This window comes from Alligator mississippiensis, chromosome 5 (genome assembly GCF_030867095.1).
Source record: "Alligator mississippiensis isolate rAllMis1 chromosome 5, rAllMis1, whole genome shotgun sequence".
Taxonomy (NCBI): domain Eukaryota; kingdom Metazoa; phylum Chordata; order Crocodylia; family Alligatoridae; genus Alligator; species Alligator mississippiensis.
Genome location: NC_081828.1, coordinates 219,233,640 through 219,301,912, shown reverse-complemented (window position 1 = coordinate 219,301,912; position 68,273 = coordinate 219,233,640). Strand labels below are relative to the sequence as shown.

General features: G+C 55.8%; 4 protein-coding genes, 1 long non-coding RNA gene and 1 other non-coding gene across 8 annotated transcripts in view; 2 read left to right on the top strand and 4 right to left on the bottom strand.

The window, feature by feature from the left end:
- Window positions 1–7,788, top strand: part of LOC102564199 (zinc finger protein 271) — a 12,888-nt gene extending 5,100 nt beyond the window's left edge. The window contains exons 3-5 of the mRNA XM_059729402.1: window positions 666–779; window positions 2,593–2,706; window positions 3,018–7,788. Coding sequence (XP_059585385.1) covers window positions 666–779; window positions 2,593–2,706; window positions 3,018–5,653 — 2,864 coding nt within the window. The 3' untranslated portion in view covers window positions 5,654–7,788. The remainder of the gene's footprint in view (window positions 1–665; window positions 780–2,592; window positions 2,707–3,017) is intronic.
- Window positions 7,789–10,270: 2,482 nt separating this feature from the next.
- On the bottom strand, window positions 10,271–43,742 carry LOC132250997 (uncharacterized). Its single transcript, XR_009462808.1, has 3 exons — window positions 41,842–43,742; window positions 12,722–12,931; window positions 10,271–10,635 (listed from the first exon to the last, which is right to left on the bottom strand). It is a non-coding gene; the product is annotated as an uncharacterized LOC132250997 (long non-coding RNA).
- LOC106738087 (replication initiator 1) lies at window positions 15,288–24,970 on the top strand. Of its 2 annotated transcripts, none has more exons than XM_059729436.1 (2): window positions 15,288–15,349; window positions 24,123–24,970. In XM_059729436.1, the coding sequence occupies exons 1-2, from the start codon at window positions 15,295–15,297 to the stop codon at window positions 24,770–24,772; spliced, it is 705 nt and encodes a 234-aa protein (XP_059585419.1). In that variant the 5' UTR covers window positions 15,288–15,294; the 3' UTR covers window positions 24,773–24,970. The 2 variants fall into 2 exon arrangements, with proteins under 2 accessions (XP_059585419.1, XP_019336661.1); XM_019481116.2 differs by lacking the exon at window positions 15,288–15,349 and adding an exon at window positions 21,614–22,078.
- Window positions 43,743–48,001: 4,259 nt separating the features above from the next.
- Window positions 48,002–51,381, bottom strand: LOC106740153 (transmembrane protein 176A). The gene is made up of 6 exons (XM_059729432.1): window positions 50,942–51,381; window positions 50,740–50,850; window positions 49,525–49,581; window positions 48,935–49,123; window positions 48,552–48,662; window positions 48,002–48,231 (listed from the first exon to the last, which is right to left on the bottom strand). The coding sequence occupies exons 1-6, from the start codon at window positions 51,152–51,154 to the stop codon at window positions 48,127–48,129; spliced, it is 786 nt and encodes a 261-aa protein (XP_059585415.1). The 5' UTR covers window positions 51,155–51,381; the 3' UTR covers window positions 48,002–48,126.
- A 1,662-nt stretch (window positions 51,382–53,043) lies between these two features.
- Window positions 53,044–58,410, bottom strand: TMEM176B (transmembrane protein 176B). 2 transcript variants are annotated; one of them, XM_014608563.3, is made up of 7 exons: window positions 58,120–58,409; window positions 56,409–56,628; window positions 55,631–55,741; window positions 55,289–55,345; window positions 54,564–54,749; window positions 53,986–54,096; window positions 53,044–53,666 (listed from the first exon to the last, which is right to left on the bottom strand). In XM_014608563.3, coding segments are annotated over exons 1-7 (792 nt in total). In that variant the 5' UTR covers window positions 58,122–58,409; the 3' UTR covers window positions 53,044–53,561. The 2 variants fall into 2 exon arrangements, with proteins under 2 accessions (XP_014464049.2, XP_019337900.2); XM_019482355.2 differs by lacking the exon at window positions 54,564–54,749 and having other exon boundaries at window positions 58,120–58,410.
- Window positions 58,411–63,997: 5,587 nt separating this feature from the next.
- On the bottom strand, window positions 63,998–64,161 carry LOC132251075 (U1 spliceosomal RNA). Its single transcript, XR_009462879.1, has one exon. It is a non-coding gene; the product is annotated as a U1 spliceosomal RNA (small nuclear RNA).
- Between the last annotated feature and the right edge of the window lie 4,112 nt (window positions 64,162–68,273).

The following is a 68,273-nucleotide window of genomic DNA, read 5'->3' as shown; positions in this document are numbered from 1 at the left end:
GAAGCGTGCTGGGGAGCACTGATGGCTGGTGTTAGGTTTGTCCGAGGTCTTCATAAATAAATGACTCCAGCCCCGAGTGTGGGAAAGGCTGTTGTTGATTGTGAACATAAAGTAAAAGTATCCATTCATTGCTGTCAACTGATGCAACAGAAAGTCACTTTAGATTCAACACATTCACATCTCTCTCAGTGAAATGCTGTGGAAAGCACGTCACGCTTTTGCAGACAGGAAGGTGACCCTTGTGCCAAGGGCCGGATGGTGCTAAGGGCCGGGTTCAGCTGTCCACGCTGTGACATGGATGTGGGCGTGGCAGTAATGGTCGGAAGTCATTGGTGCCTGATGCCTGTTTGACCTTTATTAGATGAGTTGGAGAGTCTTAGAGGCCAAATCCAGCACTGCCCCATGGGCCAGCAAATCCAGCACTGCTCCAAATCCAGCACTGCCCCATGGGCCAGGAGAAAAGCCAAGGACAAAGTGAGCGTCGGAGACTCATTTCTCCCTGCCCCCGTGTGAAATAATGAGGCAGAGGGCGGGAGTGCCGTTTTCCAGTCTCCTTTCTGGCTATGGTTTTAGTTCGTTGGGACGCACCTGGTGGGATGTGGAGGGTGCTCCCATCCACATCGGCAGAAGCAGACTGGCCAAGACCCTTCTCTCTCCTCAAACAGGCTACCCAGCTCTTGAACCTGCCCTCTTCTCCCACGCTGAACGGGGGGAAGAGCCGGGCGCTGGGGAGCAACTGGACCCTGCTGGCGCAGATATCCCGTGGGACCCCTGCACAGGTGAGCACTGCCAGCTAGCTCACAGTGGCCAGGCCTAAGAAGCAGATTACACTGACTTTCGTTTTGCTCTATCCTGAATTTGTTCACCTGCGCTTAAATGCTTCAGTATAAATTGCCAGGTCTTCTGGGAGGAAGTCTGTCGCAGTTGCACCAGCCCTGTTGGACTTCAGGCAGTCGGCCCTCCCTTCTTACAGTGGGGTTTAGGGGCTGGAGGTCAGGCCAGGTTTAAACTCCTGGGTTTTGCTCACAGCTATGCCTCATTGACTGTCTGTGAATCTGTGTGTCCCAGCTGCTCCATTAGTACAAGGATAATGGTGTTTTTGTTGCAATTCAGTGGCTTGGAGAGTCATTAGTGAATTGATGCTGTGATGGACTTTGAGATTCTGGGGTGAAGGCATAAAGGAGCAGAGTGTTTCTGTGAACAGTTGGGAATGGTTTTAAAAGAAGCCTGATCACCTCTCCTCTCTGGCAGCTCACTCCAGCCAGCCAGAAATCCGATTGCTTCGACTTTTTTGCTTTTAATTATGCTTCAGGCAGTAGAGGCCCACAGTGAATGAAAACCTTCCCCTGGGGCTTTTGTTAGCATCTGGTTGGTGTGTGCATTCGCACATGCATCATCTCCAGTGTGATGGTCTGCTTGCTGGACATGCACAAGAACATAAGCAGTACCATGCTGGGTCAGACAGTGGTCCATCTAGACTGCTATCCTGTCTCTGACAGTGGCAAGAAGAGCAAGGGTGTCCAAGATCTGACCCCCAGAGCCCTGCCGCCTGGCTACGATGCTGCCCATGGGTGTTGGACTGGGTGCGCATGCCTCATACAGTGTGTCCCAGACTGGCCTGTGTGCCACGGGCAGTGGACACTGGTCCCAGCTGCAGTCCTGGGTATATGGGGTTAGTCTGTGGGTCTGATCCAGGCCCATGCCAGACTGGCCCACGGGGCCCGTTGACTTTATACCCCTCCTTCACAGGGAGAGCATATGGACAAAGTGCATCTAGAGTGATCTATTCCTCTGTCGCACCCTCCCTAAGATCCACCATCATTGCTTTAGAGATGCATCCCTGACTGTTCTGTTTAGTGGTTATTAGTGGATCCGTCATCCACGAATCTGTGTAGTACAGCTAGCTTCAAAAAGGGACTGTTTGCTTATACTTTTGGCAATTAAATCCACAAGTTAACCATGCTCTGCATAAAGGAAATACTTTCTGTTGTTAGTTTTAAACCAGTCTCCTATTGATTTCAGCAGCTACCCCCTCATTCTAGGGACTGTTTGCTTTGTTCACACCCTTCATGATTATATAGGCCTCTGTCATATCCTCCCCCTCAGCCTTCTCCTTTCCAGACGGAAGAAGCCTCGCCTTTTTTTTTTTTTTTAATATCTCCTGGTCTGGTAACTGCTCTGTACCCTTGATCACCTTGTTGCCCTCTTCACTTTTTCTAATTCTACTATGTCCTTTTTGAGATTGGGAGACTAGAACTGCACAGGATTCAAAGTGTGGGCGCACCATGGATTTGCATAGTGGTATCATGATACTTTCTGTTTTGTTTTCAGTTCCCATCTCAGTGATGCTCAGCCTTTTATTAGCTTTTTGGTGGTGCTGCATATTGAGCTGACGTCTTTAGAAAACTGTCTCTCTTCCTGAGTCGTAACATCTAGGCCAGAACCAGTGGAGGTGGGAGTTATTTTTCCCCAGGGGTGTTAACTTTGCAGCCGTTGACACTGAAGTTCATCTGTCCTTTTTCACCTGTTTGTGTGACTTGGTGAGATCTTGCACATTGCACTGCGTAACTGCACTGTCCTGTCCTTGATCAGCCTACAGATTGTTCAAGCCCAGCGATTTCTTTGGCACTGAACCATTGGGAGAGCCTTATGCTGAGAATCAGCGGGGTCTGGAGGACAGCAAGATCCCCAAAAGCTCCTGCATGGGTAAGTATCCTTACCAACCTTCCTGTAGTTCCCCCAGACCCTGATTTCGGACAGCGGATGACAGTGCAGTGATGCCAGAACAAAAAAGGAGGGAGGGGGCTACAGTCTGCTGTCTTCCTGCCAGTTGCTGAAGGCTTTGGTATTTTTTCAGGCAGCCGGTGCAGCTCTGAGCTGGGTTGAGTTCTTGCGGGACAGGGAGGGAGAAGAGAGGGAACGGGCTGTCCTAATGATGCGCCCCTTGATTCAGTGTTACGTGCTGCAGTCAAGAGCCCTGGACTAACACCTTGTCTGTGTGTCTGCCCGAACTCTAGCTAAGCCCGAGCATGTGAGCCGAGTCCAGCAGGAGGAGAAGAACCCTGAGGGCCCTCCCCCCCTGGGGCTGTACCCCAGGGTCTTTGACGTGTCCAGCGGCTGGTGTCACGATGGGCGGACTGGATTCGAAAGCCAGCCGAGGGCTGAAGTGGAGGAGCCTGCTGGTGTGGGCAAGCCCTCAGCCACAGCCACCTGCCCAGCACACCAGCTTGGAGCCGGCCCGTTCCGCTGCCCCGACTGTGGCAAGGGCTTCCGGCAGAAGCAGAGCCTGGTGACGCACCGGCGCATCCATACTGGAGAGAAGCCGTACCGCTGCGAGGCCTGCGGCAAGAGTTTCAGCCAGAAGCCCAACCTGCTCACCCATCGGCGCGTGCACACGGGCGAGCGCCCCTTCCCTTGCTCCCAGTGTGGCAAGCGCTTCAGCCAGAAGGCCAACCTTGCTGCCCACCAGCGCACCCACGGGGCGCCGAGGCCCCGACCAGGCCCCGGTCGCGAAGGGGGCACAGCCGCCAAGTCAGCGGGCCTCATGCCATCGCGCCCCACTGTAGAGCAGCGGCCCTTTGCGTGCCCTGAGTGTGGAAAGAGCTTCACACAGAAGCCCAATCTCATCACACACCGGCGCATCCACACCGGGGAGAAGCCGTTCGTCTGCTCTCTTTGCGGGAAGAGTTTCAATCAGAAGACCAACCTGGTGACCCACTACCGCACCCACACTGGCGAGCGCCCCTATGCCTGCCCGCAGTGTGGCAAGCGCTTCACCCAGAAGACCAACCTGGTGACGCACCAGAGCACGCACACGGATGCCCGCCCATACGCCTGCGCCCAATGCCACAAGTGCTTCAAGGATCGCGTGTCCCTGCGAGCCCACCAGAAGACACACCGCCCACCCGCCCCGGGGAGCCCGGGGCCTCTTGCACCCTGTGGCACTGCGCCTGGGGCCTTTCACCCAGCAGATGCTGAGCCAGAGGCCAAATTCGATCCTGAGCAGCCCGTACCCGCACCGAAGATCCCTGGAAGCCAGGAGTTGTATGCGTGCCCTGATGCTGGGAGAGGCTTCCCTGCAAAGCAGCAGCTCCTGATGCATCAGCATGGGCCCCCAGGGGAGCAGCTTTTCCCCTGTGCACTGTGTGGGGAAAGCTTCTGCCAAAAAGTGGCTTTCCTGGGTGGCCAGACCAGCCATGTTGGGGAGAGACCCCCCGCATGTGCCAGTGGCTTTGACCAGGCTCTCCCCAGAACCCAGCTGGGCCCTGGCACCGTGGTACCCCCAGCCGAAGGGGCCTTGAAGCCCTTCATATGCAACCACTGTGGGAAGAGCTTCAGCTTGTGGGTGGATCTCGTGGCTCATCAAGGCAGCCACGCAGAGCCAGAGACGTGTACAGAACGTGGGGAGAGCCCGGGGCAGGCGCTCCCTGGAGTGGCCGAGCAGGTGGCACATGTTGGGGAAGGGGCCTGGCCGTGCCCAGAGTGCGGGAGGAACTTCAGCCAGCAGGACCATCTGGCCGAGCACCGTGAAAGCCACCGAGGTAGCCGGCCCTTCCCGTGTGAGGCTTGTGGGAAGAGTTTCAGCCTGAAGACCAACCTGCTGACGCACCAGCGCATCCACACCGGCGAGCGACCCTTTCCCTGCGGTGTCTGCGGGCGCCGCTTCAACCAGAAAGGCAACCTGGTGACCCACTACCGCACCCACACCGGCGAGCGCCCCTACGCCTGCCTGCAGTGCGGCCGGCGCTTCCGCCAGAAGCCCAACTTGCTCAGCCATCAGAAGACGCACGTGAGCGGCCGGCAGCCCCTGCCCTGCCCTGAGTGCCCCCGGTGCCTGGCTGGCCCGTTGGCCCTGCGCGCACACCAGCGGGTCCATGCCGCCAGCCCAGCCCCTTGCCTCAAAGCCCGCCTGCGCAAGCGGTTGCATGCCTGCCCACTGTGTCCGGAGAGCTTCAAGGACCCCACAGCCCTGGAGCTGCACCAGCGCGACCACGGTGGCGAGCGCCCGTTCACCTGCCCGCAGTGTGGGAAGGGCTTCCGGCAGAAGGTGACCCTGGTGACGCACCAGCGCACGCACACGGGCGAGAGGCCCTACCGCTGCCCCGACTGCGACAAGGCCTTCACCCAGAAGGCCAACCTCCTCGCCCACCAGCGCACCCACACTGGCGAACGCCCCTACCGCTGCCCAGACTGCGGCAAGGCCTTCAGCTGGAAGCCCAACCTGCTCACACACCAGCGCACCCACACTGGCGAGCGTCCCTACCGCTGCCCGGACTGCGGCAAGGCCTTCAGCCAGAAGCCCAACCTGCTCACGCACAGCCGCACGCACTCGCGCAAGGAAATGCCCCCTGGTGCTGAGGACCGTCCTGTTGGAGATGCCTTCACTGGGCAGCCCAGCGGCGAAGGGCCTTTTGCATTCGTTGGGCCTTTCCTGCAGGCCAAATGCCCCAGCGTGCCTCCAGCCCCTTGCCTCGGGGCAGCCGTTCACGTGCCAGCGGGGCAGGGAGAGATCCGGCGGGAAGCCCAAACCTGTTACAAGCCGGAGAGCCCGTGCGTGGGGGCAGCCGCACATCTGCAGCCGGTGCAGGGGGAGAGTCGTGGCGGCTGGTTTGCACCGCCCCGGGGAGGCCCGCACCAGGTCGTGGCCCTGTAAGGCCTGGGCTGTGACGACAGCTTGAAGCCCACCACAGCAAGGCACCCGAGGACCCCAGCTGGGAGCAGCGGCGTTGCTGGAGAAGCTGAAACCCTGGAAGCAACAGGAGCGCGACCGTGGAGCGAAGGCTGGTGGGGCTGGCACCGAGTGCATAGTGCAGCCCGAAGACCGCCCGCCTCTGCTCCAGCCGCCTTGCCTGCGCTGCAGACAGCTCTGAGCCTTGCCAGTCGTTGCACGAAAGGCACCAGAGTCGAACCGGGCAACGTCTGCAGTCAGGAGCCTGCAGGAGCACCATACAGGGGCCGGCAGCACAGGATGCAGAGAAGGCTCCAAGGGCGGGAATTCGTGGTGTCCACGCAGGCTGCGGTGACGGGGAGCTAAGAGGATCTTGGGCATTGGGGGGTGCTGCTCAGAACGGAGATCCTGTGGGTGGGCGGTGACTAATGGCAGCATCAGTCGTGAGACGGCTGGAAGCTGAGGGGAGCTCCCTGTGAAGGAGCACAGTGACCTTCCCACAGGCCCCTTCTCATTTCGAACCCGCCCCGCTGTGAAAGGGGATAAAACTGACGGGTTGGTAGGGAGACCCCGGACTCGCCAACACGGCACGCTTCTGTATGGTGCCTGGATGCAGAGACGGGACAGTGTCTGTGGCTCTTGGGAGACCAAGCCTGGATGGAGACGGCACAGTCCATTGGGTCCCGGGTGCAGCCACTGACCTCCCTGGTGTGTGTGGAGGGGAGATGGCCCCGGGGAAACCTGTTTCCCACCCTGTAGTGCTCCACGTTGAAGCAGTGCCTGGGTCTGGGGCAGAGGGATGGCTGAGGAGAGCTGTGCCCTCAGATTGCACGTGTGGTGCCAGCTGCAGAGGCATCCAGGAGCTGAGTGCACTCCAGCTGTCCCCCTCCATGTCTTGTCTTCAGGCCTTGGGTGCTTTTCAGCCCGTGACTGGACTCAGCACGGGGGGGACGGGCTCTCAGCCTGAGCATTCAGGCAGTCTCTGCTGGGCCGTAGGCGCTCAGTCTCTGAACAGCCCTAGGAGACGCAGGGAGGCAGCACTTTTATCCCGGCCTTGTCGCTCCAAAGTGCACTTCATTACACGTGGGGCGAATGGGAGCATCGATGCACTTAACGTCGCCCAAAGAGAAGGCTCTGCCTTTGGGTCTCGGCACCAGCCGGGCACTCCCCGCGAAGGTGGGTGCCCCTCCAGCATGAAGCATTAGGAGCAGCTCCCTGGCAGAGAGGCTTTATCCGTTCCTGTTTTTAAATAGGCACTTGCCCCGCCTGGGCAAAGGAGGCTGAGGGAGCAATGCACACACAGCTGCTTTTTGCTGGTTGTGCGTTTCCTCTTTTACTGTCAGCCCAGTTTCTTTGGGCCAGGCCCTGCTGACCGCCTCCAGCACAGCAATCATCAGCCGGAGAGCTAAGGCACCCGGGAGATCCTTGTAGCAGCACTGTTAGCGTGTCAGCGATTGCACACCTTGCCAGCTACACCCCGAGCTTTCAACTACAAATCCAGTGTCAAAGCTGTCCTGCCCTGCTGTGGTCTGCCTGGCATCCTGTGACCGTAGAATCGCGCTAGTCTCTTTCCGTAACCGGCAACGGAGGAAGAGCTGAGAGCTGGCACTTCCCACGGGGTGCCTGGAGAACCGCTGCTGTGGTGCGGTGCAGCCCTGGACATCGAGCAGGACCCCAGGGTGCTACGGTGATTCAAAAAGTCATCGCAAGGCCTGGTGCTGGGCGCAGTTCAAGCTTCCCTGTGGGTGCAAAGGCCAGCTGGGGAGAAGGAAGACGGCATGCAGGAGCTGGTGAACTGACACGGGCCCTGTCCCACCTGGTGGGTGCCCCTTTGTTCCCTCCCCAAACTGTCAGTGCACGTGTCCCAAAGCTTTGGCTGGGATGATGTAGTTGGGGCTGGTCCTGCTCTGAGCAGGGGGTTGTGGACTAGATGCGACTTCCCAAGGTCCCTTCCAACACTACATTTCTATGATTCAATGTGTGGCTCGTGCCCCATGGACAGTGCGCTGGCAGCATCATCCCTGCTACCCCCGAGCCGGGCTTCACGCAGCTTTCGGGTCCAGTTCCTGCAATTCTATTTTTTTTTGGAGTTGATATAAAATAAAAGCTTTCTGATGGCAGCAGGGAGTCTCTTCTTTCCTGGGGGGGGGGGGGGTCTCTTCTTTCCTGGACCCTGAAAGCACATTGGCTTTCAAGGTCCAGGTTGGGACAGGAACGGGCTTTGAAGCCTTTCACCTGAAAACCTCCCACTCCGGGACAGGGGTGACCGGCAGCTTTCCTCTCATGTAAAAACCCAAAGGCTGAAGTGCCTTGAAAGGAGTCCCAGCTTAGTCCCTAGCTCTAGTGGATCCAGCGTACACCCAGCAAAGAGCCCTCCGGGTGCCCTGCAACTTGGGTCTGGCGGCCACTTCTCCAGCAGGGAAAGGCAGGGATCTGTCTGCTGTTCCTGAGCTCGGCAAGCCCCCTGGGGCGCTCACTGCAGCTGACCGAAGGTCGCAAGCTGCAATGCGTGTGGGGGTCTTCTCCACGGTGAGCATGGCAGGAGCGTCCCGCTGTGGCCGGTCAGCGTTCGCAGGAGCTGCGGGAGTGCCTTCCTGTGCTGGTTATGCTGCCCTCCTTGCAGGAGGAAGAAGGGGGAGGATGGCACGAACTGCAGGGACCGCTGAGGGTGCTCAGCCCCTCTGACTCGGGGATGCAAACAGCTGGGGGTTCGGCCTTTGTGGCTGCTCACATCTGGGCTTCTTCACGGGGGCTGCTGGCAGGTGGGCAAGGGGTGGGTGCCGACTGGCGCAGCGCTCTCGTGGTGCGGCCGGTGCTTCAAAGCATCCATCAGCTGCCAACACCACGTGCAGCCATAAAGAGAGCCCTGGTGAGAGCTACGGCCAGGCCAGGGATCGCACCACCAGAAAAATACAGACAAGATTCTGCTGGAGATGGTCACTGAGACGCCAGTGCCCAGCAAGGCGTGACCTCTGCCCCTCCCTGGTAAGGACGTGACCGTTGGAGCCCAACGGGGTGGGAGAGAGGCCGGCAAAGCTGCCAGAAGAGAAGAAGGTCCTCTGGCCCGGGCTGAGACGGTAACGGGCTGGACAGAGATTGGGCTCGGATGTTGGGATAAACTTTCTAACAGGGTGGCCGAGGCCTGGAATGGGCTACGTTAGGATCAGGCACGAGAGCAATTTACCAGGAGGTCGAAGGGGACGTGCACTTTGTGAGTGTGTCAGGGTGTTTTTAAGCCTCCCCAGAGGCGCTGGGTGTTGGCTACAGCTCAGACTGGCGACTTCGACTGCGCTGTGCCGGTTCTCCTGGTAGGAGCAAAGCCAGCGGGTCCTGGATAGAGGGTTTTGCCCCTTTGCTCGGGGTCAGACCGGTGCTGTGTGTGGAGTCGGGAAGGAATTGTACTCCATGGTCAGGTTGGTGCAAACTGGGGGGGGTTTGCCTTCCTTGATAGTGGGGGCATAGCCCCCTACACAGACCCTTTGGAGCATATATTGACAGCGTTTTACAGAAGCAGGATGTTGGGCTGCCGCGGTCCCCCTGCTTCCCCTGTGGCAGGTTTGGGTGTTAGCTCTGTGTTGTGTCAGGGTTGAGAGGAGTCTTACGTAGCGTTTAGATGATGGTTGCATGGGATGGTTTGAACGGGGACGATCCTGCCTCAGGGCTAGATGTGAACTCTGGAGCTCCCTTGCAGCCCCGCTTCTCTCTGACTCTACGCCCGCGTGCCCGCTCCTACCTCTGGCACCTCGGCGGTTAAATGCTCCTCCGGGACAGGTTAGACGACCATCCCACTGGTCTGGGGTGGATCCAGAGTAGGGGTGGAGGTGCGGGGGACGGTGGCACAGCTGCCCCCACTTCTGGACTGGAACCGCTGGGGGCTTTCAAGTCACCAGAAGCAGAAGAAAATCCTCCCCCTCCCCTTCCTCCTGCCTCCATCCTTCACCTGCGCCGGCTGCTTTTCCCAGTCGTGGGCAGGGCAATCCTCAGCGCTGCTGCCTGCTCCCGATGATGTCTGTGATGTCCACCTTGTTCCCTCCTGGCCCTTCCTTGGCCTTGTGTGTGTGGACACAGGGGGGGCACTACCGGACACAGCTGCAGAGCGCAGGACCCAGTCCCCCGGGCCACGGCTGCCAGTGGTTAGAGGTCCCTGAGTTTTGGGGGTGCTGATGTGGGTCAGGCTGGAGCCAGGAGAGGGGCCTGGGGACCCCCTGAAGCTCTGGAGGTTTTGCTCTGCTTTGTGGCAGCTTCTCAGGGCTATTCAACAACGTCCCCTGCTCTGCAATACTTTTGACCGACTGCCCAGGACCGGGCTTGGGCATCTGGGTCCGTTCCGGCCACGCCGGCAGCTACGGTCACCCTATGTTTAGGGAGCAGCGCCTGTGCTCGTTAGTTTAAAGCCAGCTCGGGTATCCCTGCATGAGCTGTAGTCACACCTTTTGATCGCAGCGTGAGCACCTAGTAAGTGGAAACTCGCAAAGAGGAGTTGTGACTTGCTATAATTGGCTTGCTGTGGTTCCCTGTGGTCACACAACACTTAGCATCCCATGTGTTGTCTAATGGAAGTGCACGCTGTTTCTCATTTAACCCTAAGGTAGAGAAAAAATACGAAAGTCAAATTAAGTTTAATATAGCCATATAACTATGCAAAGCATACTGCTCCAGTTTTGGAAGCTTGTTTGAAGGCTGGGCTATGGAAGTCAGTCAAATAACAGCACCATTTCTGCCATTTTTTCCAAACAAAAACAAAGAGAAGTCCTGAAAAGAGGCAGCGTTAACGTCCAAGAGTAACAGGCGGTGGCTGAAGCTCCCGATCCTGTCTCGGGATGGTCTGTTGCTCTCTAGACTGACATCGGAGATGGATGGCCTATCTTCCCTTGGTCTACACGTCCAGAAAGCAGGTGTCACTTTGGGCTAATGTCATCTTCGGAGGTTAGTCTCTCCAAATGCAATGCAAACATGTAAAAGTACAGCTGAAACAAAAGAACAAAAATATTAATAAAGCCTTATTAGCTTCAACTGACTCACCTCCTTGGATTTTCCTTAAACCATGGAAACTGGGGCAGGTTTTCTGGAGAAGTGTTGAGGAGATACCTCATCAATTCAGCTAATGAGCAAGACCAATGGACAGTGCAAAAGTGGCCTGTTCCTGTTATTTCCCTTGACTCAGAATGCACTTAAATTAATTCAGGAAAAAAGCCCCAAACATGAGAAAATCTAGCAGCTGTTGCAGGTTGCATCAAACAGCAACACTCGCATCCCATCAGGGTTCTCCAAAAGCTTTGTTTGAAAGTCCTGCAGGTATACACCCATGATTTAAGCATATGCTATTTTCCAAGAGCACGAATCAAAAAAATAAAACAACATAGGAGCTGGGGTTGAGGTCGCACTTTTCAAATATGGACCGATTTGCTGCACATCAAAGATTCACACCAAACACCAATAGGACATGAAAGCACGCTCTAAATACATACACCCAGGAGCAGGGAGCATTTCCCCTCCTCTGTTCTCAATCTAGCTTTTGGCAAAAAAACCCCAAAACAAAACAAAATCAAGCTTTAAGAATTTTCCAAGTGTGGTCACCACCATGCCCCTTTCATCTTGGTTTCATTTTCATTGTTAAAATAAGCTTCAGTGTTGATAGACATCCTCTTTTCTTCAAGGAGAGTCTGACCTCGTGATAGGGTTTTGCTCTGAAGTCTGTGACCGCAGGGGGAGGAATTTTACTAGAACGGCTAGACGTTTTTAAGTGTAAGCCTCCAGAAGTCATTTGACAGCCTATTTCAAGCTCCTGTGGAGAGGAATCATTACTATTTTAAATCTGAATAACTTAAATCTCAAATGTCAACTCTCAACTTTGCATCTAAGATCTGGACTTGGAAACTTCTAAGCTTTCCCTTCCTTCCCGTTCCTATGAAGATGGCAAAACAAAACACAACCATCTAATAAATACCAGATTTTGGAAATATCCAAATTTGGTGGGAAAATGCTCCTTTTAAACAGACTTAACCCACACATTTTTCTTTGCAGGCTTGCTAGAATGGACAAAAAAATATCTATATATAGTGTATGTGTATATATATATCTGTATATATATAGATATAGATATAGCATATAGCTATATGGCTAGCAACTCTGGGCCCTGAGACTTTCAGTTTTACCAGTTTGTTGCCTCAATCTTGCGAAGACTAGACCTCTATTGGGGAATTATTTAAGTGTCAGAACCTCATTCACAATGTAAATGCCAATCCTCCTTTTCCCCTCCCGCGTTTTATAACAGCCTTACAAAATCCTGTACCTGGAGTGCCCTCTTATGCATGCCATTTTTTCCAGCCTCTGCTCCCTCTGTGCAAAAATGAAGTTTATTTCCTACATACGGGGACTTTTTACCACCTTGAACTTTCCCTGAGCCTGACGAAGGGCACATGTGCCCGAAAGCTTGCAGAAAAAGGTTTATTTGGGTTTGTTTGTTTTTTGCAATTTCTCAGTTGGTCTAATAAAAGGTATCGTTTTGGAACCAAGCGTGCTAGATTTTTGCATTTCTTTTTGTCTCACACCAGCATGGCTTCCACCTACATCCCATTTTCCCCCTTCATATATTTGCACTGACTTTGTTTCTATTTGGTTTGCTCACAAAAGCCTAACAGCGGGCGCTGACTGCCGTTTGATGCAGCTGGTGCCTCCATAGCTTTCAGGCTTGTTCCTGCCCTGAGGTCCAGCTATTGTTTTTTCCTAGGACTTTATCCCTTGTCCTCGTGTCTGATCGGGAACCCGCCGTCACTGACTTCCTGCTCCCTTCTGCTTGCTTGTTTGCATTTTTCAGGAGAAGACTCGTTTTTCTTTTCGCCCCCACTCAGCTGTTTCTTCGGTCTTTTCGACAGGATGAGTTTGCTCCCTCCACCTTTTCCAGCTTGGCTTCTTCATGATCTCCAGCTCCATCTGCAGCCACTTTGTCTTCTATTTTTACAATCAATAGCTGAACAGATTCAGATTTTTTTTTTTTGGTCTTAGCTTTTTTGACAAATAAATTTGAATCTAATACATTTAAAATAACCCAACCTTTTGAAATGCAACATCATTAGATTGTGGTTCGCAGGGTTTTTCCATCTCTTCCACTTCTTCCTCCGACATTGGTAACCATCCCCGAGTATCTTGAGCATCCATCTGTGCTTCTTTCACACCAGCTTCATCGGTTGTTTCTGATTGTGTAACCTCTGTTTTCAGGTTTCTCTTCTTTCTGAGTCACATTTGTAGGTTCTCTTTGTCCAACTGTAAAAAAAAGTTTTTAAAAAAAGGGGAAAAAATATAAATTAGACGAACTGCATCGTAATTAACTGCTACATTTTATATTAAAAGCTGAAGACGGTGCATTTTCCCGCTTTTAATACAAAAGGATCTGCATTTTAACAGGGTCTTACCAAATACAAATACCAGGCGGGCCCGAGGGTCTACGTGCTTGCATCCAAGAGAAGCAACAGGACCGTGTTTGTACAGCCCATTCGTATATCAACCGAACCCTTCAACAGGCTAACTAGTTTCACGATGAATGATTTTTGCAAGTATTTGTTTAAAAGTTTCATTATTGTTAGCAGCAGGCTGATTATTTCTATATTTGCCACGTTAGTTGTCTGATGCGTTTTCATTTACTATCCCGTGAAAACTAACAAGAGCAGAAAGGATGCGTGTGTGAGCACACAGGTGAAAGACATCAGTCCTTGAAACAGTTCAGATTTAAGAACAAAAATAAAAATACTCTCAACAAACAGCAGCAACCAGGAGGATGCTGGGTGGGATTACAGACCTGTCAGTGCCACCAGGAACGGGTAGTTATGGGTGAAAATAAATGGGCAGCCCTGAAAACCCATCGTGAGATCTTAAACTCAAACCACTGTGACATTTTAAACCGCAACTAGCCTTTTCCCCTTTCCACACAAAAGCACTGTCTAAAGGTCAGATTCTGCCCTCGTCGACACCAGCAGAAGTGTATTTATTTAAATCTCTTGAAGTTGCAGAACTGTAAAATAAGTATAGACGGACTTGGAGCACCCCCCGTCTGTGCAGAGTAGCGCGTGCCGTAACAAAATAGGAGGATTAGCCAGTTTGTCGTGGGAATTTGGATCGTGCCAGGGAAGTTAAGAAGAATTACAGGTCAATTTTGATAATAAATCCTCCGTGCTGCCTCGCGGCTGCCAGCATTTCCCTGCAGGGAGTCTCCCCGCTGGAATACTGTAGCTGTAACTGCTGAAAAGCGGCAGTTATACGGCTCTCTCTCGGGCACGAACGAGGGCTTCTTCATATTTACAGTATAGTTTTGTTCCATCTATTGCCCACTAAAGTTTCTGTAGCGATATTTATTCATTCATTTAAAAAAATTAAGTGGAAGAATGAGTGAAAAGGATATATGAACGCTAAATGACAACCCCGACTCGGGAGACGGTGAGCGGAGTTATAGCGTCATAAATGGCTGCTGGAAAGAGAGAAGAAAGCAACTTTCCTTCCAAGGGTAAGTTATGATAATACACATTGAATTCATGGATACTTTGACATTTCCAGAAGTTATTTCGTGGAGATTAAAGAACGGGCCTCGCGTAGTCCATTATAGCAATGCAAAGCAGAACCATCCTACTTCAGCAAGACATTGATGCTCGCTTTAGACTGATGTAAATATAGATTTCCGGAGACTGTTTGGGGCTGCAGATCATTGGGTCCAGCCCCCACAAATTATATATATTACAGAAGATATTGGAGGAATAGGCCCAATAAGGGCAACAGAAAAGCTGGCATGGAGTGAAACCTTCAAAATTTGAAGTCTCAACCCTGAGAGACTTGTAAGGCAGTGAAGTGGGCTACATTTCCTGCAAGGCAAAACAAAAAAACCAAAAAACCCCAACCTCTGTCGCAAAAGCCACCATAAAATTAAAGAATGAAAGTAATAATTAAAGCATAGGTCAGGTATTAGAGTACTCAGCGAGTACTTTGCAGAGGGGCCAGAGGTGGGTCCTTGCTATCAGAAAAGGTCCGAGCACTAATGTTTTGCAGAGATATGCAAAGGACTTGTTGGCTGCATCCCCACGAGCAGGAACGTGCGCTTTGCAGTGCCTCAAAACGCACACGGAGCATGTGAATCGGTTCTCTGCACTGCATATTTGCAGCACGGTGGCAAAATTAGATACTGGGAAACCCCAGTATCTAAAAAAAAGTGCAGAGAAAAGAAGCGGGGCGGCGCATGGCATGGCAGCGTGTGCCACCAGAAACCGGTGCCTGGCTGGCCACAGCCACTCTCCGGCTACCGGCCAGGCTCTGCACACCTGGATCAACCCCAGGAGACCCGTAGGACCCCAGGTAAGGCTGCTGGGGCCAGGCTAGGTGCTGTCCCCATCCTCCCCTACCCCCCCCCGGGACAATTTGCTGCATGCTTTGCTTTTTAGAGAGCCATATTTCTCTTCCCTACTGTCCTTCTCAGCACAAGAGTAATAAAAGCCAATGCCCCATCATAGAGCTTGTTGTCAGGTTTTCCATATCCTTTAAACCTCCCCCCGCACCTAATATAATAAGGTTATAACCAAGGAGAAATTAACTTTGGTATGGACGTGGGAATTATCACTTAACTATTGTCTCTTTAAAGGCTAAAGATGTTTCACAGCCCTGGAGTATCGGGAGAAGCTGAGGAGTTGGACGTCGCATCAGGTATGTACCGCAACGCACACAAAAAAAATGTAATTAGTTCCTGTACTGTTTTAATGATGACGCTATCTGCTAGAAGTTGTCAGCTAGCATTAAAAACCCAGATGTTTGCAGGGCTATTCTCCTACATTTCCTGGATGTCTATAAACAATGAAGGTGGGTGGTTTGTAAGAGATCCCCAGCTGTCGGTGCTAGCTAATGCAATACCAATTATTAGCAGAGCAGGGAAGGCACAGACTGGTTTAAGTTTCTTTACATCGCAGCTAACCTAAAGAGCAAAGTTATTAACTGCAACAATTCCCCAATAAGCCTAACAAGGGTATTTGCTTCATCCCTTCTTCCCTTTGCAGATCACTGCCCAGTGCATCCTTATCTAGACAGCCCCAAGCACTTTTTCCTCATCGTGTTTTGCTAAAAATAAAATAGAAATATCCCACCATTACCTACTCCGTTTCTCCCACTCATGTCCCCTCTGCCACATAGGCTTGACATACACTAGTGATGTGAGGGCCTGTCTCGGGATGCCCAAAGTTTTAATTAGCCGTCCCAAGAGTATGGTATCCTGGGGGTGTTGGTCAGGCCTACAAAGCGGCAGAAGCACCAACTTCACGAAACAGCAAATACCGGGGGTTTGATTCTCCAGCAAGAAGAAGGTCGAGCGTCTTTAAAGGAGTACGTCAGGGAGGACAGATGGTAGCAGAGGAACAAGAAAGCTTAAAGGCATTGAATAAAACCCTGCACTAAATCCGTCCTGCTTGATTTCTTTCTTCTTAGACAAGTTGTTTCTCCTGGACATACTTCTAAGTCCCCCTTTGGAGCACGTCAGGACTTTCCACTGCTAAACAAGCAATTCATTTGCTTTCCAAGATTTTCCCGTATTCATTATAGGAGAGAGGCTCAAAAGAAACGAACTGGAGAGGCCGAAACAAACTGATCGTGGTCGGGAGAAACCGGAGAACCACCGGGCTGATGAGAGAGCAGCGCAGCAAAGAGGAGCCCGACAGGAGACAAGTTTGGAGCACATAGCTCCTGCATCCATTTCTTGGACGTCTGATTAATACCTAAAGCACATGGCTAATTTATTCTCAGTGAATCGATTCAGCTCATTTCAGTCTTTCCTTTCAGAGCGAGGGAAGCAGGCTCCCGGCCCTGCTCCCTTAGCAAAGAGGGAACTCTGGTTTCCGGCTTCGTTCCTTCCAGCGAAGCTTTGAAGTAAATCAAACCCCAATAACCAAACCAGACGAGAAACCAAAACCTTCTGTCTTCCTTCAGACAAAGAGGACGGAGCTGGGCTGGTCTCAGTGGGGGCAAACGACAGGACAAGGAGCAATGGGCTCAGGCTGCAGCAAGGGAAGTTGAGGCTGGATATTAGGAAACACTTGCTCACTAGGAGGGTGGTGAAGCACTGGAACAAGCTATCCAGAGCGGTGATGGCATCTCCATCCTTGGAGGTTTTGAAGACCTGGGCTAGACCAAGCCTTGGCTGGGATGATGTAGTTGGGGCTGGTCCTGCTTGGAGCAGGGGTTGGACTAGATGTGACTCCTGAGATCCCATCAACCCTCTTTGTCTATGAGTCTAAAGGAAGGAGACCATTCTGGCTCTGTGCATTTCCCAACACTACATCCTCTCCTCCTGGAGCTCTTACCCACTTTGTATCCTCATCCTCATTCCCTGCTCATCACCTTCAGCAGGTTCCCCACCCTCTGGCCTACTAGCTGCTGACCACCTGCTGCTGGCTTTCTAATGGCGAAAGCCTGAGGACCTCATTACACTCTGGTCAATAGGTTACGGTCAAACACCTCTAATCCAGATGTCTGAAGGACTGTTTCCTACATGGGAAACACCCATGCAAACCCTGGCTCCTGTTGCCTTGCTGCCAGGATACACTGAGTTTAGTTTGGTTTGCATTCCTGAGGAAAACAGACCGGGAGTCATGCAAAATAGTCACAGACATTAAAAATGAGCGAGGTTAGGTCATATGTATCCTGCCACAGTGCTGGGCTGGACGCGGTTTTCATCCCCTTCCACGGCTGCGTGCATTTGTGATGTGGTTTGTGTTTACATCTTCATCACCAACCTCTCCTCTAGGCAGCAAAACCACCGGCGTCGCGGGATGCTCCAGTCAGCTCCTTCATCCTCCAACCTTTTCAGTTAGAAAGGAGCAAAACATACTTTTAATGATGCTTCTGGTCTGTGCCGAGCACAAGTCTGCAGCACGGTTTGGACACCTGGCTGCAGCCCGCTTCATTGCCATCCATTTCTCCCCAAGAACAGCCTTTGTAACGGGGATCTTCGACTGTACAGGATAGGTAGGACCAACAATTAAACTGTTCATTACGGGCTAGTATAGGCTACTTAATGAAGGAAACATACGCCTCTCCCCCTCTCCCTCTCTCCACAGGACAGGGAGGGTAACGTGCAAGCATCGTCTCCTGACTCCACATCGATGAGGTTATCAAACCTTTAAAATGGTTTATCATCAATAAAGAGCAATTTTGTTGAGGAATATTTGGATGGAGATTTTTTTTTTCATACTAAAAAAAAAAATGGGGCAAGAGCTCCTTTAGGTCCTAATAATACACTATATCCTCTGTGCTCGTGGGTTGCTAATACCATGCAAGGAGGTACTTGGTGGGAGCTTCCCCCTGCATGACCAGGCCAACGTCTGTGGAAATCACCTGCTTCATCCTGCGGTCCCCTTAGACTCAAATCACCCCTCATTCAATTCAAGGCACCCCTCAGAAAATGCCAGCTCGGTCCTTTTTTTTTTTTGACTACAGAAAAATAATAGAGCAACTGCTCCGTTGCAAAAAGCTACGAAAGACCGCAGCATGTTTTTAAGACTGGATTTCTATTTGAAATCTCTGCGAATGTTTCCACACCTAACAAGGCTAATGTTGCATGGCAGCCCACAGCACTCTCAAAAGGGTCTTGAGGGACATGATTCTTCCCCTCTATCCAGCACTGGGGAGGCCACATCTGGAGTCCGGTGTCCAGCTGTGGGCCCCGACTGTAAAAAGGATGTGGACACATTGGAGAGTCCAGTGGAGGGCAATGAAAATGGTTGGAGGCTGGGGGACAGGACTGGTGAGGAGAGGCTGAGGGAAATGGGCTGATTTAGTCTGCAGAAGGGAAGACCGAGGGGATTGAATAGCAGCCTTCACCTCCCTGCAGGGGGGCTGCAAAGAGGATGGAGCTGGGCTGTTCTCAGTGGGGCAGATGACAGGACAAGGAGCAATGGGCTCACATTCATAGATTCATAGTTTGTCAGGGTCTGGAAAGGACCTTGCAGATCATCGGTCCAGCCCCCCTGCTCTAGGCAGGAAGACAGCTGGGGTTAGGTGACCCCAGCGCGGTGACTGTCCAGTCTCCTCTTGAAAACCTCCGGGGTAGGTGACCGTACCACCTCTGCAGGGAGTGTATTCCAGTCTGGACATCTCGACTGTGAAGGAGTTTTTCCTGATATTAAGCTGGAAGTGACCTTCCAGGAGTTTCTATCCATTGCTCCTGGTCTTTCTTGGGATGCCCTGGTGAGCAGGTGTTCACCGAGCTCCTGATGCACTCCTCGGATGTAGCGGTAAGTCGCTATCACGTCTCCTCTCAGCCTGCTCTTCTGTAGCCTAAAGAGGCCCAGGTCCCTCGGCCTCTCCTCGTAGGGCTGCCTTGCATGTCCCTGATCATATGCGTGGCTCTTCTCGGGACCCGCTCAAGTGTTTCCACATCCTTGTTGAAGTGCGGTGTCCAGAACTGGACGCAGTCCTCCAGCTGTGGTCTCACCAGTGCCGAGTACAGCAGGAGTATTGCTGCCTTAGTTTTACATGAGGTGCATGGGTTGATGCATGCCAGCGTGTTGTCTGCCCTGCTGACCACCGCATCGCACCAACGGCTCATGTTCATGCAGTGGTCAATCATTACCCCTACGTCCCTTTCGCCCATGGTACAAGTCAAGCTGTCACCACCGAGCCTGTTAGGTATGTTGAGGGTTGTTTGCCCCCAGATGGAGCATCTTACACTTGGAAGTGTTAAACTTCATCTGGGTCCGGTCTGCCCAGCTCTCGAGCCTGCCCAGGTCCACCTGTATCTGCAACCCATCTTCTGACGTGACCACGCTGCCCCATAATTCGGTGTTATCCGCGGACTTGGCCAGCGAGTTTTTCACTCCCTCATCCACGTCATTGATAAAGATGTTGAAAAGCACCGGTCCAAGCACGGACCCTGCGGGACTCCATTGGCCACTTCTCGCCAGGACGACACGGACCCGTTCACGAGGACTTTCTGGGTCCAGCCCTGCAGCCAGCGTCCCACCCACCGAACCGTCAAGCAGCTGAGCCCACAATCATCCCGTTTTCCCACAAGTTGAGGTTGGATATTAGGAAAAACTTTCCCACTAGGAGGGTAGTACAGCACTGGGCCAAGTTACCCAGAAAGGTGGTGAACTCTCCATCCTTGGAGGTTTTGAAGACCCAGCTAAACCAAGCTTTGGCTGGGATGATGTACTTGGGGCTGGTCCTGCTTTGGACTAGAGGTGACCTCCTGAGCTCCCTTCCAGCCCTCGTTGTCTATGATCCTATGAGCTCACCCCTCTTTTAGCACCAGCTCCTCTTCCCCAGCTTCACTTTTCACTTGTTCATGGACTTGTGACCACCCAACTTGCTTTTGCCTACTGATAATCTTATGCCCTATCCTTGCTATCCTTAAAATCCTTCAGCCTGCACAAGGAAGCTACCTTTCCTCAGATGCCAAACTGTGGGAGGGATTGTTTTTAGACTTAAATTTTCTTTGCATTGCTGCTCGCTTTCTCAGCCAGCTGGTATAACAGCATCACAGTTGTGCTGAATGACACAAATGGTGATGGCGAAACTGAGGTCCACTTCCACACAGCAAAAAGAAAAAATATATATTAAATAGAGAAGACAGATGAGGATGCTGGGAAAAGAAAGCCTTCCTGAATGAGTTCAGTCCTATGGAAACAGGGGTATAACTGTTAGGACAAAGGGTGCAGAACAGGCAGAAAACTCTTGGCGGTCCATGCCCAGCAATCAGCGCCTAATTTTTTGTGGGCTCCACAACCCTTTGTGGAATAGAAACAGGTTATGGTACTTCTTTAGCGATATCTTGGAAATACCTTTTGCAATGCAAGAGAAAAACCCTGCAGAGGGACAAGAACATAGATACAAGATGAACTGTATCCCCACCCCTGCAGTAATCTTTATTTCACCAATCACTATTAAACGTGATAGGTGTTCATGGCGGGCATCGTCCACCCTGGTCAATAAGGGGATGGTCAGGTAGCTACTTGCACAGCCGGGCCTTGTGCACAAGAGAAAGGCAGAGCCGATCAAGGCAAGTCGACTTGTCATTTAACAAAAAGCAAGAAGAAAAGGTTTAGGAAACAATGCAGATGAAAAGGAAAAATTGTAGTTTCTCAGTGAGGCTGAAGTTGGTTCTTTATTCCTAGTTCCTTATTCAAAGCGCATCTTTTGCACAATTAGAAGCTGCTATTAATGAAGGAGACACGCTACAGCGCAAGAATTCCACCAGAAATGTATATTTACTGATAAAAAGGTTAAATAATATCGCGTGTCAAGTACACGGCCCAGAATAAAGAGCTGAGATTCGGCTGAGATGACGAGGAAACATTGTTTTCGGGGCTGCCCACTAGCAGCCTGGCACCCACGCACCGAGCGTCGGCTCGGGCTCCTTCGGGAGAGATGTGGGGTCTGGGGTGACCCGAAAGGGTTTTGCCCCATAGTCCCAGCCTCATCTCAGCCCTTTATTCGGGGCTACGTACTTGACGCGTGATATCATTTTGCATTTCTATTAGTGAAGGTACATTGTGGATGAAACGCTAACTCTTTTGCATGGTTCGTTCATGGCTCACAGCCTCCGCTGGTAGAGATGAGCTTCGAAACAGGAACCGGGAATAAGGGACGGGCCTCAGCTGCCCGGTTACACCGGAGCAGAATCCGGCCGGCGCAGCCGCACCGCACAGGATCCGGATTACATCAGAGCAGCGTTTCCAGTGCACCCGGGCCTGAACCCGGATTGCGTTGGAGCAGCCTCCCATTGCACCGGAGCCCAATCCGGATTGCATTGGAGCCGCCTCCCATTGCATTTGGGAGGTAATCCGGATTGCATTGAAGCCACCTCCCATTGCACCGGAGCCCAATCCGGATTGCATTGGAGCCGCCTCTCACTGCACCGGAGCCCAATCCGGATTGCACGGGAGCCGCCTCTCACTGCACCGGAGCCCAATCCAGATTGCACTGGAGCCGCCTCTCATTGCACCAGAGCCCAATCCGGATTGCACTGGAGCAGCCTCCCTTTGCACTTGGGAGGTGAATCCAGATTGCATTGAAGCCGCCTCCCACTGCACCGGAGCCTGATCCGGATTGCACTGGAGTCGCCTCCCACTGCACCGGAGCCCAATCCGGATTTCACTGGAGCCGCCTCTCATTGCACCAGAGCCCAATCCGGATTGCACTGGAGCAGCCTCCCTTTGCACTTGGGAGGTGAATCCAGATTGCATTGAAGCCGCCTCCCACTGCACCGGAGCCGAGCCCGGCTTGCCGCCGTTGCACCCGGAGCACAATCCGCCTTGCACCGGCGCCGCCCCCATCGCAGCCGGAGCAGGATCCGGATCGCACTTCCTGCGCCTGCCCGAGCCGGCCGGGATGCGGCCATGCTCTCGTCCGGGCTGCTGCGGGCGGCCGGGCCGCGCTCCGAGCTAGGTACCGCGCCGCCCGCCCTGCCACCGCCGCCCCGCGTGCCCTTGGCCGCGTCCCCCGGCGCCGCCCCGGGCTGGTGGGGCTGCCCTGCCACTGCCCCCTTGCGTGCCCTTGGCCGCGTCCCCTGGCGCTGGGGGCGTTTCAAGGCCGGACACAGGAGGCTGCGAGCAGCTCGGCCTCCCCCTGCTGAGGGGCCGGAGCCGGGGGTCCTCGCTGCGCCCTGTCCCCGGGGTGGTGGCGAGGAGTGAGACCCGCGGCGGGGGCTGGAAGGGCGTCTGCTCCCACCCGGTTGGGCCGGTGCTCCTCTGCCACCGACCCCGCGGGGTCCCGCCTGGGGGGTCTCGCCCCCGCGCTCAGGCTCAGCCCCACGCCGCACTGGGGCGGGAGGGGATTTGCCCCCTGCTCGGACTGGTCGCACTGGTGGGGGGGGGTTTCCTTCCTCTGCAGCGGGGGCACGGCCTCGTCCTGGGGTCTCTGCAGCGCCCGCGACCCCCTTTGCAGCAGCAGGACGGTGGTGGCCGCGGCCCCCTGTGCCCCGGGGGCCGGGCGGGGGCGATGCCTGGGGCCGCGTCGGGGCTGGCTGGTGCATTGCTCATAGCTCAGGCGCGGGGTTTGTCTGGGCGGGTTTGCACCGGCCTGATCCTGCCTCGGGCCGGGCTGGGACTAGATGGGACCTGTGCGGGTCCCTCCCAGCCCCACGGCTCTGGTTGTGTAACCCTGGGGAGCGGGGGGCTGGGCCCACGCAGAAACTGCTGCCCCGTCTGCGGCGAGAAGGGGCTGTTGAGCGTGCAACGCCTGGATACTGCAGCAGCTCCAGGGGTATGTCTTTCTCATCCAGCCTGAGCCCAAGGCCGGTGTGCGCCCTCTTTCCGGAGAGCGAGGCCCTGCGCACCTCGTGCAGGCCGTCTCGCTAGGTGCAAGCGTCTCACTTGACTTGCAACCGGATTAATTGCATGGAAATCCCACCTGCGTTTGAAATTGGATCGGGGCTACTGCTGCTTCCCCACCTTTGGATGCAGGAAGGGGTTCCCCCCTGCTCAGACTGGTGCGGACTGGGGGGTTTTGCCTTCCTCTGCAGCGGGGGCACGGGTCTCTGCAGCGCCCGTGACCCCCTTTGCAGCAGCAGGACGTTGGCGGCTGCAGCCCCCCTGTATCCCAGGGGCAGAGGCAGGGTGATGCCCGGGGCTGTCGTGTGGCTCTGAGGTCAGACACAGCTTTCCAAGCCGAAAAGCAGGGATGGGTTGGGGACAGCACAGCTCGCAGCTAGCCGGGAGCAGAACGAGGTGACCCTCGCAGTCCAGCTTCCAGCCTGCGATGAGTTGTAACAGCCTCAGCCATGGCTGCTGGGAGAGGCAGAGGGGGACGCTTCTTCTGCGGGGCCAGTCGTCCCACTGGTGGAAGGACCCCACAAGAAAATAAGACCTGCCTCGCACGTGATGAGACCGCAGGTCCCTCTTGCCCAGGCTCCTGTCGCGCCGTGGCAGAGAGCAGAGGCTGGAGGGGAGAGTGACTGGGTCTGAGCAGACTTTCCCCTTTTCCTCTCCCATTTGTAGCCTCCAGCACTGAGGGTCCAGGCAGGTCTGACGCAGGGGCCGTGCCCCTCACTTCCTGCCCCAGAGCACCTGATGCCCCTTTCCTCGCAGCGCGTGTGCAACCCCTTTGTGGGTTTGCCGAGCTCTCGGCTCCCACTGCGTCTGGTGGCGACGAGTCCCCACGTTAATGCTGCGTTGGGTGACGCAGAGCTGCCTGGTGTTTGTCTTAATCCTCCGGCTTGCTCGATTCATGCGGTGACCCCTCGTTCTTGTCTGGCGAGAGACAGTCGCTAATAAATCCCTAGTGACTTCACTATTTAGTGTGTTGTAAGTCTCAAGCCCCTCTATAGCCCTCGTCATCCTTGTTGCCCTTCTCTGCATCTTCCCTAGACCCTTTTGGAGGTGCAAGGGCAGGACCCACGCGCAGGATTTTTAAGGCGTGGATGTGCTGTGGGTGTATAAAGGGGCATTGTGATATTTTGCACACTTTAATGACACACTCTTTGCTCCCCCAGGTGATGCAGGCTCGGCGGCACAGACTCAGGACCCGGCGTCTCCAGGCGGAGGGGAGCGGGCGGCATCGCTGGCGGCAGCGGGCGAGGAGGAGAGCCCGGGCGAGGAGCGGGCGCTGGTGATCCACAGCCAGGCGGAGGAGCGGGAGTACAAGTGCCCGCTGTGCGGGGAGCGCTTCCGGCAGCAGCCCAGCCTGACGCGGCACCAGAAGCTGCACGCGGCCGAGCGCGCCTACATCTGCCCCGAGTGCGGGAAGCCCTTCGGGCTGCGGCACAACCTGCTCGTGCACCAGCGCACGCACACGGGCGAGAAGCCTTTCCCCTGCGCCCAGTGCGGCCGGAGCTTCAGCCTCAAGCAGAACCTGCTCACGCACCAGCGCACCCACGCGCCTGCTGCCGGCGCCGGCACCGCGCAAGGCGGGCGCCGCCTCGTGCTCGGCGCCCGCAGGGAGAGCGGGGAGTCCCCGACGCCGCCCTTCGTCTGTCCCGACTGCGGAAAGGGCTTCAGCGGGCGCAGCGGGCTGGCCGCGCACCGGCGCACCCACACCGGCGAGACCCCGTTCACTTGCATCCAGTGCAGGCGGCGCTTCAGCCAGAAGGGCATGCTGGAGGGCCACCAGTGCTCCCACCTGCCCGCACCCGCCCTGACGTGAGCCCCCAGCTCCCAGGATGAGCAGAGGCCCTGCCTCCGTGCCCCCCAGCCAGACGGGAGCACCCCAGAAAGCGCTACGGGTTGGGGTGTCCCAGGCTGCTGCAGCTGCCCTCACCCCACCGCCCACAGGCTCCTTGCAGCGGGGAGCAGCCGCCCTCATGCCCTGCCACCCGCTCCGGCTGCTGGCTCCGTCGTGCAGGCAGGTGTCTGGGTGGTCGGGGGTGAGGGTGGTTGGGGCTGGGTGTGAGCAGTGGTGGCCCTGACGAGGGGGTTTCAGCTGCGGGACGGCCTGTCCTGGCCCACTGTGGCGCGGAGCCTGCCAGCAGGGAGCAAAGGTAACGGGGAGAGGGGCAGGTGGGGAGCAGAGGCTGCACGCAGGGGTAGGTAGCAGGGCACGGGCAGTGCCGGGAGGTGGTGGGGCTGGAGAGCAACCCACAGTGGTTGCTTGTACCATGTGTTTGAGATTGTAAGATGAGGGGCTTTTTCCCCCCTGTGCTAAATGGGGGAAGACGCCTCATCTTGCAATTGGGCAAATACAATATTTGCCTTTGGGACCATCCCGCTAATTGCCACCTGCGTTCGTTTACCAGGTGCCTGCGTGAAAGAGGCAAGACCTCAGCAGCCGCGTGAAGAGCTGCTGTTTTTGGCGTGGAGAGCTTCCCCCTGCCGTCAACCAGACGGGAGAAGGAGACGCCGAGCTCCCCGCCGAAGCAATCTGTTTGCGCTTGCCTTGCGGAGAAACCATTTAATCGCTGGAGAGGCAGGAACCAGAGAGCTTCTCTCCACATTCGGTGACCCTCCCATGTGGGGAGAGATTGCTGCAAAGCCTTCGGGGAGAGGCCGGTGCCTGCAGCCCACCAGAAACCCGCGCCGGGGAGAGGCCGTCCTAACACCCACATAGCAGAGGGGTGACCTGCACAGTGCACGAGGGAGATGGGAGCCCTCCTGCCTGCCCAGAGCCTGGACAAAGCCTCGGCTGTAGGAGCTCTGGAAAACCCACCATGGAGATGAGCTGTTCAAATGCCCCGAGTGCAAGACAGGCTTCATGCAGGAGCTACCGCGCTGCCAGGAGTGTGAGCCAGGGCAGCTCCTGCCCGGGCCAAAGCAGTGGGAGCAAAGGGCCCTGCCGTCCCCTGCAAGGGCCAGAGGCCGAGTTCCCAGGACGTCTGAGCCGTGAGCACAGCAGCTCTTTACAGCTCCGAGGGGTCCGAGTCGGCGACTCCAAGACTTCCCGGACCAGAGACAATGCCAAGACCGAGGCCAGAGACTGCCTGTATAGGGGACAGTGCAGCCCCGTGGGCCGCGAGCTCCCTGGACACCGCGACCGGCCAACTCCAGGCGGGTAGTGACGTGTGGGCTGCATGATGGTACCATGTCTCCCCTGCGCTCTGGTCTTGGCAAGCCAGTCTTCGGCTCCGTTCTGCTTGTGCTCCTAACAGGCCGTTTGCATGCCGGGGACTAGGGAGGTTTATTTGGAGGAGGGTAGGAGGCCGGGCTGGGAATCGCAGGGGTGGGAGGCACAGCCAGCAGGTCGGGGCAGCTGAGCGCCAACAGCTCGGGCCTGCAAGACCTGCGGCAGTGGGAGGGGAGACCTGGCCCCTTCCTGGCTCCCTGCCATGTGCTGTCCTGCATCTCGCATCCCATCAGCTAGCCTGTAGCCACATCTCCGTGCCAGGTCTCATCACCAGCCCACTGTTGCCAGGCTGCCCGCTCATCCCTAAAGCCAGGGGCAGAGCTGCGGAGGGGGTGAATTTGGCTCTTGGATTTCAAGTCATCGCAGCTGATAGAGCCAGCGACTGCTGTCTTGTGCATCATGCATCAAGGCGTAGCAGCTGTGCAGCTGCCCTGAAATCAGCAGCTGGGCTGTCACTGACTGCAGAGGGGCTCTGTCCTGCCAGCTCTGAGCACCCCGGCTCTGATCAGCAATGCAAAGCGCCTCAGCCCATGCAGCGACCTCGGTGCAGTGGGAACCTGCATGGGTATGATGTGAAGTGCATGTCCCAGCGCTCGGCAGGATGGAGCCTGTGTCCCCTGATGTCTGCGGGGGTCGGGTGCCCTGGGACCAGGGTAGCACAGGCCTTCTCTGCAGTGCCTCACAAGCGATCCTTTGTCTCTCAGCATCTCGGTTTGCGCTGCTGCTCCAATGTACCGGCCCCTTTATACAAACAGGCCGATCTCTGCTTTGGGCTAGACTTTGTCTGGGGAAGGGACCGGCGCTATGTCCTGGGGCCTGTTCTGCAGCCAGGAGGCACGGCTGGCTCTGGACGAGGAGGTACATGAGGGCTCGGGGGTCTACGACGGGCTTTGCTGCGTTCACTTCCCCGCGGTGGTGTGAGTGCAGATGGGCTGCTGGAGGCGTAGAGGTGAGGAGATTGGGGGCAAAGAGAGGGAAGCACTGGGGGCGGAGGGGAGGGGGCACGTCTGTCCTGTAGCCAGGTCCCTAGAGGGCAATAAAGGCCGGCGTTTTGGCAGGCGCTGCGTGTCGTGTGTTTTGTGACCCTTATAGGGCTGGGGGAGCTGTGGGCTCAACCCCTCTGAACCCTCCTACCCTACCCCAGGAGCAGATTGCAACCCCCCTCTGCGGCCAAGACGAGCGCCCATGGCCCGCTCTGCCCTGCCGGCTGCATGGACCCCACGGATATCTCTTTGCCCCTGGGTTGGCGCCTGGCCGGGATGAGCTGGTGAGCCACCATCTGGGAGACACCATCCGTCCTTGCCAGCTCTGGTTGCAAATTCTTGTGGCGTTTGCTTCTCTGGCTCTGGAGGACAAGAGAGAAGGACTGAAACCCCACTGAACGGCCAGGCGATGTGCCTGCAGCCGGTGGGACGTGAGGGCAGTCTCACCTTCGGGGTCTTCAAGGCTGGTTTAGTCCTTTTACTCCCTCCCTTGCACCCTCAAAAGGCCCAGCTCTCCAGTGAGGCAGGTGAGACCAGGTAGCGTGGGGAACAGCACTACCCTATGGTTGCAGTGTCGGTGCCAGCAGTGCCCCAGCAATGACAGGGAAGGGCACAGCTGCCCCGTGTATCATCCCAGTCCCTGGGGGCAAGGGTCCAGAGCCAGATCTCAGCACCATAGAAGTAGCTGGAACAGGAACCCTATAGCATAATGTAGGTAGAGCAATACAGCGGGTGGTGTAGCACCCTTGGAAGGCTCTCAAGGCACCCCAAGGTGCGGCCTCCCCAGCTGAGAATCCCTCATGCAGTGTGCTCTGCTCGTTTCCAAGAGATCCTCTTCCTGCATCTCATCTTTTCTCCGTGCATCTTGCGGAGAGCAGGAGCTGCAGGCCAGTGCTGGTTGTAAACTGCAGATGTGTGCTGGGCAATGCCAGACCCCTTGGACTGGGTGACCGCTGGAGGGCCCTTCCAGCCCGACTTCTCCATGACTCTTAGTGCTTACCCTGTTCACAGCAATTGTAAACCCAGGCTAATCCCTGCTCGGCGTTCATAGCATCAAAGACGATGAGGGCTGGAAGGGACCTCAGGAGGCCACATCTAGTCCAGCCCCCTGCTCAAAGCACGAGCAGCTCCAACTACATCATCTAGCCAAGGCTTTGTCTAGCCAGGTCTTAAACACCTCCAAGGATGGAGAGCCCACCGCCTCTCTGGGGAGCCTGTCCCAGTGCTTCACCACCCTTCTCGTGAGAGTTTTTCCTAATATCCAACCTCAACTTGCCTTGCTGCAGCTTCAGCCCATTGCTCCTTGTCCTGTCATCTGCCCCCACTGAGAACAGTCCAGCTCCATCCTCTTTGCAACCCCCTGCAGGGAGGTGAAGGCTGCTATTCAATCCCCCTCAGTCTTCCCTTCTGCAGACTAAATAACCCCAGTTCCCTCCTCTCCTCGCCAGTCCTGTCTCCCAGCCCCCAACCATTTTCGTTGCCCTCCACTGGACTCTTTCCAATGTGTCCACATCCTTTCTGTTGTGGGGGGCCCACAGCTGGACACAGGACTCCAGATGTGGCCTCCCCAGTGCTGAATGGAGGGGAAGAATCACTGCCCTCCATCTGCTGGCACCGCTCCTGCCAATGCACCCAGAATACCGCTACCTTCTTAGCAACGAGGGCACATTGTTCTGCTTCTTGCTCTTCTGTTTATTTCTAACTCTGCACTATTCGTTTTACTGTGCACCAAGGTGCTGCAGGCCAGACAGACCTGGGCAGACAGGCTCTGTTGTCCCACCACCACTGACATCTCTGCACCCAAAGAGACTCCTCTATTACTGTGCATGGTGCTGCAGCCCGGAGATCTGGGACTGTCTGAACATGATGCTGCAGCCAGCAGCTGGCACCCGCTCCCCCTGTGCTGATGTCAGTGTTTCTAGGCTTGGGGTTGTCTCAGGAACAAGCTGCAACCTGAGAGGTCCCTGCCCGTGCTGCAGGCATCGCTGGGGCCGCAGCCCAGCAGAGACATGCCCTGAGCTAGTTTTGGCTTGACTTCTCCTGGGTCCCATGTAGCTCAGCAGCCTGAGGCGTGATGCAGAAGCGAGCTGCCTAAGGCTTGGCCCTGCCGCTGTGGCTGTCCCTAAGCCTCTGTCTTGCCATGGCTGGGCTGCCACCGTGACCCAGACGAGCTAGTTTGCAGTTAGCATGGGTATGTCTATGTCACACTGTGGTCCCGGCCGCGACTGCTGTGCAGACGCTTCCTAAGCAGGGGCAATACTGTGATCTAGAAGGTGGTTTTCCCTGGCAGGGGAGACACCAGTGCAATGAGGTGGTTTTTGGCTCACTGACCTGGCAGGGGAGATCCTGTGAATGACTCGGTGTAGTTAGAGGGTGAAGGCCTGTCCTTTGCATTGCGGCCGGCTGACCCTGGCCAGAGTCTGCAAATGCCTCCCAATGGGAGGATCTACACTACACAATGGATGGTGATGGGGGTTGCTTTTGGCCTTTCCCGCTAGCTTGCTCCTTCTGCCTTTTGGCTTGGGGCAAGTGAGACTCGAGAGCATCTGCAAGTAAGACTTCGAGAGCATCTGAACTCCAAAGCCTCCGGGCTTGGGGCTTGCATGCGGGAGGCTGCCGTGGACTTGGGAGTATCCAAAGCCCCAGGCTGAAGAGTCGGGAGGGAGGAGACGTGCCGCTGGCCGTGCCGCCCGGACTGCAACAATTGAGCTCTGCTCTGTTGGGAGAATTCAGAACTGGTTTGGCCCCAAACATGACATTTCAAAGAAAAAATAAAGACAAGACAAAGACTTTGCCTTTAGTGTCTGTGCACTGCTCAGCGGTTGCCAGTGCTAGATAAATGCATGATGATAATAAATAATTGGTTTTAAGCCTGCTGTCCCAGCTGGAGTCAGCTGGCACCCGGGAGCTCATTCCTCTCCAAGACCCTCTCTCAAACCCTCCCCTCGCCTTGTGGGTCCTTCCCCGACTGAGTGGCAGTAGGGGATCTATTTTTTTATAATATATGTTGTGTTCCCAGTCAAATCAGACAAATCAGTCCCAAAACATATCGATTGAGCAGAACTCAGTTGTTCCAAAAACCGTATCGACTGAGTAGGCAGAATTCGATCGCTCTAAGCGCCCCGTAAGGTGCTACAACCAGCGAGCATCCTCCAACCCAGCCTCTCACCCTGGGATACTTCAGATACTCCCAAATCCATTGCCAGGCATCCTATGTGCAGCCCCATGCCCGGAGGTCTTGGGATTTGGATGCCCGCAGAAGCTGCAGGCAAGCATCCTCCCTCCCAGGTTCCCAAGTCCAGGACTTCAGATACTTCCTACACTGGATCTTAGCCTACAAGAGCTCGAGGAGAGAGTTATGCAATCTGAAGTGAAACCAGAGTGGCAGCAGGAAGTGCTGGGAGGGGGAGGCTGTGTGAATAATGAGCTATGAAGGGCAGGGATCTGCATGCAAGCCCTGGGGCCTTGCCATGGGCCTCCTGCTTTATGGCATGACGTTCTCCGCTCCACTTTTGGGGCCGGGAGCAGTGAGCACCTCTTTGCATCCCCATGGCTGATAGAAACTGCTCGTGGCTCCTCGCATCCCCGTGTCCCCCCAAGCCTTGCAGCTCCTCTGGGGCTGTGGGTACTGGGGGCTCTGCACACAAAGGATGCTCTTTGATTTGAGCTATGTTCAGCACGTCCCCTTCCACGCTGCTCCATGATGGTGTTAGGAAGCAATTTTCCTCCCTGGTCAGACTGGGAGATTTTGCCTTCCTCTGCGGTGGGGGCACAGCCTCAGTCCGGGGTCCTCTGAGCGTATATTAACCCCCTTTGCAGCAGCGGGACATTGAGGCTGCAGCCCCCCTGCTTTCCCTGGGGCAGGGGTGATGCCTGGGGCTGTCAGGGCTGCGGGTGGAGTTTTGCTAACAGATTAGACACTGGGTTGATCTGGGCTGCAGGGTTTTTTTGCAGAAATATTTATTTCTGTATATATATCTATAACTCCACCTCCAACACTCTGCAAGTGGCCCTCATGGTTCACTTCGCAGCTCAAAGCACACTAAAAACCCATTACACAGTTTGCACTGTGTGACTCTGCACCTATTCCTACACCCGTCCCACTACCCACTGCCCTCCTCAGAGGGGCTAATCCTGAACAAGTGCGCTGTTTCTCCATGTCCGCACGGCGAGTGCCCGGGGGGGGATGCTGCCAGTGCAGGTCTCCGTGCTCCTTCGTCAGGTCCCTGTGGAGGATTTGCTCCCATGTGGCCTGGTCGCTGTCACCAGGCAGCAAACCTACCAGCGATGTGGTGTCTCTTGCCCTTACCACCTCCCGTATCTCGCGGTGGTTCACCAGGGTCGCTAGGGTAGCATCATGCAGCTCGTATTTCTCTTGAAAGCACTTTCGGATCTTGTAAAGCCATGGGGAAAACATAGTCCCCGGGGTCCCATTAGTCGTCGTGTGCACTTGTCACTGTTGTAGCAACTGTCCTGCAAAATACCTTGCTCTTCGTGCCCCTGGAGCAAACCCCCAGGCTGCAGAGCTGTGGGTAAAGGATGCTTTTGGCCCCAAAAGTCCCGGCAAGTGTCAGGAAGAACAAGAATAAAGCAAGCCAGCAAGTGAGACGGTTGAGGGAAAGGGTCTCGAACAGCCCTTTCCAGGGTCAAAGCGGGGAAACCTGCCTCCTTGCACGATGCAGCTGGATCAGAGCATGTAGGGAGCTGCCGCATGTGATGCTGCCCAGACGGGGCCTGGAGGTCCCTTTTCATCCAGGTTCCTCTTCCCCGCTTGGTGCAACGCCGTGCTGGTCTCCTGTCCCCCAGCTCCTGCTGCGTTCATAGCCATTGGCATCGCATTTGCAGACACGCAAAGGTTTGTCCCCAGGGCAAGCGCCCGAGGTGCAAAGCGGGGTCCACGTGCCGTGCGCAGGATCTGCTTCAGAGGCCTGTTGCCTCATGGACAAATCCTCCCGTGGGTTTAAGGGGCAAAGGGGCATTCTCCCTCCCTTCTGCTCCACCCTCCTTGGCCCCGACTGCGTGTGAGAGCTGGTCTCGAACAATGCTCTTCGAATACAACCGCTCTGGTGAAGCCCAGCATCTACATAGGTTTGTGCCGTACCAGAACAGAAGCACGGCCAGGAGCTGGCTATGGCCTTGCTAGTCAGTCTCAATCCTCTCCGCATGTTCTCCCACAGCCCCTTCCCCTAGCATCGCAGCCCCATGCTCCATCCAGCCCGTAGTGAGCTGGACCCCGGGTCATCCAGGGGAGTGGGAGAGCTGGTTTTAAGAGCAGGGTCACCCTGGGTCACAGCACTCGGACTCTGCAGGGCAGCCCGGGGTGGCAGAGCCGGCCTGGATCCCTGCCCCTGCCCTGCACGGCTCCCTGGGAGGACCTGCTGTCTCCATCTCGATCACGGCGGTTCCCTGTTGTTTCCCTTGATGGCTGAGGCACAAAAACAGGTGTAAAGCTATTGGCAAATGTTAAAAAACCACAATAATTGACATGCGAGGCAAGGCTCCCCTTAGGATGATATCTTTTATTGGCCAAACTGTGTAGTCAGGTTAGAGCCACAGAAAATCAGGAAGGGAGCTCAGGAGTCACATCTAGTCCAACCCCTGCTCCAAGCAGGACCAGCCCCAGCTACGTCATCCCAGCCAAGGCTTTGTCTACCTGGGTCTTAAACACCTCCAGGGATGGAGAGTCCACCACCTCTCTGGGGAGCCTGTTTACTACGCTCCTAGTGAGAAAGTTATTCCTAATATCCAACCTCAACTTCCCTTGCTGCAGCTTGAGCCCATTGCTCCTTGTCCTGCCATCTGCCCCCACTGAGACCAGCCCAGCTCCATCCTCTTTGCAGCCCCCCGGCAGGGAGCTGAAGGCTGCTATTCAATCCCCCTCAGTCTTCCCCTTTGCAGACTAAATCAACCCATTTCCCTCAGCCTTTCCTCACTAGCCCCTGATCCCTTTTCTTTTCCCTCCCCTGAACTCTTTCCAATACAGGTAGACAAACTTGCCAATGTAAGACATTGTTCCTCAGGGCTCTGGACATAGGAAACCAAGCCCAACAAATGAAGCACAAGGGCTGAGACACATCCGTGTAGCAGACACACATAATTAGCAAAAGAAAAGAAGCTGAGTACTGGGAGATCACGGCCTATCAAAGGGGAGGGATTGGGGGGTGTCTCACCTTCCTTGTGTGGGCAGGATTCAGGAATTGTTGTAAATGGGCCATGAAGAAGGGTGTTTGTGCTCAAAAGCTTGCAAAGATCAACTTTTCCAACTATTTTGTTGGTCTAATACAAAATATCACATCTACCCAAAGAGCCTTGCCTGCCAATGGGTCATAAATCCATTTAAAGGGCATTGTAGTTGAAAGATAACATTGGCCCCCACACGTGGGACCTATGTGGTATGTAGGTGGTGTATGTTGGTTCAGTGTAGGACACACAGTTCCCGTTCACCGTGTAGCCTGTGCTAGCCGGGGGCATCGGGGTTAAGACGTGCCAGTGCCCTGCTATGGTAGGAAGAGAGGTAGGATCCTGCATGGGTGCAGAGCTGTGAGGGGCCAGGACTTCCTTAGAGGATGGGTTCAGGCTGGGGTGAACGACTGCTGCCCTGGGCAATAGTCAAAGGCATTAAAAGGCATTGTTGGTTAATTCCATGTTTCAGGGTTATTGGTTGTAGCTGTGTTGGGCTAAGGACACAGGCAGACAAGGTTTCATAGTTTCATAGTAGCTAGGGTCAGGAGGGACCTGAATAGATCACCGAGCCTGACCCCCTGCCACAGGCAGGAATGGATGCTGGGTTCACAAGACCCCAGACAGGTCATTGTCCAATCTCCTCTTGAATATGCCCAAGGTTGGGGCGAGGACCACTTCCCTGGGAAGTTGGTTCCAGATTTTGGCTACCCTAAAATATTGCCTCTGATCTCCAACCTAAACCTGTTCTCCATCAACTTATGAGCATTGTTCCTCGTCACCCCAGGTGGTGCTGGGGAGAAAAGGGCTCTGCCTATTTCCTGTTGATCCCCCTGATGAGCTTGTAGGCAGCCACCAGGTCCCCCCTCAGCCTCCTCTGAACAGGTTCAGGTCCCTCAGTCTCTCCTCGTAGGGCCTGTCCTGCTGCCCTCTCACCAAGCGTGTGGCCTCCTCTGACCCCTCTCCAGGCTGGCCACATCCCTCCTGAAGTGCGGCACCCAGTACTGGACGCAGTACTCCAACTGCGGCCTGACCAAAGTTGCTTAGAGGGGGAGGATCACCTCTCTGGACCGGCTTGAGATGCACCTTTGGATGCACGACAAGGTCTGGCTGGCCTTGCTGGCTGCGGGCTGGCATTGGCGGCTCATGTTCATCATGGAGTCAATAATGACTCCAAGATCCCGTTCCGCCTCTGTGCTTTCAAGAGGGGAACTCCCCAGCCTGTATGTGTGCTGTGGAGTCCTTCTCCCCAGTGCAGCACCCTGCATTTGTCTACGTTGAACCCCATCCTATTCTCGTCTGCCCACTGTTGTAGTCTGTCTAAATCTAGTTGCAGCCTCTCTCTCCCTACAAGTGTGTCCACCTCGCCCCACATCTTAGTGTCAACAGCAAACTTGGACAGCGTGCTTTCCACCCCCTCGTCCAAGTCGCTGATGAAGATGTTAAACAGTGCGGCCCGAGGACCGAGCCCCGGGGGACCCCACTGCTCACATCTCTCCAGGTTGAGTACAACCCGTCCACCACCACTCTCTGGGTGCGCCCCATCAGCCAATTTTTTTACCCATCCAACTGTGCAGGCATCAATGCCGCAGTCGCATAATTTATTGATGAGGATGGGGTGAGAGACAGTGTCAAAGGCCTTCTTAAAGTCTAGAAAGACTATGTCCATGGCAACACCATCATCCAGGGATTTAGTTAATTGGTTGTAAAAGGCAATCAGGTTGGTCAGGCAGGACCTGCCTTTGATGAACCCATGCTGGTTGCCCCTGAGCACGATCGCCCCTGCAGCCCCCCACAGATGTGCTCCTTGATGACCCTCTCCAAGAGCTTCCTGAGCACCGAGGTGAGGCTTACAGGCCTGTAATTACTTGGGTCTTCCTTCCTCCCCTTCTTAAAAACAGGGACCACATTAGCCAGTTTCCAATCCCCCGGTACCTGGTTCTTCGGGTAAAAGTGATATCTTTTATCAGAGCAACTAAATAGTTGGAAAAAGCTTGCAAATAATATTTTTTTTCCCAACTATTTAGTTAGTCTAATAAAAGATATCACATTTACCCAAAGAATTTTGTTAGTTAATGGCCATTCACAACATCTCCCAGAAGCGGTGCAGACCCGCTGTGGGGATCCCAGGGGTTGGGGACTCACGCCCAGGCCCCATGGCGAGGGGAGAGCTGGGTTTGCCCGTGGCTTTGCTCTGTGACTCAGGAAGCAGCACAGCAGCGGCTGGCGGGTAGGTCTCTGACGCTCTTTGCTCAGCAGGGAGACTGGGAGTGAGGCTGTTTGGCTGGGATGCTTGTAAGACATTTCCATTTGCTGCCACGGGTTTATCTAATCGACTCCCATGTTTCCTCTGTGTCTCCCACCATGTGGCCTCTGACCCCTTTTTTCTCAGTTATTTCCAAGTTTTCTTGGTTATTTCTGGGCTAGTTCAGGCTGCCTCTGTCCATCCTCCCTGGGGTCCTCTCTAGTCGCTGATTCCCCGTCTTGCTCCCTCCATTCACCACCCCAGCACTGTTACACCCAACAGAAAAGGCCACGGGGCACCAACCGGCAACTCCGACTTGCTGGCCCGAAGCTGAGCTGCAGACTTCTCCGCAGCTTTTTTGCAAAGCAATGCAACTGAATGAGGCAGGTCTGAGCTTGGGAGAGGCCAGGAGGAGCAGGGGCCAGAGCACTGATTGGTGGAAGGCGCTGGCGGAAGGAAAGTCAAGCCAGAAGAAAGTCCTGACAGGCTCCAGCAAGTCAGGGCAGAGAGGGCAGGAGAAGGGAGGGAGCCGGGGTGGGTGGAGACAGTGAGAGCCTGCAGCGTCAGCAAGGATGGGGTGGAAATTTTGCAAATGGCTCAGTCCAGGGTGGAAAAGTGAAGGGAAGAGCCGCATCTGACCAAAGCAGCGGTTCTGAAATCCAGTCTGCTTGGGCTGAGTCCTCTACACACAGACACGTGCAAGAAACCAGTGACTGTGCCAGGGCTGATGCTCCAGCAGCCAGCATCTGCACTGCACTCTGGGCTGCTACAGCCAGCGTAAGATCACACGGGAGCCAGCTCATCCCCGAGAGACCCAAGGAAGAAGACCTTGCATTTGAATGTCTATATCTCAGCGACAGAGATCATCCTGAGACATGCTTTCCTCTTGCATCATTTCTGGACCATCGCAGTGACAGCGTTGCTCTTACACTGCTTGTCCCTTAAGAGGGAACAACTACAGATCCCAGAGCACAACGGGAGCACGTGAAGGCTTCCCCATGATGGATGAGGTGTAGCCACAGGCTGCTGCCAGGGGAGATGGGATGTGATCCTGCTGGGGCTCTCTTTTGGGCAGAGGGACTCAGCAGCAGGATGTTTGGTGGTTTGGAGGTAGGGGGACAGCCCTTTCAATGCCAGGCTCAGGTGTTGGCTACAAATGTCCAACTCAGGATCCTTAAAATTCTGGTTTATTAGGCAGATTGAAACACTGTAATGAAGTCAAATCATAAACCTTGGGGCTGGTCCCCGCATACACATACACACACACACACACACTAGTGAGATACAAGAGTCAGGTATACCTATCCCACAGGCGCTGGAGTCTGCCGTCGATGGCCAGTCGTGGTGTTATTCTCCAGAAGGGGGTCGCCGGCTGGTCCTTCTGGCTGGACAGGTCGGGTGCTGGTCGAGTTGGAGATGAAGAGGGTGCCCCTGAGGATCACTTTTCACTGCTTTTTATCTGTCCTTGGCAGACTTTGGTGACTCCCCAGTTTTCAGGCTTGCCCGATCCAGGGGTCGTTGATCCTCATGGGATTTCCCCCTTGGTGGCTACTGGACGGCATCTGTCAGCCCCCGGGGTCGTCCGCATGTACGTGCAGGTTTGGGAGTCCGTTGATGAATTTTGAATAGGGCTCTGGGAGCGGTCCATCTGGAGATATTCAGCCCAAAAGTTGGTCCCCAGCATTGATTAACTCAGACCAGGGCTTCTAGCCCTTGATCAGTGAGGTTTAGAGAATTTGCGATTGCTACATTGTCTCCTATTGATTTCTTCCCTTGGTTGATCTGCAGTTTCCCAGGTGCTAAGAGCCGACTGCTACTGTGTTAGACAAGGTTCCTTGGGTGAATTTGATATCTTTTATTAGACCAACCCAAATGGTTGGAGAATAGTTATTAAGCAAGATTTTGGGTTCAAAAACCCTTTGTCAGGCTAAGGAAGCTTCAGCAGTCGGTGTGTGCTCTTCCTGCATGGGATGAAAAGTGAAGAAGCCAGGGGCTGGGCTGGGCTGGGCTGGGCTGGGCTGGGCGGGGGAGTCAGTTGCTAGGCAGATTATAATGTACCAAAAAATCCAATGTCTATGTTCAGTCCCTGATCTCTAGTATCCAGCAGGTTGATGAAATGGAGCTCATAGGCTCGTCTCTGGGCAGTGTTGTGTAAGTTTCCCTTGAGGATCAGGACTGAGAGATTGGAGAGAGAGTGGCCCTCCCGTGAGAAATGTGCCCCCACCTATACTTAAGATACATCGATGACATCTTCATCACTTGGACTGAGAACCTGCAATCTCTGATTGAGTTCCATCAGAAATTCAACAGTCACCATCCCTTTCTGGCCCATGGGCTCCTAACTCTGTTCTTGTTTGTTTTGCAGCAGACCAGTCTCCTTTGGCTAGCCTTTCAAGTCTGGCCCTTCTTCAAAATCAAGCCCCCCAAAAGGAGATAGCTGGCTGGCTGCGTGCAGGATGTTCACTGCACCCCGACTCTCTCTGGCGCTCCCCGGACGGCTGCCTGGTGGCGCCTAGAGAGCTTTTGCCACATCTTGCTCATTTAACCCATTCTGTGGCCCACACGAGCAAAGGGGGGATGATTGCTACAGTACAAAGAAATTGGTTTGCCCCAAATTTTCCTTCCATGGCACAACAGTACTGTAGCCCCTGTCCCATCTGTTTAGCTCACAACATTGGGCAACAGGTAAAAACGACACCCGCAGCCCATCCCCCTCCATGGGGACCGTTTGTAAATCTGCAAATTGATTTTGTGCAGCTACCTAAGTGCTGTTCTTATGAGTACATGCTTGCTATTATTGATGTGCTCTCTGGATGGGTAGCAACCTACCCGTGCGCACATGCTGATTCCATCACTGTAGCAAAGAAATTGCTCAAAGAATTCATCCCTAGATTTGGATTGCCCCTCACAATAGATAGCGACCGCGGCACCCATTTCACAGGACAGATAGTAAAAAACATCTGCCAAGCACTCAACATACAGCAACACCTGCGCTGCAGTTATCATCCACAATCGAGTGGTGCTGTAGAACGTAAAAACTCTGAATTGAAAACGCGCATTTCGAAGATTTGTGCTGAAACAGGCCTCAAATGGCCCAATGCGCTGCCCATTGCTCTTATGCACATTAGAAACACTGTTAACAGAAAACATGGCCTAACCCCTTATGAAATACTCATGGCGCGACCCATGAGGATGCCAGCCATACCACCTGTTGCCCCTCACCAAACAGACCTACAATTAACTGATGAAACTGTACTAAATTATTGCAAGGCATTAATGAAGTATGCCAGGTCTGTTCATTCACAGGTCCAAGAAGCCTTACCTCAACCACCTGTCACAACCTTGAACCAGGAGATTGGGTCTACGTAAAGGTCTATCAATGGAAAAACGCACTTCACCCCAGATGGAAGGGACCTTTCCAGGTACTTCTGACCACTAATTCTGCTGTTTGTTGCCAAGGTCCCCAAACGTGGACTCACGCCTCACACTGCAAGAAGGTATCGCCTCCATTGGACCCCGAAGCAGCTGAATTCCAACCAAGGTTGGGACCTTTCCCTGAGGCCAAGGACAAAGACCCTCAGGACCTCACTCAGGCAAGTGAGGCGCGTCAGGGTGCAAGTGCTAGTAACCTCTCCCCTGAACCCAGCACCTCAGCCCAGCCGGATTCATCAGTTGAAGAACGAAGATATCACCTCCGGCCTTGAAGAAAGTGAATGCTCCCACTCGGAAGATCACCACCTCGATCAAGACCAAGAGCTGACGTTATCAGTCCTTTAGGTAACCTGAACCCAGAGGATGAAGAAAAACTTTAGCTGCCATCCTGGGTTTGGCTGGTCGTGTTCTTTTTCTTACTGGTGCTGGTTGTTTGTTGTTGAAATTCTTTGTCCCTCCTCTTTCTAAAAATGGCACTGATATCCTTATACATCACACCTGGGTATCTCAGTATCACCCAAGGGGGGTGGGAGGAAAATGTGTACTTGCAGATCTCCCGTACAGTGGCTCAAGCTGGAAATAAAAGTGACTGCTGGATACGCTCTCACAGCCCAGCGCACCTACACCAAGGAATCCCAGTGATCGGAGTGCCAATATCCCTCCAGCAATGGGGAAAAATAAACGGTGGCTTCTTTAGACACTACTCGTTAGCTGCCCATCGGTCCGCTCCTAAGGAATGGAGGGCCGCCCCTGCTAACTGGATAATCTCCCCAAGAGTAGAGGCGCCTTTCTGTTACAGATCCAACAACACCGGAGCTTATAATAAAGCCACACCTGTAGGATACTATCCTCATTGCCTAACTACTCTGGATTATAGCCCTAGTAGCACCAGTGGAATCCTGTTGGGTAACGTACTCTCTCTCAATTGTACAGGATTCATGGTCTACAACTTTTCTAAGGAACCTCATGTTGCTCTCATTGCAAACAGATCAGAATTTTACATTCACTCCAATTTTACTTCTTGTAATATATCTCGGTCCAGCAGGATAGCAGCCCAACGTGGTCCGTCCTATACGATGCATGTCAATCGAAAGTGCCGGATAGGGCACAACACCTGTTTAGATTTGAGTACCTTTTCTGCCCCACTTTACTGGCTCTGCCGAAACAAGGCTCATAAAATCTTGCCCTGGAATTGGGTGGGGGAATGCACTCTTGGACGTGTTATCCCTGGTTTCGAAATGCATAGTGCAATATATCTGGAACAAGTAAAGAATTTCAACCATCACGTGAAAAGGGCGGTTAACCCCTTAGCTACCAGAAACACAGGGTTCCACCAATTTGTGAGACCCTTCATACCGTGGCTTGGGGTAAGAGAATTGGAACTAGCCATAATTAACATTTCAGCCACAATGGAAGCTATGGGAAATGCCACTGCGGATGCAATGCAGGCTCTGCAAGAAGAGATCCCCCAGATCTCACAAGTAACTATACAACACCGCATAGCCCTAGATTACCTATTGGTATCCCAGGCAGCAGTGTGTGCCTTAGTAAACTCCACCTGTGGTGTCTATGTCAATCAGGACATGCGAATAGAAACCAACATTTGTAAAGTTCGAAATCAGTTAAGGGTCCTACATCAAGTGGCCTCAAGAAATACTGACTGGGGTCTAGAAGAAATGTGGTCTTGGCTAACCTCCTGGCTCCCAGATTTCGGGGCCCTTGGCAAGAAAATCCTGTATGGAATATTGTTTGTCTTGATAGTTCTGATAATGTTCTATGTCTTAATGCAACTGGTCCTCTGCTGCGTGAAAGCCAGCAGGGGAAGCTTTAGCAAGGCAAGAAAGCCCACGGCAGAGTCTAGAATAATGGTGTTACAAAAGTGTGAGTGGATTGAAAGAAAACATGAAAGGCTGCATGATGAAATAGAGGGGCTCATGAGAATGGAAGTTTAAGGCTAAAGTGAGAATAAATAGTCTCAAAGGGGGGACCGTGGAATCAGAAAAAATAAATGCCTTAAACTTTGATCATTTGAGTTATAAGATGACATAACCGCTTTGTGGAGAATTGCTGGCTCGGTACAGTAGAACAGATAAGGGAAAGTGTTTGTTCTTTGTAACTCCTCTGCAGCTGCTTCGCTCACCGCGGCCTTGAAGATAGCAAAAAGTATGTACAACTCTGATTTCCAAGTGCAAGAAGGAGGTTTGTGAACTAACCTCGCCTCCTCCATAAGTTCCCATCCTGATTACAGCAAAGAAGTAATGAAGTCATGTTTATAGCTGCTTTTCTAGCTAATTTCACTATATGATCACGTGAGTTGTAAGCGACTGTTAAGAAGTATGTAAGCCTCCTGATTTTGCTCTTGGGGGGAACCCCTTCCAAGTGCTTGGGAAATCTATGTCACTTTGGAGTCCCCCCTACAGCTGTAGTTTCTTTTGAATAAAAGCTTCTGCTGACCTGACCCAAAAGTATGCTGCGTGTGTTTCCACGACACAGCTGTGGCTCTCCACCAGCAGCAGGCATTTAAACAGCATCCTCCTTGCTGCATGTGGCAGCTTGCAGGCTTTATTGAACTGAGGGCTGATCAAGGCAGCGACATAGGAGCAGTTTCTCCAGGGCTCTGGATGCCGCCTGCCCCGGTGCTGGGGGGGGAAGATAACGTGTCACTTATGTTCTTGCAAGACAGGACCCTGGCTGCAGGATGGAGAAGCCTGGAGCGATCAGCTCATTGCCATGCACACAGAGGACACCTCTGCAGCCAGACCCAATGACTTGAGTGGCAGCTGCTTTGTGCCCTAATCCCCAGAGATCATCCCTACCTGTGCTGGGACCCTCCAGGCATCTCTCTGCTTTGCCTTCCTCCGGTTTCTCAGCAGCAAAAGGGGGGATAAGGGGCACTCTCCTGGGGGTGGGAGGCTGAGTCCTCTCCAGCATCCCCCGTGCTCCCAGCAGCCATGTCCTAGTTTGCACGGTCAGTATGGCGCTCGCCCAGGGGTGCGGTACCCAGGGAAGGAGCCCAGGCAGCAGGCACACGTGGGGCTGTGCCTGGGTGAGACAGGCAAGGCTGGTCCCAGAGCAGGTAAATGCTGGGTTCAAGCTTCAGCCACAAAGAGTGGGCTGGGGAAGGGCAGGATGCAGCTGGGCTGGAGTCCGGCTGCGGCTCTCCTCTGGGCATGCCTGGGAATTGTAGTCCTTCGTGCAGGGCCTGGCTCATGCAGTGGGTACCAGGATTTCTCTCTCAATTTTGCAGCTGCTGCTGGATGGGGCTTGTCCATGGTGTTGTACAAACGGCTAGTTTCGTGCCCCTGGAGGCTTGTCCAATCCACCCCAGGAGAGAGTCACACACAGGATAGGTCCAATTTCAGATTTATTGTTTGCAAACAGACCGACCTAGGAGTTGAGCCACTCAGATCAGGGTCGACAACAAACTGGGTCTGAAACTTCTTTTTATAGCCAAGGTAAACAATAGATTTCAACGTATCGTGCAATTATTGGCAGACTTAGCATTACGTCTTGCATCGTATGTCTAGCAGTTACATGTTCTATGACGGTTTACATACATGTCTCATTTACATCTTAAATCCCCTCCCAGGGGCAGTTCTTAAGCCCCTCACGGTCATCCTTCGGTCAGGGTCTGGTTTCTCCACCTCAGCATCTTCCCTGCCCCTCTTCTCTTATCTCTCGTAAGGAGTTATTTATTGCATCTGTTCCTGGCTCTGTCTGCAGGAGTTTTTGTGCTACTCGTAAATCTATCATTAGCATATATGCCTTAGCAAAAGCAATTATGAAAATATGCAGAAACAATTATAAAAGCAGGAAAATATAGATTATGCTATATTTTTACCACAATGGCACCAAACTGGGCTTGCAGGGCCCAATCCAGTGCAAACTGTCATTGCTTTGAAATGCCCTGCAGCCAGGTTGGGCTTGTAGGGCTGGAGAAGACTGCTCCCAAAGCTGCTGGAAGTCAGTCATTGCAAGTTAGCTTAAGGTTTTCGAACGATTCACAGGATTCGGACTTGATCTGGCTAATTTGACCTGGTACTTGAAAAGTTTTCCAAAATATAAAAAAAAAGAAAATAATTGAACGTTAGCAGTCTTGCAGCGGGGGCTCCGGCCCCTGTGACACCGGCTCCAACTGCTCCAGGCTGAGGTTTGCCTGCCTCCTTCCTTCCTCTTTGGTAGCATCTGCTTCCTTAAAGTCACAGAGATGTGGGGCTGGCAGGGAGCTGCAGAGGTCCTATCGAGTCCAAGCCCTGCCTAAGGCATTATAAGACGTTGAGCGGGAAAGGTAACTAGCAGAGTGAAAGTGCTAGATGTTAGGAAAGCTGATCTCAACGAACTCAGGTGATTAGTCAAGGCCGCACTGCAGAGTAAGTGTTTTAAAGAGTTGGGAGCCCAGGAAGGGTGGCTGTGCCTTAAGGAAATGATCCTTTGGGCACAGAGGGAGACGATCCCGATGTGGGAAAAAAGGGGGAAAGGGGCCAAGAGGCTTCCTTGGCTGACCAGAGAAATCCAGAGCAACCTACGGGCCAAAAGGGGGGGCATATAAAAAGTGGAAACGGGGAGAGATTACCAAAGACGAATATACCTCCTCTGCTCGTGCTTGTAGGGAGGCAGTTAGACGGGCCAAAGCTACCATGGAGCTGAGGATGGCATCCCAAGTAAAGGACAACAAGAAATTGTTTTTTAGCTATATTGGGAGTAAAAGGAAGGCCCAGGGAGGAATAGGACCCCTGCTAAATGGGCAGAAACAATTGGTGACAGACAGGGGGGACAAGGCTGAACTCCTCAACGAGTTCTTTGCCTCAGTGTTCCTAAGCGAGGGGCACGACAAGTCTCTCACTGGGGTTGTAGAGAGGCAGCAGCAAGGCGCCAGACTGCCATGCGTAGATCCTGAGATGGTGCAGAGTCACTTGGAAGAACTGGATGCCTTTAAGTCGGCAGGCCCGGATGGGCTCCATCCGAGGGTGCTGAAGGCACTGGCCGACGTCATTGCAGAGCCACTGGTGGGAATATTCGAACACTCGTGGTGCACGGGCCAAGTCCCGGAGGACTGGAAAAGGGCTAACGTGGTCCCCATTTTCAAGAAGGGGAGGAAGGAGGACCCGGGCAACTATAGGCCGGTCAGTCTCACCTCCATCCTTGGTAAAGTCTTTGAAAAAATTATCAAGGTTCACATTTGTGAGAGCCTGGCAAGACAAATTATGCTGAGGGGAAACCAGCACGGGTTCGTGGCAGGCAGATCGTGCCTGACCAATCTAGTCTCTTTTTATGACCAGGTTACGAAACGCCTGGACACAGGAGGAGGGGTGGATGTCGTATACTTAGACTTCAGGAAGGCCTTCGATACGGTATCCCACCCCATACTGGTGAACAAGCTAAGAGGCTGTGATGTGGATGACTGCACAGTCCGGTGGGTGGCGAATTGGCTAGAGGGTCGCACCCAGAGAGTCGTGGTGGATGGGTCGGTCTCGACCTGGAAGGGTGTGGGCAGTGGGGTCCCGCAGGGCTCGGTCCTTGGACCGATACTCTTCAATATATTCATCAGCGACTTGGATGAGGGAGTGAAGTGTACTCTGTCCAAGTTTGCAGATGACACAAAGCTATGGGGAGAAGTGGACACGCCGGAGGGCAGGGAACAGCTGCAGGCAGACCTGGACAGGTTGGACAAGTGGGCACAAAACACCAGTATGCAGTTCAACAAGGAGAAATGCAAAGTGCTGCACCTAGGGAGGAAAAATGTCCAGCACACCTACAGCCTAGGGAATGGCCTGCTGGGTGGCACAGAGGTGGAAAGGGATCTTGGAGTCGTAGTGGACTCCAAGATGAACATGAGCCGGCAGTGTGACGAAGCCATCAGAAAAGCCAATGGCACTTTATCGTGCATCAGCAGATGCATGACGAATAGGTCCAAGGAGGTGATACTTCCCCTCTATCGGGTGCTGGTCAGACCGCAGTTGGAGTACTGCGTGCAATTCTGGGCGCCGCACTTCAAGAAGGATGCGGATAACCTGGAGAGGGTCCAGAGAAGGGCCACTCGTATGGTCAAGGGCCTGCAGACCAAGCCCTACGAGGAGAGACTAGAGAAACTGGATCTTTTCAGCCTCCGCAAGAGCAGGCTGAGAGGTGACCTCGTGGCTGCCTATAAGTTCATCACGGGGGCACAGAAGGGAATTGGTGAGGATTTATTCACCAAGGCGCCCCCAGGGGTTACAAGAAACAATGGCCACAAGCTAGCAGAGAGCAGATTTAGACTGGACATTAGGAAGAACTTCTTCACAGTTCGAGTGGCCAAGGTCTGGAACGGGCTCCCAAGGGAGGTGGTGCTCTCCCCTACCCTGGGGGTCTTCAAGAGGAGGTTAGATGAGTATCTAGCTGGGGTCATCTAGACCCAGCACTCTTTCCTGCCCATGCAGGGGGTTGGACTCGATGATCTATTGAGGTCCCTTCTGACCCTAACATCTATGAATCTATGAATAAGGCAGGATCAGCCCTGTCCACACAAGCCCAGACAAACCCCATGTCCAACCTCTGAGCAAAACTACAGTCACCCCAGACAGCCCCAGCCATCGCCCTCACCACGGGAAAGCAGGGGGGCTGCAGCCACCAACATCCTGTTGCTGCAAAGGGGGCTCATAGATGCTGCAGAGACCCCAGGCCCAGGCCGTGCCCCCGCTGCAGAGGAAGGGAAAACCCCCCAGTGCAGACCAGTCTGAGCAGGGGGTAATCCCTTCCTGCCCCAGTGCAGCGTCAAGCTGACCCTGAGTGCAGGGGCCAGACCCTCCAGCCAGGACCCTGTGGGCTTGGTCCCAACAGGAGCCCAGTCCCCATCCCGGGTTTTAGCCTGCACCCAGCGCCTTTGAAGGAGGCTCAAAAACCCCCTTACACATGTAGTAGCAGGAAGCCAAAAATTCCCTCCTGACCACAAAACCCATAAGCCTGGGAAATACCCATGCTTTGACATGCAATAGGCTGCAGCCCGGTGCCTTCTAGGCTGGTCGGATAAAGACGGATTTCATGGGCTAGGGCCCAGCACAGCGCAGCTTCTCGCCGCGGCCTGCGCCAGTCCTGGCTCTCCCAGCCCTTCTGTACGTCACGGCAGGGGGAAGCTGCCGCAGGCCCCAGCATTGCCAACCCCAAAGATCACAAACCAGGAGTCACCCCCTCAAAAATCATGAGCTTGGGTTTCAAATCATAGAAAATGAGGGTTGAAGGGACCTCAGGAGGCCACATCTAGTCCAACCCCTGCTGAAAGTAGGACCAGCCCCAGCTACATCATCCCAGCCAAGACTTTGTTGAGCCAGGTCTTAAATACCTGCAAGGGTGGAGACTCCACCAGACCTTTGGGTAGCGGTCCACTGATTTACTACCCTCCTAGTGAGAAATTTTTCCTAATATCTAACCTCAACTTCCCTTGCTGCAGCTTGAGCCCACTGCTCCTTGTCCTGTATCTGCCCCCACTGAGACCAGCCCAGCTCCATCCTCTTTGCAGCCCCCCTGCAGGGAGGTGAAGGCTGCTATCAAATCCCCTCTCTCCTTCCCTCATCCCCACCCAGTAAGACACACATCCCCTGCCATGGGACAGGCCAGGGGCTCCTCGTGGCTCCCCCAGTCCTGCGTCTGGCTCTGCTCATGCACCGTGCTGTACTGTCATGTCGTGTAACATCACTCTGGTTCTTGTACCAGGTTCTAATTTCAAGATTAGGACACCATTACATCTTAACTAATAACATATTTATTAAGACTCCAGCAGTTGCAGGTGTAGTGCTATAGTTCATCAAAGGCAATGCAACATGCTCACCACCCCAAAGTACAACGGGCTCGATGGCACCGGGTGATCTGTCCGTGAAGCCTCATCCAGGGACTCCCGGCTCCTGCGTCTGGTGTCTGTGCAGGTACGATCTTGAATGGCTGCCAGGATCTCTTTGGGAAGGGCTCTGAAGGGTACATTCTCTCACCACTCTTTATAGATCATAGAGCTTGCATTTAATGCAGAAAATTAGCTTAAGCCTTCCTCCTGACCTAACGCATATTCATAATCTAGCTTGTTTGCCAAAGACGGTTCCCCTGAACTGGAATTTCCCATTTTGAACTAATCTTTTCATTCTGAAGTGGCATTGATTTTGCTCAGGCTGTTCCTCTTTTGCCTAGGCTATATTGGGTAACTAAATTCAATTTAGTTACCCAACTTCCTGCTTTGTTTTTAAGCCAGGGGCATCACTTACACAATTCAGGCTAAGCCAGGGGGGTCATGGGCGCTGCAGAGACCCCATGCAGAGGCTGTGCCCCCACAGCAGAGGAAGGCAAAACCTCCCAGTCAGGACCACTCTGAGCAGGGTGGAAATCCCTTCCGGCTCCCAGTGCAGTTTGGGGCCGAGCCTGAGCGCAGGGGCAAGACCCTCCAACCCGGACCCTGCGGGGTTGGTGCCAGCAGGAGCACCGGCACAGCCCAGCCCCAGCCCCAGTTTGGGCTGCAGTACCCGGCACCTCTGGGGGAGGTTTAAAGCCCTTGACACATGGAGAAGAAAGAGGTAGAGGGGCAACCAGCACAGCCCAGGAGCCTGGGACAGCCCCACAGTGGAGCACAGGTATTTCTGTGCTTTATTGTGTGTTTGCAGCTTATGCTCAGCATAAAGGTCAAAACTCAGGTCTGAAGGCCCGTGGTCCTGAGTACAGTCTGGCAGCTGCCACAGGCCATCACCTCCCTGGCACCATGCAGGACACAGGTCCGTGTACACCAGCGGCTCCTAGTCCCCTGCATGTGCTGGACCTTGGACCCCTGAGTCCTCCCCCCCTGCTGCACCTGCTTCTGGGGACGGGGTGGGAAGGGGAGGAAGGCACAGCCCTACGCCAGCCAGCTACACCCCCCCAGGGCCGACCGGGACACGAGCGTCTCGCCCTCCTGCCCGGGGCCCAGGGGCTCAATCCCTGCACTGCTCCCCCCCGCAGCCCAGAGGCAGCAAACACCAGACCCTATGAAGATATGGAGATGCTTTATTGCCCGTAGACACAGCACGGTATGGCACGGTGTTGGGCACGGCTGCAGCCACTGAAGGGGCAGAGTGGGCCTGGTAATGATGCAGCCCTGGGTCGTGCCCGGCTCAGGCACTGTCCACATGCATTTCTTCACCCGGCTGGGCCTGGGCCTGGGCCGCGGGCACAGAGATCACCAGTGGCTCTGTACCCACCCCCGCCTCCTCCCGGTCCTGCAAGCAGAGGGGGATCATCAGCACCGTGGACCCCTGGGCTCAGCACCACGTCCCATGCAGCACGGAGACCCTGGGCCCACGGCTCCCTGCACAGAGCAGCCACGAGCCCACGGGCCAGGAGGCAGCCGGGCCCCGGGCTGAGCTGCTACCTCCCCTGCCCAAAGCCGCCCCGGGGCAGCGTCCCCAGCGAGGGGCTCCAAGACGCAGCCGCACGTTTCAAAGCAGCCCAGCCCCCCGGGAGACGGGAACCCCTCCGCCCCTGCACGGAGCCCAGGCAGAGCCCCTGCCCGGCCCGGGGCCAAGCCTCGCCCGCTTACCTGCGCCCGGCAGCACAAGGCCTGGCAGGTGCAGACGAGGCAGCAGGCGGCAATGACGAGGGCACCGGCCGTGGTCACCACCAGCAGCACCCGGACGCCCAGGAGCAGGTTCTGGGGGCAGAGCGCATGGGCAGTGCCTGTGGCCTCCCGACTCCTGGGCCCTGCCGGGACGGGGGCTGCTCCCTCCTGTCCCACCCCCAGGCATCCCCCGTCCTCCTGCCAGCGCCCTCGGGGACTGCCCCGCTGTGATGCTGCCCAGGGCTGAACCCCACGGCCCAGCACCCAGCCAGGCCCCTGCAGCGCTGCCAGCACCACGCGGGCACCTGGAGAGCGGGGCAGGGCAGCAGGGCAGGGGGGCTGCTGCACATGGGGCAGCTGCTCACCAGGAGAGAGGCCACGAATCGACGGCACTCCTCCTGCCTCCAGGTCGCCTCTTCCGGGGTTGATGTCACCCTGGGGTTGCACACATCCATGTAGAAATACCTGCCATGATGGATGCCCTGCAGACTGATCACCATGGCCACGACCGCAACCACCACGCTGGCCAGGGCCAGGAACGCAGCGAGCAGCACCTGGAAGGGGGAAGGCGCTTAAGGGACTTGTGCAGGACAACTAGCATGTGCACTTGTGCACACACATATGCAAACACATGGACATGCATGCACATGTGCGCACATGCATACATGACATGCATTCACACACAAGTGCAAACAAGCATGCACACGCACATACGTGCATACACATACCTTCTTCCCTGCACAGAGCCCCCCACTCCAGCCCCAGTTGCGGGGGACCCACTGGAGCAGGGAATCCATCCCCAGCACATCGTTGCTCTGTGCTGCCCACCGGGACCGCGCTGGCACCGGCTCCGGCCTCTGGGCACTGCTCGGCCTGGCAGGACCGGAGACTCCACACCGCACAAGAGCCCCCTCCCCTAGCAAAGGCCATGCCCGGGGCAGCCCCCGGCACTCACCCAGCAGCCGGCTTCATACTTTCGGCAGAGAATGGAGAACGTGCCCGACACCACGAACTGGGAGAGAGGAGCCAGCATGAGCGTGGGGCTGGGCTGGCACAGACCCAGGCACAGCTGAGGGGCCTGGCCACAGATGGACAACGTGTGGACCAGCCATGGCCTCCTGCACCCACAGGGGCCACAGCAGTGCCACAAACCCGCCGTCACCTCTGAGACAACAAGAGCCCCCACCCCCTGTATGGCAGCCCTAGGAGTCGTACTGGGGCACTGGGGGTGCTGCCCAGGCCTGGGGGCTCAGGGCAGGACGCACACCCCAGCCCCAAGTGCAGGGATGGTCCAGGGCACGGAGGAGCCAGCAGGGGATGGGTAGGGGAGCCCTGCTGGGCCCTGCCTGGAGCCAGCAGAGCTCATGCCACTGCACGGCCCGTGTGCTGGTGGGACAGGCCCTGCTGCCCCAGGCCACGGGATGACAGAGAGGGGAACAACGCGGCTCTGGGGAAGGACGCCCAGGCCCCCTGACCACGAGGAAAGGGAGCTGGCTGCGGCTGCACCTCGGCAAGGCTTGGACGCCCTCACGCGGGACAGGCTGCAAGGGAGGTGCGTGCTGCGCAGAAGTGCCGTCGGGAGCAGCTGTGCATAGATCCACGGCAGCACGGCTGGAGGGACCCATGGCCAGAGGCACTCCCAGGGTGCAGCCGGGCTTGTTTTGGCTCCGAGACTGTTTCTCAGGCTCTGGACGTGGGAGCAGGAGCCTCCAGGCGACATGGCACTGGGAAGCCCTGCAAGTGTGTGGAGGCAGCTATAAGGGTCTGGACAGGCCAGAAACAAGGGCTGGAGCCCCGGGCACGAGGGTTGGCGCAGATCAGCGCTGGGGGGAGCAGCACAGTGTGCAGAGCAGGCAGGCAGCATCCGGGTCAGGACACAGGCTGCCCCCGAGGATGCAGGGGCGAAGCGGGCCAGGCCGACGGGCACTGGGAGGGCGGCACAGAGAGCCCGAGAGGCCTCATGCGCAACTGTGCTTGCCAAGGGGGAGCAGCCCCAGTGGAGCTGGGACAGGACCCAGCACCAGCAAGGAAGGGGTGGGAGGGCAGAAGAGGTGCAGAGCACCAGGAACAGACCTGGGCAGGGGACCGAGTCTCCTGGGAGCTGAGCAGCTGCCCCCCAGGAGGGGAGAGCAGGTCCCTGGGGGCCCGTGGCCCACACCAAGCCACGCACCACAGCTGCCGTCCAGAAGGGAGACGCCTTCCAGTACTCCTCCGTGTCCAGCGTGAAGCAGAGCGTCAGGCCCAGCGCCGCACACACCAGCCCCAGCAGGATCTGTGCCGCCTGCAAGAGCCGTGCCGAGGTTAGGGTTAGGGTCAGCGCCCAGCCCTCCCCACAGTGGCACGGTGCCCACCGCTGCCCGGCCCAGACCTACCCCCAGCACTCGCAGCTCCTGGGCGCAGCAGCCCACGGCCCGGCGCACCGGGGTGCAGGACTTGTGCCCAGCCAGCCTCGCGGCACCCAGGCCATGCACCAGGTAGGCCAGCGACGACGCCTCCTGCACGTGGATGTGGACGACGGTGCCGGCCGTGGCCTCGCCGGACCCAGCCGTGTCGCCCACCGTCACCTTCACCGGGCGGGGTGGCATGGTGCTGCCCGGCCCTGGCCCCGCGGCACCCCGCGCCGGGGTCCCGCACCCCCGTGCCCCGCACCCCCGTGCCCCACACCCCTGGGTCGCCCCGGAGCTGGAGCAGCCTGGGTGCTCGGCGCTGCGCACGGAGCAACGAGCCCGGCGGATCCCGGCCCCGGCTCCGCCCGGCCCCGGCTGTCCCGGGCGGAGCTCGGCGGGGCGGGGGCTGGTGCGGAGCAGCCCCCGCCCCACATCCGTCCTGCTGCCCGGGGGTGCTGCAGAGACCCCGCGGACATCCCCACGGCGGAGCACGGGCACCGCAGCGCCCGCCGCCCTCTCCTTGCCCCGCGCCGCGCCGCGCCCCCCAGCCCGTGGCACCCCCGGGATTTGCAGGTTGCTGCCACGGCCCTGGAAGCGCCTTTCCCGCCAGCTGCCCCCCAAGCCCTTTCCTCGTCACCCCCTCCGGACCCCTGTCCTCCCCCGAGCTGGCCCTGCGCCCCACGGCCGGGTCCGCTCCCACCCCGCACCAGCTCAGGGGCGCGGAGCAGGGCTCGGAGGCAGCGGGTGCTGCCTGAGGCTGGGCTCTGCAAGGAGCAAGGGCGACGCAGAGCAGATGCCCCTGTGCCGGGGAAGCTCCAGGGTGGGAGTTCAAAGCAGACGGGGAGCAGCAGGGTGGCAGTGACTGGCTCTCAGACAGGGCCTAGCGCAGACACAGCGGGGGCACTGGCCAGGCTCAGCTGCCCCGACTCCACCCCAGAGCTGGATGCATCTCCTCCCTGTGCAGTGGAAGGGCCGTGGCCAGGTGCTGGGCTGGCACAGCTCTGCTGTGGGGATTTCCAGCCCTGCCCCCCCCTGCTGCTACCCATGGACTTGGTCCCATGGCCAAACCTGCCCCGCTTCCCCTTGGAGGCAGTGGGCACTGGCCCAGGGCAGCTCTGGCTAGGGCCTGGCTGCTCCTAATGAGCCGAGTGCCCCCAGGTGACGCTGGCTGCCTGCCTGCCCAGGCAGGGAGCAGGGCAGGGCAGGGCAGGGCGGCCTGGCTGGGAGCATGGGATGGGGCAGCCTCCTACTCACCTGGGTCTTGCTGCAGGGGTGGGGCAGGTAAGTCTGCCCCTGCCCTGGGGCAGGGGGCAGGGGGCAGAGAGGTACCCCTGACTTTGCCAGGCTCCCTAGTGTCATACTGAATGTATTATTTGAATGCCTATAATAGTTGCCCATTAGCCAGTTTAGGAAAAAGACAAGATTCATCTTCTCATCTAGGCCGTTGTTTTGGCCTACGTGTGGAAGGTCCTGACTTTGCTCAAAGTCTTAACTCTTGAATTTCATCTTGAGAGGCCTTTAACAAAGTTAACCTAAAAATGACCCTTAAGCAAACATCCCGAGACATCAAACCCTTAGAGTCTTTGAAAAAATTGGAAAGAAAAGGTCACTGCCGTGGTGTGGAAGTTCCCCAAAGTAATTAAAATGGTCAAGAAAATAAACTGATTACCAAGTAAAAGAATCTGTTGATCTGTGCCCAAATTTGGGAATAGTGACAGGTTTGGGTAGGAGGGGCCCAAGACACAACTCACTCAATAAAAACTGTAACCTACTGTCCCAATTTGAAGGTAACCTCACTTGCAGAACAGCCCAGGGAAGGAAGAATCGCAAGTGTAGGCCAGATCAGACTGATCACCTGAACCACCCTCTCCGTGGTAAATTGTGTGGGATTTTTTCTATTCCATAACCCACTAGAGACACTTGTCATGAGAAGAGCATCCCAGTGACCCAGCACATCATTCGGACGGGGAAGGGTAAGGAAGCCTTGAAAGCGCTGGAGGTGGGATAGTGTCTGGCTACATAGTCGGCGGGCTTGCTCACAGACCAGGATTGCTCGAGCGTTTGGTAAATTAGGACCAGAGACCGCATAAGTCTCCCTGCTCACTTTATTCTGCTTGTGCTGCTCTTTGTCACCACTGAGCTTGGTGCACGAGCCGACTTGCGTGCAAGGCTGCTCGGGGTGGCTGGATGCTGCCTGGTGCAAAGTGAGTGCTGCGAGATGTGGGGACAGACTGGCCCAAGGGTAGAAGCCAGCGTGGGGCTGGGTCAGGGCTGGGAGCCGGGGCAGCCCTGTGGTGGGCACTGGAAAGCACCCGCGGCCAGGGCCTGGGACAGTCTGGGGGTGGGCGAGGGCTGTTTTAGGGGCAAGGTGCAGGATGCACGGCCCCCCCAGCATCCACAGACCTGTTGGCAGCAAACAGCCCTGCACCGTGGAGCTCTGTTGGGACTAGGGTGGGACAGGAGGCTGCAAGCGAAAGGCCCCAATGCGGCCGCAGCCAGGGAGAGGGGAGCGCAGCTGTGGCAGTGCTAGAGACGGGCTCCCCGGCCTCCAGGCTGGGCGCAGGGCAAGATGAGGTGCAGGAGAGAGCCCGGGGTCGTAGCTGGCTCAGGCGCTGTCCACACACGTCTCCTTGTCTGGCTGGGGCTGGGCCTGGGCTGTGGGCGCTGAGATCACCAGCGGCTCCGCACCCGCCGCGGACTCCGCCTGGTCCTGCGGGCAGAGCAAGGCATGTCAGCACCCACTGCAGCCCCATGCATGGCACCCCACGCAACAAAGGGACTCCCGCAGAGCCCTCAGCCACGGTGCTGGTGTCCACCCTGGAGCTGGTGGCCGGGGCTCTGGGGCACCTGCTGGTACTGTCATCCACACCGCTCCCCCAGGCTGGGTTGCCCCTGCTAGGACATGCCCCTGCCCCTGCCCTGCAAAGCACAGCAGGGCAGGACTCCCTGCAGCGTGAGCCCTGCCTGGGCCATGGCGCCATGGGCAGGCTGCCGCTCCCCCCAGAGCCCCAGCCCAGCTGCCCCAGTACCTGTGTCCGGCAACAGAGGATCTGGCAGGTGCAGACGAGGCAGCAGGCGGCAATGACGAGGGCGCTGGCCGTGGTCACCAACAGCAGCACCCGGATGCCCAGGAACAGGTTCTGGGGGCAGAGGGGACGGGCAGCGCCCACTTTGTCTGGAGCCCGGGGGCCCGCAGGGGCCAGAGCTGAGCCAGCTCCAGGGCTGCAGCGGGAGCAGAAGCCTCGAGCCGGGGGCTCGGGGCAGCAGCAGGGCAGCACCTCTGCTCCGGGAGAAGCCCAGGGGAGAGGCTGTGGGGGCTGCTCCCCACGTCCCAGGCCCAGGCCCAGGCCCAGGATCTCTGCAGAGCCCTCCCAGCCCAGTCCCCGGGGTGCTCTAGGGTCACGGGCCCCTCACACATGGGCAGAGGAGGGTGCAGGGTCATGCACCCCGCTGCTGCCCCAGACCTCGGGGCAGGACCCAGGTGTCCTGGCACCCAGCCCAGTGCCCCTGGGCCTGGCCACTGAGGGCTCCCACGGGCAGAGGCCACAGCACAGGCACACTCAGCCACTCCGGGGGCTGCCGACATCCTTCCCGGGCATACTCTCACCTTCATCTGCAGCACCTCCTGGCACTCCCACCACGTCCAGCCATCCGTGTACGAGCCGTCAAAAGAAAACTTGCTGCACCGGGTGCCCGTGTTCCCACGTGACCACACCACCTCGATCCCCCCACACACCACGGCCACAGTCGCCCCTACCACGCTAGCCAGGGCCAGGCAGGCTGTCAGGAAGAGCTGGGGGAGTCGCGGGCCTCCAGGTGAGGACCGGCTGTGCAGACACAGGCCTAGCAGCACGATGGCTTCCACCTACCCGTGCTCCCCCCGGGTCATGGCCCGAGCCCCAGAAAGGGAGCTGGGGGAGAAACCAAGCCAATGGCTACCCTGTCTGCCCCCGGCCCTCCTGTGCTAGGCTCCCGTGGAGGAGATGGGTGTCCAACAGCCTGGCCAGTGCCCAGGAGGAGCCTGGTGCAACATGGCACCAGCACCAGTGGCTGCAGCTGCCCCCAGGAGAGCTGGAAGAGCACCGTGCCCCCACTCCCCCGCACATATGGGGTGCACCGAGCACCCCCCAGCTCTGGGCAGGGCCCTTAACACCAGCATGGAGGCAATGCTCCCCTGGACAGGGCCGTGACTCCTGCGCCAGGGACTCTGCACCTGGCATGGACGTGTCACCTGGCCAGGGGGAAAAGGGGTCTCTGGGGCTCCCCTGCATGCCCCCCTACCTGGAGCCCCTGGACACCCACAGCCCTGGCTCCAGAGCCCCCAGCACTCACCAAGCAGCCTGTGCCGTGTCTCCTGCACAGGACGCAGAGCGCACCCAAGCCCACGAACTGGGGGAGAGAAGCTGGTGTGAGCGGTTCCTGGGAGAGACGCGGGCACTGGGCAGACGGCCGTGCTGGTGGTGCCCCCAAGGCAGCTTGCCCTCCAGTGCCCAGGCCCATGTTGGCAGAGGGTGCAGGGCACAGGTCCCCCTACTCTAATGGGCTCTGGGTGAACCGCAGCTCTTGCGGGTCCCGTTGTCCCCATGCCTCCCCCAGGCGATGCCCAGCCCTGGCCCACAGTGCCCCACGGGGCTGCCCCCCACACGACGGCCTCCCCCAGCCACCGGCACTCACCAGAGCCCCTGTCCAGAATGGGGACTGCAGCCAGATCACCGTTGTGTAGGGCCCAAAGCGGAGCGCCACGCCCAGCGCCACGCACATGACGCCCAGCACGATCTGGGCCACCTGGCCAGCAGCACGCACAGAGCAGGACGTCAGGGGAGGCCACGCATCCCGGCTTTGCGCTCACCTCCCTCCCGCGTGTGCCCTCCCGCACACCCAGGAGGGAGTTGAGGCTACAGCTCTAATGCCTGGCCAACAGCCTGCGTGATCCTGGGCTAAAGGCTGAAGGGCAAGGCCAGGCCTCGCCTCCTTTCTGTCCGTCTGTCTGCCACTGGCACAGGCAGGAGGGAGTCAGTGGCCACGTTGCAGTGATCAGGCTGAGGCCATGCCCTGTCTAAACCCCCCAGTCCACACCAGTCTGAGCAGAGGAGAAATCTCCTCTTGCTCTTAGTGCAGCATCGGTCTGAGCTTGAGCGCAGGGGCAGGACCCTGCAGGGTTGGTGCCAGCAGCAGCATTGGCACAGCCCCATCCCCAGCCAGGGCTGCAGCAGCACCCAGCACCTCAGGGGAAGTTTAAACCCTCAACACATGGTGCAGAGCGGTGCGGTCTCCATCCTGGGACCCGGCAAGGCAAGGGACCCCCTGTCTGGGGACCGAGGCCTGCCCTCGCCCCTGGCCTGGCACTGACCCCACACCCCCAGCGCTGCCGGAGGGGCCACAGGCCCTCGCTCCGCCTGCTTGTCCCAAGTTACCCCAACTCCAGGCCCCGTCCCACCAGCCCCGAACCTACCCCCAGCGCCTTCATCTCCCGGACGCAGCAGCTGCGGGCAGGGCCTGGGCCAGGGGCCAGCCAGGCCTTGACCTGGTCCAGCCGCACGGCCCGCAGCGCCTTGACCAGGTAGTGCAGCCACGACTCATGGCTGACGTGGACATGGACGATGGGGTGGTCCGCGCCTGCCGCCGACACCTCCAGGCCACTCACCCGCACCACGGTGGTGGGCATCGTGCTCCTGTGGGAAGGGGCAGTGTGAGAGCACCCCTGCCTGTCACAGCACCCCACGAGGCCGGGGCTTGGCCGGGGCACAAGGATCGGGGTTCCTGCGTCCTCCCGTACCCTGTCCTGGTTCCTCCAGGTGCCGCCAGGCCGGGAAGGGGCTCCCCCAGGCAGGCACAGACATGCCCCGGCAGCAGGCATGGGGCCGGCCCCTCTTGCCTCCAGCAGCAGCTCTGGGGGAAGCTCAAGCGGCAGCTCGGATGCCTGGTGCCCTCCCTGTGAGGCGGGTAGGGGCAGAGCTGGGCTGCAGCTCCCTCCTCTCCTGGCCCCAGCAGCAAGGGGGGAGCAGGGTCCTGTCTGGAGCCCCACGCCCTTCCCTGGCACTTCGGGGCTCGGGCGGGGGAGACCCGCGGAGCAACCCTAGCCCTGAGCGGCGGCAGGAAAGAGCCTCCCAGGATCCCAGGGGAGCTGCCAGGAGCAAAGTCCCACCCCTGGCCCAGCTGGACCCGCCAGTTTGTGGCTGTGGCGGTGCGGGGTCCAGCCCCGCACTCCAGAGATGCTCAGAGCAGCCAGCAGGGCTAGTCCTCAACCTCCCCCATCCTGGCTCCTCCAGCCTCCTCTGGGGCCCCCCTCATGTTGGGGTTTTCCCAAGACCCCCAGGCTCGCGGGGGTCGGAGAAGGCAGGCACTGCTCCATGTGTGCACAGCGCAGGAGGCGGGAGACTCGCAGGTGCCAGGAGGAAGGCGGTAATCCAAACCAGTACAACATAGGAGCTGCTATTGACTGGGTCAAGCCTAGGTCCTTCCCTGCCAGAACCACCTGTCCTGGCTCTGCGACCTCCGCACCTTTTCATTTACTGCCCATCTGCAGCTGCACCAAGCCCGGGGACGTCCTGGTCAACCTCGCCCAGCTGGCAACAGCCCTGCCCAGAAAGGAGGCTCTGGCCAGAGACCCCTGAGGATGGGGGCTGCTTTCCCATCCCTTGTTTGTTCATGTCTCCTGGCAGAGTTTTACTGGGCCACGTCCACTGCTCCTTGGACTCATCTGAGGGCCAGCAGGCTCTGCTCAGTGCCCCCTCGCTGCACTCGTTTTGGACCTGTGCCCCTCGCTCCTGTCCCTGTTGTGTTTTTTTGTTGTCCTGAGTATTCAGTGATAGACCCGAGTGGCCCCATCACTCACCTTGGGGAGCTTCGGCCATCCTTTCATCTCTAATAGAGAACCCAGGCTCTCTGGCCTAGAGGCCTGTTCACTAGTGTTGTAGGCACAGGGCTGCAAGATCAAGGCTGGGCAGCAGCCCTAACCCCAGCCTAGCCCAAAATTATGCAACTGGTGCACCAGGCCCCCTTGGCCTTTTATGACTGCACCCAAGCTGCTGAGGCCTCTTCCTCTTCTACAGCCTCGTCCACGAACCACTGGTTCATCAATCAACAAAAATATATGCATACTGTCAGTCAATGGGTTCTAACCACAAAACCCAAAAATTAAAGGAGGCAGCACGCTAGCTTACATTTTCTTCGTGGCTTGGTGCTTCTGCTTCCCCCTGCCTGCGACGCTCCTCCCCGGGGCACAGCAGTTCCCTTCTCACAGCAGTCGGACCAGCAGCCAAGCCAAGCCAAGCCTCTTTCTGGAGCGCTCCCGCACACTCCTTCCCCTTTGGCTGCTGCCCCTTACTGCTCGCAAGCCCCGGGTTTTTATAGCTCTAGCCCGCCCCCTTCTGGTCACCTGACTAGCTGGCCCCGCTCAGCTTTTAACCCCTACCCTGCCACAGGCTGTGTCTGGAAAATTTTGATCTTAAAGAGACTGACCTGCCTTCTGGTAACAGGGCTAGGGTTCCCTGCTACACACCACGCTCTCTTCTCTTTTGTCTGGGATCTTCCCTTCACCTCTCAACCCTCTTTGTCTTCATACTGTCATGAGAAGAAGTCGGCACTTACACTTTTGGTCCCTGGATGATGCTCTACTACAAAGCAGTATGGTTGAAGATTGAGAGCCCATCTCATTAGCCTTGCACTATCTGTCTTCATGCTTTACAGCCATTGCGGTGGGGCGTGGTCCGTGATTAGCGTCAACTTCTGTCTGAACAAATAATACCGGAGTGTTTCTATGGCCCATTTGAAGCCAAACAGTCTTTCTCTATTGTAGCATAATTCCTTTCAGATGGATGCAACTTCCTCCTTAGGTATGCTATTGGACGTTCTTCCCCTTCCTCCATTTGGATCAACACTGCACCAATAGCCAAGTTTAATGCATCTGTCAGTATCAAAAAGGGTTTACTGAAATCTGGTGTATATAGTAATGGCTGTGTACAAAGTGCATCCTTCAACTTTTGGGATTTCATAGATTTACAGACACTAGGGCTGGAAGGGACCCCGGAGGATCATCGAGTCCAGCCCCCTGCCCCAGGGGCAGGAAGTCAGCAGGGATCATAGGATCCTAGCAGGATAAGCATCCAAATGTCTCTTGAAGGCATTCAAAGTAGGTGCTTGAACCACCTCTGGCGGCAGGCTATTCCAAACCTTGGGGGCTCGGACAGTAAAGAAGTTCTTCCTTATGGCCAGCCCGAAACGGTCATGGAGTAGTTTGTGACCGTTTGACCTTGTCATCTCTTGGGGTGCTCTGGTGAACAGACGTTCCCCCAGATCCTGGTGAGCACCCCGATAAACTTGTAGGTGGCCACCAGATCACCCCTGAGCCTGTGCTTCTCCAGGCTGAAGAGTCCCATGGCTCTCAGCCTCTCATCATAAGGCCTGTTACCCTGACCTCTGATCATGCTCATGGCTCTCCTCTGCACTCTCTCAAGCTTCTCCACGTCCTTTTTGAATTGTGGGGCCCAAAACCGGATGCAGTGCTCCAGCTGCAGCCTCACCAAGGCTGAGTACAAAGGGAGAATGACATCTTGGGTTTTGCTTGAGAAGCATCTATGGACACAAGCCAGCATTTTGCTCACTTTACTAGCCGCAACATCACAATGAAGGCTCATGCTCATCTTGTGGTTAATCCTGACCCCCAAGTCCTTTTTGTCCATAGTGATAGCCAGGTGAAGAATGCTCCTCCTATCTCTGGTTTCCATCTCACCTTGGTTGGGGCTCCAGCCCTTACCATCTCGGTCAAAGGCACCACTAACTTTGCAAAGTGAGGAACACATTTCCTATAATAATTTGCCAGTCCCAAGAAAGCCCTCACTTGTTTCTTTGTTTGGGGAGTTTGATACTTCCTTAATGCCTCTGCTTTATCCAGCAGCTGTTGCACCTTACCCCTTCCTACCTGGAACCCAAGGTACCGTGTTTCCTCCTTCCCGGTTGTGCACTTGAGTTGGCAGTTAACTCCGCCTTCCTTAGGTCTTGTAATATCACACACAGTGCTACTAAATGCTCCAACCAATCTGCGGTATATACAATAATATCATCTGTATAAGCTGTGGTGTAACCCCATGAGGGGCTAAGACTCTGTCCATCAGCCGCTGAAACGTCACGGTGACTCCATGTAATCTGAATGGCATGTGTCGGAAATGGAATATGCCCCATGGTATGGCAAATGCTGTCTTTTCTTGGTCCTCGGGTGCTAAGGGGACCTGCCAATAGCCTTTCCTTCGGTCCAAAGTGGAGATATAGCTGGCTTGCTCAATGTTCTCCACCATTTTGTCTACCCTCAGCATCGGATAAGCATCAAACTTATCCAACGCACTTCCTTTCCGGAAATCAATACAGAGTCTAATTTTTCCATCTGGCTTCAGCACTACCACGATAGGGCTACGCCAGTCACTTCGGGATTCTTGTATTATGCCTTTTTCTAACATCATCTTGAGCTCATCTTTTATCTGCTTCTGAAGTTGTTTTGGGATCTGCTTCCAGTTTTCATGGATCACCTGGCCTGGAGGGGTCCTTATTCGATGCATCACACTCCAAGCTTCCCCAGGGACCTCTTGGCACACATCTCCATACTCTCTCACCAATTCCATTGCCTGTCATGCCTGCTCTTCAGATAGTCGTGGAGCCTCTTCCACTTCACTTCTCCCAACCGCCTCCCTGAGGGAGGGTCCCAGCTCCAGTTCATCCAGTTGAAGGGTCAAATATAGGCAATCTCGTTCTTGTCACGGCTTCATCATGTTAATGTGGTATACTTGTTTTTTCTTTTGCCTGTTTGGCTGATGTACTTCATAATCTACAGGCCCTACTTGGTGTGTTATTTCAAAAGGGCCCTGCCATCGTGCTAGTAACTTACTCTCCTGGTCCAGTTAGAGAACCAGTACACTGTCTCTCAACTCAAACTTCCTTTTTCGAGCCCCTCAATTATAACAGGCTGTTTGTTGCCCTTGTGCCTCCCTAAGATTTCTTAAAGCTTCTCTCCGTGCCACTTCCAGGCGTTCTCTTGGTTCTATCATGTATTGAACCAGGTTCTGGTCTTTACTTAGCTGCTCTTCCCAACTTTCCTTAATCAAATCAAGGATTTCTCTTGGTTGCCGTCTGTATAATAGTTCGAAAGGGGAAAACCCTGTTGAGGCTTAGGGTGTAGCAGAAAGCCCCCTTTTCCTCTTGTCTGCATTTGCTCCCCCGTCTTTGGATATGTTTCTCCTCTTCTACCTTTTCTTTCTTCCTCTTTCTTGCACTATAAGATAAGGAATTGTGTTTTAAAGTTTGTATGTGTGCATTTTCTATCTCCCCTTGTATTTTGGTATTTTTACCTATTTGTGTGCCATGGCATTACTCTTGCAGCTTATATTTCATACTCCTCACCGTTTAACTAAATGGTTTGGTTTCAGAAGTAAGTTATACATTGTAACAATGTTAACAAGGGAAGGAATCAAACCACTGCTTCCCTGTTATCAGGCGAGCTCCTGAAAGAGTGAGTGAATCAGTGATTGAATGAGTAACACAGTAGCAGGGAGCTATTAACACCAAGGGAAACCGCAGATCAACCAATGGAAGAAATCAATAGGAGACAATGTAGCAACCGGGAATTCTCTAAAGGTCACTGATCAAGGGCTAGAAGCCCTGATCTGAGATAATCAATGTCGGGGACCAACTTTTGGGCTGAATATCTCCAGGTAGACTGCTCCCAGAGCCCTATTCAAAATTCATCAACAGACTCCCAAACCTGCACGTACATGCGTACGACCCCTGGGGCTGACAGATGCCATCCAGCAGCCAGCAAGGGGGAAGTCCCACGAGGGTCAATAACCCCTGGATTGGGCAAACCTGAAAACTGGGAAGTCACCAAAGTCTGCCAAGGACAGATAAAAAGCAGTAAAAAGTGACCCTCAGCGGCGCACTCTTGATCTCCAACTTGACCAGCACCCGACCTGTCCAGCCAGAAGGACCAGCCAGTGACCCCCTTCTGGAGGATAACACCATGCTGGAAGAAGCCTCTACTGGCCATCGACGGCAGACTCCAGCGCCTGTGGGATAGGTATACCTGACTCTTGTAGCTCACTACTGTGTGTGTGCAAGTGTGTGCGTGTGTGTGGGGACCAGCCCCAAGGTTTATGATTTGACTTCATTACAGTATTTCAATCCGCCTAGTAAATCAGAATTTTAAGGATCCCGAGTTGGACATTTGTAACCAACAAGGGTGTCTCTCTTACTGCAAATAACAAGGGTGCTAACTTTTGATCCCACTTCTGTGGTCTCTCTACCATGAACTTCAACATCTGTTTCAAAGTCTGGTTAAACTGTTCCACTAGCCCGTCAGTTTGGAGATGGTATACTGTGGTCTTTAGGTGTTTAATTCCCAGTGTTTTACTCACTCCCTCAAACATGAGAGATGTACAGTTCATTCCTTGTTTGGTCAGCACTTCTTGGCACTGGCCCCACAATATCCACTGCCACACGCACGAAGGGAACTTCCACCAAGGGTAGTGGTACTAACGGAGCTCTTGGAGGGTGATTCGGGTTCACTTTCTGGCACACAGGACAAGATGCACAGTGTGCGATTGCAGTGTTCAAGTGATGCTGCTTCTCATTAGGACTCTGTAGTGATATCACTGAAAACTTATTTAAAGGTCAGGCCATCTAAGCGGGCTCTGTTTTTCCTCCCAGGGCTGCTTGAATCCTGAATTGGGAGCCAGAAAAGCCTGCTCCCCATGGGGTCCCCTCTCGTCACTGGAGAAGCAAACTGAAGTGATGACAAGGGAAAGCTTCAGATACAGCGAGTGAAAGACTGTCTCAGGGCTTGAGACCTTTGTTCTCTCCCACTTCTTCCCCCTTTTGTTGTCTGGGTTTGGAATGGGATGGATGATGCCAGGGGTGGGCATCAACCCCTGCAGCAAACTGGCCAAGGTTGGAGCCTGGCAGTCTTGCGGGGACACTCTGGGCAGGGCTGAGAGCCGGCCGTGTTTTAGTTGTTGTTGCATCTTCTTTTGGGTTCAGCACAGCTGTGTCACTGAGCCCCGCTGTGTGTCTTGCCGGCAGTTTTGGCCACACAGGCCTCGAGCGGGGCAATGCCACGAGTGCATCCTCCCTAGTGCAGGCTGCCCAGGAGCGGGGTTCTGGCACCCACCGCCCCTGCGCTGGGGATTGCCGTGTCTCACTGGGCGGGATGTAGCTGAGACAGGATGTCTCATCTGGACGGCCATAATCCTGCGCCCTTTTGCTCTTTCACAGCTGTTGAATTTCAGCCCATCGGTGTGAGGCTGAAGCCCGGCCACATGTCAGCTGGCACATTTGGGCCCGGGTAAAGCCTGGGCACTTGTTGTTTGTCCAGCCCTTGGTGTAGGATAGGCCTGGCCAGTTTTTGCTGCCCAATCCAGGCCTAGCAAAATGGGCCTGGGTCTTCTTTTGTTGTTTCAAAGCAGTCTAGTAGTGCAGCTGAGATGCCGTGTCCAGGCCACAGCCTAGTAGGCCTGCTGCTTTTTTATTGTACGTTCAGACCCGGCTGCAGGACATGCCTCAGCCCCCCCCCCCCCCCCGTTACTACTTTACAGCTCCTGTGTCTCAGCAGAGCCATATTGCTGAGCTCCACTGAACATTTGTTTGCTCTATGTCTGGGTCTGGCATGTTTTGGGCCTGGCACATGTTGCTTTTGTGGTGCCGTGTCCTGACCCGGCAGCGTGGTTGGCACTGGACGCAGTTCAGGCTCATTTGCTGTTTTTTTTTCTCTGAGTTTTCTTGCAGTTTCCTGCCCCCACAGAGCTGGGATTAGGACTAAACATTTACACTGATGAAAACTGCAGTTAACCCCTCAAATCCACACCTTGCAGGGAGTAACAAGCGGCCTTGGACCTATGCTATCGTGCAGAACCCCACAGTGCAGTGACCTATCGAGCTGCTCATTGGACTCTCCAGTGTGGGCCCCCCACTCCAGCCCACTGCTGAAGGACAGGTGTAAGGGGTGCAGGTCTGGGCACAGCTCCCAGTCCCCCTCTCCAGTCTGTCTTTGCACAGCATTGCCAGGGGAGAGCGCGAACGCAGTCCCCCACTACCACAAATTATGCAGTCGAGTTTCCCGCATTTGGGGAAATCGCAGGGGTCAGCACGCCCGGAGTGCAAGGGGCGAGCCTCACCCTGGGAAAACCACCTGAGTGATCATGGTGTCTCCCCTGCCAGGTAAGTATGCTTGATCCAGGCCGGGCCCCAGCACCGCCCCCCGGCCAACCCACGCACAAGTGTGGGCAAGTGCATGCAACCCTGCCCACACCGAGACCTGCTCCTTCCCCACCACGCAGGGCTCCTCCCTCCACCTCCCCTACGCCCCCACCCTGTGCCAGGCCCCCCACAACGATGCTCAGTGCCTCTTCCCGAAAGGCCCTGCGCGCCCTCTCTGTCCCACCCCTTCCCTTCCAGATCTGCATACGACCGCCCCCTCTGCCTTCGTCATCAGCATCGCCCTGCCCACCCAAGTCCAGCCGTGGGTGTCCCCCACGCTCTCCCCAGGCCAGGGCTGTGGGGACCTTCCTGCCGGGCCCTGTTCCTGCACTGCCCCCAGGAGGGGGGCTCAGCCCCAGCACAGCAGGGGGCCAGGGCAGCAGCCCCGGGTGCAGACTCCCTGGGTAGGTGGGGGTGGGGAGCAAAGCATCCCAGATGCTGCCCCTGAGCCGGGCTGCCCAGGCGCCCCGTGCAGCAATGCTGCCCTGAGCCCGGGTGGGAATCTCCATGCCTTGGCAGAGGACGGGGCTGCTGCGAGGATCTCGGCCCTGATGTCTCAGCAGCGAGCGGCTCCGCTCCGTGTGAGCCACCTGTTCAGTTCAGCGAGTCTCCACCATGTTATGTCCCGCGCATCCTCCAGCACTTTTCTGAACTTAGCAGCGCTCTGACACATCACCACGAGACTCACACATCCTGCATTTGACGGTACGTAGTTTCACAGGACTTTATCCTGAGTCCAGCTCAGGGGGTCTCCACTTTTCCAGGGTCAAAGCATCCCCCACCGTGCCCAGCATCACTTCTGAACGCAGCCGTGCTTTGGGATTCATTCATGGGCTAAGATCAAGACACCTCAGCTGGTCTAAAAAGACATCCCATTTCCCCCACTACCCTGGTCTGCCTGTATCCTTGGGCCAACACGGCTACAACCAACACCCCTGAAACATGGAAGATACCAATTTTTTTTCATTTGAAATGGAAACTTCACGACATAGTTTCATAGTTGGTCGGGTCGAAAGGGACCTGAGCAGATCATCACGTCCGACCCCCTGCCATGGCAGGAAAGAGCGCTGGGGTCAAACGACCCCGGTAACGTGTTCATCCAGCCTCTCATAAAGACCCCCAGGGTCGGAGCCAGCACCACTTCTCTTGGAAGTTGGTTCCAGATCCTAGCCGCCCTGACAGTGAAGTAGCGCCTCCTGATGTCTAGTCTGAATCTACCCTCTGTCAGCTCGTGACGTTATTTCTAGTCACTCCTGGTAGCGCTCGGGGGAACAGGGACTCCCCCAATGCCTGCTGGTCTCCCCTGACTAGTTTGTAACAGGCCACTAGATCCCCTCTCAGCCTTCTCTTGTGGAGGCTGAACAGGTTCAGGTCCCATCGCCTCTCCTCGAGCACCTTCCCTGCTGCCCCCTGATCATGCGGGTGGCCTCCTCTAGACCCTCTCCATGTTGTCCACATCCCTCCTGAAGTGCGGCGCCCAGACCTGGATGCAGTACTGCAGCTACGGCCTGACCAGCGTCGCATAGAGAGGGAGGATCACCTCCTTGGCCCTGCTCGAGATGCATCTGTGGATGCGTGACAAGGTGCAGTTGGCCTTCCTGACCATGGCCCCACACTGTCGGCCCGTGCTCATTTTCGAATCAATAATGACTCCAAGATCCTTTTCTGCCTCTGCACTGACGAGAAGGGAGTTCCCCAGCCTGTAGGTCTAATGCTGGTTCTTACTCCCCAGGTGCAGCACCTTGCGCTTGTCAGTGTTGAATCTCATCCTGTTCTCATCCGCCCACCCCTGTAACCTGTCTAGGTCCAATTGCAGCCTATTCCTCCCTTCTAGCGTGCCCACATCCCCCCACATCTTAGTCTCATCTGCAAATTTGAACAGGGTGCTTTTTACACCCTCATCCAAGTCACTAATGAAGATATTGAACAGCGCGGGCCTGAGGACCGAGCCCTGGGGGACCCCACTGCCCACATCCCTCCAGGTCAAAAATGACCCGTCCACTACCACTATCTGGGTGCTGCCCCCCAGCCAGTTAGCGACCTATCTAACTGTGGAGGTGTCGACGCTACAGCCCCCTAGTTTTTTAAGGAGACTGGGGCAAGACACAGTGTCGAAGGCCTTCCTAGAGTCCAGAAAGACTACATCCACTGCTGCCCCTGCATGTAAGGATGTTGTGACCTGGTCGTAGAAGGCCACCAGGTTGTTCTGACAGCACCTGCCTCGAATGAACCCATGTTGGTTGCCCCTAAGCATGATCTGCCCTGCCGGCCCCTCGTGGACATGCACCAGGACAACGCTCTCAAAAAGCTTACTCAGGACGAGGGAAAACTAACTGGCCTATAGTTTCCTAGGTCTTCCTTCCTCCCTTTTTTGAAGATGGAGACCACATTGGCCCTTTTCCAGTCCTCTGGCACCTCACCAGAGCACCACGAGTGCTCATAAAGCTGTGCCAGGGGTCCCGCAATGACCTCTGGTAATTCCCACAGCACTCAGGGGTGGAGATCATCAGGACCAGCTGATTTAAATATGTCCAGTCCCTCCAGAAGTTCCCTGACTTGATCCTCGCTGACCCTAGGCCTGGGTGCGCCTCCCCTGGGGCCTGAGGGGGTCCCGGTGGCGGGGGGGTGACCTGGTCCCTGCTCAGGAAAATTGAGAAATTGTTAAATAGGTTAGCCTTGTTGTCTGGTGCAACGATCACATTTCCTAGCGTGTCCTACAGAGGCTCCACATTACCTGGTACGTTCTTTTTACCCCCTATGTATTTAAAAAAGGACTTCTTGTTCTCCTTGATCCAGGTAGCTAGTCCCAGTCCCATCTCCGCTTTGGCCTTCCTGACCTACAGCCCCCCCTGCAGCTCCAAGCACCCGAGGTGTAGTCCACCCTGGGTATGGCCTGTGACGGTGGCCCGCTGGCGTCACAGGCACATGGAGAGGTGAGGAGAGGCTGCGGTGCAGACAAATACCTGGAACAGAAACCCGGAGTGGGTAACTAATCTCCGGGAGACCCAGCGGTGCTGGAGCCGAGACCGTGGCGGCAGCTCCTGCCACAGCTACAGCCGCGTGAGCCGGCATTACGCCGGCTATTTAAGTAGCTGTTCCCAGAAAGGGAAACAGCTGGGCCAATTGTGGTGGCCAATATGGCCACTGAGGGAAAGTTTAAAATCCCCAGCAGCACCCGAGGGGAGGGGGAGCCAGAGAGAGACAGAGAGAGAGAGCACGCAGATAGCACGTCTGGCGTGCTGAGGCTCCTGCTGGGGAAAGGCACCAGCTTGGCTGTGCCCCACCAGCACAAGAGGCAGGAGAAGCCTCTAAACTGCGAGCTGAAGAAAGCAAGGGGAAACCTCCTGCCTTGCAACGGATAGCGAGCAGGGAGAGGCCAGTACTCCCCTTGAGAGGAGGAAAGCAAGGGAAACGACAGGGCATGCTGCGTTTGCCAGCACTGCCCCTAGGAGAAATAGAGCTGGGGACAGGTGCAGAATCCCCTGGAATCCACTGCATAAGGGAAGGCAGCTCTGAGAGCAGCCCTACCCAAGGGGAAGATTATTTCTAGGCAAGTTAGGAAGGAAGGACGCTAAGCGATATCGGAAGAGTCAGACAGACAAGAGGATGGGCTGGCAGAGCTGTACAGCTAAGTCCCAGTCACCGCATTGGTGAAGCCGAAGGCGGGAAAGCCCGCAGAGGACTGAAGGTCACCATCCCACCAGTGCGTGATTGGTTGGCGAGTGGACGGGGTGTAGGAGTGGCGGAGCCCCGTGGAACATCGTAGGCAACAGCTGTGAGTACACCCGTGTTGGGGAACCCCTCTAATAAGAACTCCACTGGAACCCTCTCACAAGAATATACCAGCAAAGTCGTGGCAGGCGGGACGAAAGGAGCTGCTACCTAACCGACGGGTGGCACTAGCCATAAGACCTCTGACATCACATGGCCCCTCCCTTCTGTCGGGTGTACGCCTCCCTTTTAGCTAGGAGACATTCCCGTATGCTCTTGGTGAGCCATGGGGGCTTTGGCGCCCTCTTGCCCCCTTTGATCCCTGTTGGGATTACCTGCCTTTGGGCTTGGAGGATCGTCTCCTTCAGGA

Bases quoted from the DNA above. Each gene is read 5' to 3' on its own strand.
- LOC106738087 (XM_059729436.1), top strand. From the start codon at position 15,295: ATGTTTCACAGCCCTGGAGTATCGGGAGAAGCTGAGGAGTTGGACGTC. The intron at 15,350-24,122 runs GTATGTACCGCA...TTGCTCCCCCAG, and splicing joins GGAGTTGGACGTCGCATCAG to GTGATGCAGGCTCGGCGGCA.
- LOC106740153 (XM_059729432.1), bottom strand. From the start codon at position 51,154: ATGCCACCCCGCCCGGTGAAGGTGACGGTGGGCGACACGGCTGGGTCC. The intron at 48,663-48,934 runs GTGAGCAGCTGC...CTCTGCCCCCAG, and splicing joins GATTCGTGGCCTCTCTCCTG to AACCTGCTCCTGGGCGTCCG. The intron at 48,232-48,551 runs GTAAGCGGGCGA...CTCTGCTTGCAG, and splicing joins CCTTGTGCTGCCGGGCGCAG to GACCGGGAGGAGGCGGGGGT.
- TMEM176B (XM_014608563.3), bottom strand. The intron at 55,742-56,408 runs GTAGGTTCGGGG...GCTGCTGGCCAG, and splicing joins GGGAGATGAAGGCGCTGGGG to GTGGCCCAGATCGTGCTGGG. The intron at 55,346-55,630 runs GTGAGTGCCGGT...TCTCTCCCCCAG, and splicing joins CATTCTGGACAGGGGCTCTG to TTCGTGGGCTTGGGTGCGCT.